General features: G+C 37.9%; 1 protein-coding gene and 1 pseudogene across 1 annotated transcript; one reads left to right on the top strand and one right to left on the bottom strand.

The window, feature by feature from the left end:
- Positions 1–13990: 13990 nt before the first annotated feature.
- Akain1 (A-kinase anchor inhibitor 1) lies at positions 13991–56838 on the top strand. Its single transcript, XM_074070260.1, has 2 exons — positions 13991–14365; positions 54723–56838. The coding sequence occupies exons 1-2, from the start codon at positions 14350–14352 to the stop codon at positions 54914–54916; spliced, it is 210 nt and encodes a 69-aa protein (XP_073926361.1). The 5' UTR covers positions 13991–14349; the 3' UTR covers positions 54917–56838.
- LOC109679504 (large ribosomal subunit protein eL15-like) lies at positions 51126–51719 on the bottom strand (annotated as a pseudogene).
- Positions 56839–72089: the final 15251 nt, after the last annotated feature.

Genomic DNA, 72089 nt, shown 5'->3' with positions numbered 1-72089 from the left:
GAGTTTCCAGAAGAGATTGGCATTGGAATTGTAGAATGAGTAAAGATTTCCCTTCCCAGTATAGGTAGCCATCATTCAATCTGTTGAGGGCTGAAATGTACCAAAAGGGTAGAGGCAGGTTGAATTTACTCTCTGAAATGGAATATCCATCTCCCCCTGTCCTAGGACATTGGTGTTCCTGGTTCCTGAGCCCTTAGACTTTGACCAATCTGTTACCATCAGCCCTCTAGTTCTCAGGCCTTTGGTCTTACACCAAGACTCCACTGGCTTTCTAGTTCTCAGGCTTTGGGTCTTGGACTGAATTAGACTGTCAGCTTTCTTGACTTTCATCCTGAAGGCAGCAAATTGTGGCACTTCTCAGTCTTTAGGATCACACGAGTCAGTTCCCAAAACAAATTTCTGTTTCTCCATACATTATATTGTTCTGTTTCTTTGGAGAACCCTGCCTAACACAGGGGTACTAGATCAAGGTTTCCACTAGACAGGTTTACCAGAGCAGTTGTATCCTTGTCCCTGGTGGGCAGGAACAGTGTGTCCTGGAGTGTCTGCAAAGGTCATCTGAAAAACAGGTGGGGTTATGTTCTAGTAGTTACATTTCTAGTTTCTTTTATTGAACACTTGCTATGTTTATCATGTATGGTATATGTTTATATATCTTAGTTCCTTACCACTTAGAGTCATAGATGAGAGAATAAATATTCTAGGTAGTTAAATCATACTAAATGTCAATTCCTCAGGTAAGTCTTCCTTGTCCTGTCTCCCTTTACCCCAAAGCAAGGTTTAGTGTCTTTTATGGGATTTAATGTCTTTTCTTACTACCATTTAATCATGATTTGCATTGATATATCAGGATGAAATCTCCCTTCTAGATGCAAGTTGGCACGAAGTCAGAGATCTTTGGTTTCTTCACTAATGAACACCAGATTAGCATTTGTCACACGACATGCATTCAAAAACCATTTGTGGAATGGAAAATAAAAGCACTGCTTTCCCTCCAGGCATCCCTCAGTTTGGCATTTTTTTCTCAAATTGGTCTGTTTTTATTAAAAACTACTCACTTTGGAATCCTCAGACTAAGAGTAAAAAGAGGCAAAAACTCCTTTGGCATATGGGTCTCAGTTTAAGAAGTTGTATAAAGCACAAATAATGAAGATGCTTGGTCCTATGGCTTCTGGGATGAAGGCATCTTTGTTTCATGCCCTCTGTTCTTGCTGTGAGTGTATGACCCTTAAACAACATCTAGGGGCAAAGTGGCTGAAACCAAATAACTGACAACCCATGCTAGGCTGGGTTTGAGAGAAATCCAGGAGACAAGTAACCTTTGAAAGCAGGTGGTACAAGGGAGAAGCCATCCCTTCACTCCATTTAAAGTTGGCAATAGGCAACTTAAACTTGAATAAATGAACCATTCTGGGCTGGGGATAGGTATAGCTCAGAGGTAGAGTGCTTGCCTAGTGTGCAAAAGGCTCTGGGTTTGATCCCCAGCACCATAACACAACAAAACAAAGCCATTCTACATATGCCTCTGAATCCCACATGTGGTAGAAATCAACTCACAGAAAAGCTTTGTCCTGTGTAAAGGATTATGCCAACTCACCTTCTGAAGTTAAAGACAGCTACAGATGAAATCATGCAAGATTTTAGCACAAACTTCAGCGTATTTGTACACTTATGTGTTAGTCTGTCCTATATCAGAGCAGTGCATTGAACATCAAAAGGTTTTGTATTCCATAATCATAACAAAGGTGCTAGGTGTCTTGTGTCAGGGAAATATGCACAGGAGGGATTTCTTATACAAATGTGAAGAACAAAGAAATCAAAAGATAAATGTGTCAGAAGGTTTAGGAACTGAGCTATCTTGGTCCATTGGCCATGTCTGTACATCATGTGAATAAAGAGCAGAGAAATGTGACATTTTTGAGATAAGAAAGCAAGCATTAGAGAGCTGTACATGCTGACTACATAATCGTCACAGGTACTGCTCCTGAGGCTTGACCTTGTTCTTCAAAGGGCCAAGATGCCATGTGGTCTGCCAGCTCTTTGAACCATGCACACTGATCCCTGTATAAAGAGTCCAGACATTGCTAGAGCTCTTCTGGAGAGAAAACTTACTGAGACCTAGGAATATGGGGAAAGGGAAGAACATGCTCAAGGAGTTCAAAGTGCTTAATTGATCCAGCTTTATCAAAATTAGATAAGAAATATAATTTGTGTGATCATTGAGAGAGCTAAGATGTTATCTGAACCTTGGGCTTAGTCGAGCTCATTCTGAATAGAGTGCCAACTATTCTACCTCTGCTATTAGTGAAGTGTGGATGGGAGTCACATATTGTTCATGTGATTGACAGGGTAATTGTCCCAGTATAATTAACTTGTCCAGAACTAAGAAAGAGATAAAGTGCAGATGTACTAAGAAAAAACAAAAACAACTCAATCTAGAAACCTGTCCAGTAACACTGTTTGAAAGAATAAGGATGCCACACAGACATATTGACATAAATACAATCTAACAGTTTATTAGGAGAATATCCTACCAAATGGATGGGAAAGTTGAGATTGCTATTCATTTATGCGTTGATAAGCAAATGTTAATTCTCTAAAATAATAATAATAACTTTTTGCTTTTTGGCTAAGATCAAGTATAGTAACAACAATAACAACATCTAACTTAAGGAGAGACTGGCTAGAGCTAAAGTGTTGGATGCTAATAATATAGACTTTGAGAGGAGTGTGGTCAGAGTTAAAGCATTTAAAGACATATCACTATTGGTGAGAATAATAAAGACACTAATTTTGATTATCTGTAGACATGGTTAAGATTATTTTTAAAGGCATGACAATGATTTGATGACATTTAAGTACTTTGTTTTTAGAGATACCCATTGAAATAGTTGCAAGTTAAATGATATTGCGTCTGATATGGTTTCAACTTTTCTGAAGGATGCTGGTGTGAATGAAACAAGATTTGCCCTAAGTAAAGAATTATTGACACTGGATGAGGGGCGTATGGGGAGGGAGTTCATTGCACAATTCTTTCTACTTTTGTATGTTTGAAAATTTCCAAAATAAAAGCGTTAAATATATACACATAGAGTTTCTAGTAATGCATGTGCATGAGCACACTCATTTACATGTATATACATGCTAAGCATCACTATTTGAGAATTCAAATTCTAAAATGCTCCAAATTATGAAACTTTTTGGGCACTGATATGCTACAAGTGGAAAATTTCACACCTGACCTCATATGATGAGTCGCAGTTAAAGTGCAGGTTCATTAAAATGTTGTATAAAATTATCTCCAGGCTACGTGTATAAGGAATATATAATATGAATTTGGTAATTTGATTTGGGTCTCATCCCTAAGGTATTTCATTAAGTATATACAAATGTTGTAAAATCTGAAATCTAAAACACTTCTCTTCCAAAACATTTCTCATAAGGAATATTCCAATCAGTGTATGTGTATGTATTAATATATACACATACACATATGTTATATATATATTGTGCGTATGTATATGTATGTATATATGTGGCAAAGACAATGCTGTGTATTTTCCAAGCCTTGTTTCATTTACATGGACTCAATTCTCTTGATGCATGTGTTCCAACATTCATTTATTCAATAGAACATTTATTTTAAAGACATTTAGATTTTTTAGTATGTGCTATGAAATTGCTGGACATTGGATTGAAAAGGTGAGTATGTTATCAGAACTGTGTATCATGAGATAGGCATTAATCAGATAATTGAACAAATAAGAATAAAATAGCAAATGGGGGAAAGTGATGTAAAGGAAATGAATGTAGGACTTTGACCGAGAATATTGTGTGTATGTGTGTGTGGTGGTAAGAATTATTTATTTATTTATTATTCATAGATTAAAAAATTATGATATATTCATTGTACAGGGGGGAATTCATAGTGACAATTACAAATAAGCTTATATTGTACATAGGTTAGCTCATCCCCCACTGTCTCCCACCCCTCAATCTTCCCCCTGCCCCCACTTAAAGCAATTGAAAGGTTTGATGGCAGCCCATCAACCATATACCCTCACCTTAATCTCTTTCATTTACCCTCCCCCTCCTACAAGTATACCCCCTGTACCTATTTTACAGTCCTGCCTTTGGTTATTAATATTTAAGTTGATGTTCAAAGAGGTTTTCAATGTATCCCAAGCTGTGAGTGTACTTTACTTGGTCCATTCAATACTTTCCATTACTCTCCCTTACCCCTTTACCTCCCAGCCCCCATTTTTCCCCAGCTTTCAGTACATATCCTTTTATCCTCTACCTTCACAGATGTTATGTTTTACGATATTGTTGATGCTCTGTCATTCTCTTTTCCTTTCAGCAGGAGTCTTTTGACCCACTAAAGAAGGTCAAAAGGAAAGAGGAAAAACTTCCCCACTGATACGGTTGAAACTGTGACTTAGATGATAAAAAGACAGAGTGTGGGGTGCAAGTAGAAGCATTTTAGGAATCAGGATCTTTATGTGGACATATTAAAGAAAAAATGAGGTTGGCAGTGGTTCATAGGCCACACTCTCAGATGTCAGGTGAAAATGATTATTTTTCTAGAAGTAAATAATGCTAATTATTTTTAGCATTTTGTCCAATAGCAGAAAACTTAATGAAATAGCCTCTAGGTAAACTTAGTCAAAATGGTTGAAACCTCTGTGTACAATTCAGAATTTTAAATGAGTACTCTAGGATTTCACTTTGTGTCTTTCCACAGAGGTGGTGTCTAAACTCAAAGAGATGGGTCTCCACTCCCTTGCAGACACTGTTTGTTGTCCTCTGGCAGCTACTCAGATGGGACTTTGTTCTTTACTTGTGGAACTTCATCTTAGAAGAAGATGAGGTTTCACTATGGTGTCTGGTCCCTCTGGAAACTTCTAATCTTAAGACTCCCAATGGCTGCATGTTCAAGCCCTGTCATGTATATTAGCATTCTCTTTTTGACCTGCTCTAGGTTGGGGAAGACCTGGGATGTTAAGTTCATCTACCCAGACACCTCACTCTGCTGTTCATTTCCCTCTAGATCAGGCCAGAACTTTTCAGGAAGAAAGAGGTCTTATATACTCTTGAAAGTCTTAGAATTTTGCCAAATTCATTCATCTCACCCTCCAAGGTCTGATGTCTCCTTGGACTGATCAGGATTGGAAAGCAGCCATTGGATACAGCTCCCTTCTTTGGAGGTCCACACTTCCTGCTAAGTCATTAGTTTTACATCCATTCCTGTAAAAAAAAATTGCCCAAGCACAGAATGAGTTTTCAAACAAAAATGTAGTAACTTTAAAAATTTTCCTTTAGGGCAGAAAAACTGGTCCTCTCTTCCCACTTTGTTTATTTTATATACTTTATGCTGTGACTCCTTCAGACTAGGATTCAAAATTTTCCCCTAACTCTGGCAATTATTGGAAGTCTTGGTTTTCAATATTTTAGTCTCTGCCCTACATTTCAAGTACTTACTTTAAAATTGAAAGGCAAAGAATTTGATCTTTTATTTTCTGAACTGAGTTTAGTCGCTTTCAAAACAGCAAGATTCATTCAGAATATCTACATGTGTACTATGGATACAAAAGGTAGCATAGAAAGGAGTTATTTGCTATGAAAATCATTCATTTCAATTTCAAACATTATCATGCTGTTTCAACATTACTACCTTATTCAAAAACCTTTTAGCTTTTTTCCTTTTTATATCTATCTGGCAATATCTTGGTGTTTTAAATTATCTATTCCTCACCTTCATCCATTGAGGAGGATGCTGTGTGGTTCTCTGCCTTACTTTGCTTCTGTGCCTAGCCATCATTCAGGACAACTCAATAGCCCAACCCTTAACTCATGAGTTCTCATTTGCTGGAGGCTGATTGTTCAGCAGTCACACACAGGCCACTTTCAGCACTGGCTGTTGAAAGTCATCCAGAATGACTCTGCATTTGAAGCTTTCAACTCATAAGTCTTTCCAGCTTCCTTACTTCTTACTTTCTTACTTCTTTGCTCTTGTGGAGCTAGATTTTTCACCTCACAACGTCTACTTCAGAATGACCTCTTATTTTTCTCCTTCCTTAAATAGGTCTTCCTGGCTTTTCTTCTCTTTCCAACTGAGATCTCACTAGTTTAGTAGCATTCTTATCTGTATTCCTATTTCATGTGACTATGTCATCTGATATGTCTAGAAAAAAAGTATTTCCAGACTTCAGCTGAATCTCAGTGTTCTTCCCTCTCTGTCCTTCTCTCCTACACCTTTTCTTTATTCCTTTATCCATTAGGCTCTGAGCTTCTGGAGAGCATATGAAGATGCTCTTATGCCTCTGATTCTAGTTTATCTAATACAGTACTGTTCTTACATATGTTAGAGGATCAGTACATGCTTCTTGAATAAATAATGATAAGGCTAATGCTTATTCTTAAAATAAATTTCAATATTTTGTATCTAATATTTACTCTTTCTTCAATCCTTCATATTTTTGAAACACAATAATTCAAAAGTGTTGAATAGGAAATGTAAAATTACTTTAGATTTAAAACATTTTTAATTAGTGTATTCTAATTATACAAAGGGCTTTCATTGTGATATAATGTATTTTGAGCAAATTCACCCCCTCTGTTACTCTTAAAACATATTCTTAAAAATCAGGAAAAATTTAATTAGTATATATTCATAATTGATTATATCTCTCAAAATATTCCAATTTTAGGATAGTCTCACTCATATTTCCATTTGTTAGAAATATTAGTTGTTACAAACTGATTTAAAAATAAACTTTATAGTAGCATAACTTACACAAAGGAAAATGTATCCATTAAATGTATCTATGAATTTTGATTATATATATATTTACATACACACACACTCACACACATACCCATATCACTACTACTACAGTCAGTATATAGAATATCTCCTTCATCCCTAAAAGTTTCTTTGTACCCTCTTGCATTCAATTCCAATCCACCTTTCCAAATCCCCAAGCTTCAGGCAACCACTGAGCTGCTTTTTGCTAACTACAGCTTGTTTTAGCCTTTTCTAAAATTTTATAAAAATTGAATCATAGAGTATATACTCTGCTGGGCCTGGCTTCTTTTGCTCAGCATGTCTGTGTCATTGCACATGTATACTACAATGGGTGAAGATATACACAGTTAATGGACTTTCGGTTTTTTTTTCACCTATGGGCAGGGATGAATAAAGCACTATTGACATTCATGTGTAAGGCTTTGTGTGGACACAGGTTCTCATTTCTCTTGGGTACCACATAGGAGTGGAATTGATGAGTCTTATGGCTAATTATATGTTTAAAGGGACAAGAAATTATCAGAATATTTTGTAAAGTTGCTGTAACATTTTTACATTTCCACTGAAAATATATGAGAGTTCTGCTTGCTCCGTATTTCACCAATATTTGGCATTGTCAATCTTTTAAAACTTTCCATTTTACTAGGTATGGTTTCTTACTATGATCTTAATTTGTATTTCTTGGATGACTAATGATATTAGGAAGTCTTCATGTGTTTATAAGCCATTAATGTTATATCCCTCTTGTGAACAATGTGCAAATATTTTGGCAGGTTTTAGTTGGGTTGTTGTCTTACTAAGTTGCAAGAGTTATGAATATATATACATATATATTATATGTACACATTATGAATATTTTCTCCTAGTTTATAGTTTCCTTTTATTTTTCTTAGTAGTGTTTTTTCAGGTTGAAGAAATTAAAAAGCTTTTTGAGACAGAGTCTCACTATGTAGCCCAGGTAAGCCTGGAATGAGCTAAGCCCAACTGACTTCAGTCAACCCTCCTGCCTCAGCCTCCCTTGTGTTGGGATGCTAGAAACTTAATTTTGATGAAGTTCAACTTATTATTTTCTTTTACATCTTGTGCTTTTTGTGTATTTTCTAGAAAATTTTTGCTTACTCTAAGGTTGCAATGAATTTCTCTGGTTATAAGCTGATTTAAAAATAAACTAAAAAGTAACAAATAAGGGCTGATGGAGTGGCTCAAATAGTAGAGTGCCTGCTTAGCAAGCATAAGGCCCTGAGTTCAAATCCCAGTACCACCATCAAAAAAAGAAAGTAATCAATGAGTTGCAATTGCTATGATCTAAGCTACTATAGTTTAAAGAATAATTCTCCAATACTGAAATTCCTACATAGTGACTCCTATTTCTGAGCTGTGCCCTTGGATAGAGATGAAGAATTTTAAACAGTTGCTTAAATTTGATAAGTGTTTCCAGAGTAGTGATTAAATTTATTCTCAAACATAAAAGTCCAAGTAAGCAGGATATGAGAAGAGTATTCAGTTTCTTAATTTGGACTATATATTTAGGCCCTCTTCTTTTTGATACTTTAAAAAAGTTTGTTGTTCTATCTTTTCTCTTTCTCCTTTTTAAAAAAAATTGTTCTGAGTTTCTCAATATGCCATCTTTCCTTTTTTCCTTTTATATGTTTTAACTTCTCTTTTTTCTATTTTTTGCCTCTGTTCTTTCCTTATTGCTTTTCCATCTCTATTTGCTTCTGTATTCACCTCTTTTTCCCCCAGTTTTCTTTGATTTTTCCTCATTATTCTCTTTTGAAGTTGCCTATTGTAGAACCTATACATAAACAAATAGATTTATGAAGTTAGAATTTATTGAATAAAATTTTATAAGGTCAACTTACAATTCTGAAGATGAGTTGAATGCTAAGAGAGTCAAATATTTTATGCTGCTCTTTAAAACCTAGCCAAGTTTGTTTTCACTTGAATATTGTCCTCAATTGATTTTCTATCCCTATTATCTAATACAGTCAATAATCTTGCTTGGCAACTTGGGAGAACCTTTTCTAAAGAAATGACCTGGATACATAGTTTTGTGGTCAGAAATAAAGGTCTTCAAACACTTACTATTTTTTGGGAGACTATTCATATTTTATAAACACAGTACAAAATTTTAACTGTTCCAGTGTACTTTTCCAATAAAGAAGTTTTTCTGTTGTTTTCCTTTTAGAAAATATAGCTATTTCACACTCCCTTTTAAAGCATCCTTCAGGACTCATAAACTGCTCCATAAAATGCAAACCTATAGAGACACTCCCTTGTATTCTTCAAGCCTGCAAAATTCTTTACTATTCCCTAACTCTTTTTTAAACATTGTTTTCTTTCTCCCTTTTCCTTTATTCCATCTCCTCTCTTCAGTTTTCATTTTCCATTGATGCCACTTCCTTCGCTATATGTGATTTTAGCTCACTGTTCTTATGTCTTTATAGAGTGGGTAGCACAAAATTAGTTTTTTAAATGTGTTCTTCATTCAGTTCTTCTATCTCCATGTCTCTGTATGCCACATTCTCTCATGCCTTTTCTTATTTTTGCTTTACTTCACCTCTGTGTCTTCTTCAAGCTCAATTAGACAACTTCAAGAAGCATTTAGAAGAGGCATAAATCATTTCCACTGTTTTATTTCTGTAATAATTGAAAATCTACAAACCAAGACATTTAAGAAACAGTTATGGTTTAATTCTTTATAATAATAAAAATGCTTCTTTTCAATCTATTTAAACTGTCCCCATTGAGACTGAGGTTATTTTAAAATGTAGCTGATTGAATAATATATCCACAATGAATATGGGGTGGGAAGAATAGGGGTATATCTGCATCAATGTGCACTGCAAACAACTGGGGCAGTGGGAAAGCTTAAGGGAGGGGCTTTTGTTTGGGAAAAGCTTCAGAACAGGCTTTCACAATTTACTACTTGTTAAAACCTTAAAGACAGAGTAGAGCACATAAACTGACCAGACAACTGTACGAATGGCTAGTAAATACATGAGAACGGTCAATATATTTACTTATCAGGAAAATGCAAATTAAAACTACATTTAGATTCCAAGCCAATCCAGAAAGAATGGCTATTATCAAGAGAACAGGTAACAAAATGCTGGTGAGGATGTGGGTGGGAATGTAAATTAGTGTAGCCACTATAGAAATCAGTATGTAGGTCCCTCAAAAAATTAAAAAAATAGAACTCTCACATGATCCAGCCATATATCTGGGTATATTCCCAAAAGAATCCAAGTCAGCCTAGTATAGAGATATCTGTATATTTATCATGGCATGATTCATTATATCCAAATTATAGAACCATTGTAGGTGTCCATCAATATATACACAATGGAGTTTTACACAGCCATTAAAGAAGAATGAAATTATGTTGTTTTCTGGAAATTGAATGGAACTGCAGATCATCATGTTAAGTGAAATAAACCATTTCAACAAAGACAAGTATAGCTTGTATTCTCTAGTTTATAGAAGTTGTGGGGGACAGGGAACAAGATCATAATACAGAAGGAGAACTATACTAGAAAGGTCAGAGGGGGACTGGCAGAGTGGCTCAAGTGGTAAAGCATGTGCCCAGCAAGTGTGAGGCCCTGAGTTCAAACCCCAGTACCACCAAAAAAAAAAAAAAAAAAACCAAACAAGGGAACAGGTTGGAGGGGAAGGGAAAAAGAATAGGGGGTTGAAAAAGGAATAATGGAGCTGATGGAGTGGCTCAAGTGGTAAGGGTGCCTGCCTAGCAAGTGTATGGCCCTGAGTTCAAACCCCAATGCCACCCAAAAAAATAAAATAGTGGAATAGTGGAGGGGTGAATATGATCAAAGTACATTGTGTGACTGTATAGAGATGTCATAATGAAACCTTTTCCTATATATAATTAATGAATGCAAAGAAAAGAGAGAAAGTAGAAGAAATGAATGTTAAAAGGAATAGACAGAGACTTTGGGATGTCTGAGAGTTACAGCCCTAAGCTGCCTATGATGACTCCTTTGGAACTTGTAATTTAGTGTATATATGTCACATGAGTTATTCTATGTCATAATGTATCCATTTTCATTTTTCTATAAAAATTCTCCCAAACCTCCAAGTAAGATCATGGATTTAATTGAGTGACTTTTGCCCGGTGCCTTCTACTTCATCTAGAACCTTGTCAAGTATTGCTAGGAGTAGGCATCTGATGGACACAGTGCCATTGTAAGAAAGCTGGGACATCTATCACAACTTGTTTCCTATCTTGCTTCTTTTCACTATTCCCATTACTGAGTGGAAACAGCCTTGTTAAAAGTCAGAATGGGGTGGATGGCATTGGCGGTTGCCTCACTGACAGATTTTCAAATGCAAGGAGCTGCCTGAGTACCTCCTTCAAATACCTCCTGAGTGGAGGTATTTGAACAGAAGATAGAGTGAAACCACATTGAAAACTTATGCCACAGTTGTGGGATAAAGCTGGATAATGGTCTACCAAAGGATCTGACTCTTATTATGGTAGAATAAAAGGAATTTTACATTTTTTTCTATTAAGCATTGTTATAAGCTCATCACTTATATTAAGATGTAAAGATATTAAAATTTAGTAGCACTATAAGGATATTTTAATAAAACCAACAGAATAACTCCAATAGCAGTACAGATTGGAGATAATAGTAGCACTATCAGGATATTTTAATAAAACCAACAGAATAACTCCAATAGCAGTACAAATTGGAGATAATATTATAGAATGTGAAATTTACTGGTGAAATAACTAAAAGGAACTGTAACTTACCTTTGAAGACACTTAGTGTTTTTGGGAATGAAATTAAGTGCTGTGACTAAAATATATATAATGGTAGAGTACTTACCTAGCTTGTGTGAGACCCAAAAAATTATATGAATATATATTTGCGTGTGTGTGTGTGTGTAATTTATTGGATTGCCTTGCCTTTGGCTAGATAGCAGTGGTATTGGGTAGGGAAAATGAGAGGAAGAAGGGCAGAGAAGAGCTGAGGATGGGGCTGCAAGAGGGTATTTGCTTTGTCTTTGACCTGTTGTCTGGTTTTTATTAGGCATGTTACCTCTTATTTTCACAACAGGCTGATCAAATAGCAGGAGGAGCTCTGGTACTGTTTTCAGGCATTCTTTTTTTCTGCTACCACCTTGGCCACTGTCTAGCTTGGCAGTTTTTTGGAATCCATCTGGGTTCCTTCTTTGTTTAACACTTAAAAAGATAAGCTGTGATGTTGGAAGAGGTATAAGTACTTTCTTCTAAAAATGTTGATTCAGGGCTGGAGGCATGGCTCAAGTGGTAGAGTGCCTGCCTAGCAAGTACAAAGCCTTGAGTTCAAACCCCAGTACCACTACAAACAAATAAACACAAAAAAACCAAAATGCTTATACATTTAACACCTAGCTACTCAAAGGACAGAAGCATCTGCAGCATGGACATTATTTGAGAAGTCAGAAATGCAGAATATCACAACATGCCCTAGTGCACTGAGTCACAATCTGTATTTTAACCAGAGACTACCATGGGATTCACATGCACATTAATGTCTGAGAAGCACTGATCTAACATTTTGTTTGCTTTCCCCTTGGGTGTTGCTGATTTCCTGGAATGAGTTCAATTGAGGCTGTGTTCTTTCTTAATCCATTAATACACATCTCAGCTAATCCTCACAACAGACCTTCTAAGTACCTTACTCCTAATGTTGCAGCTGAGACAAGACAGGTTAAGTAATTTATCCAAAGTCACAGTGAATCCTGAGTCTGGGTCTGATTGATCTCCAACTCTTTTTTTCTGTTCCTATATTATACTGCTTTTTCTTGAATTTAATTGTGGGAAATTGTTTATGCATTAAGGTAATAAAACCCATTTAAAAATAAGGTTGTAAAAATAAGGGTTATAAAAGAGTATGTTAAAAGAAAGCCCTTCATTTAAGTACTATTTCAAGTAGTGCTTCACTTTCTTGACTCGAAGAAGGGGTAAAGCAGCCTTGTTCCTGGATTTCACTGTAACTTGGGGATGTGAGAGGACTCCATCCTTTCATGCATATGCTTTATCCTGCCCATCAGCTGACTTGCATCTTGTTGCTGCTGAGGCAGGCCCCATCTGTTCAAGCCTGGGTTGCTCCAGGTGCTAAGAGTAGTACTGATTGTGTTGTGTTGAGGCTGCCATATGCCTCCATGCAAACTGTAGTTCAAGAACTGTAAAACCATTTGCATTTTCAGTCTATCAGATGGCTTTAAACAAACCCAGAGCCAAAAGGCTATTGAGGTTTTTTTATTTGCCAAAAAAGAACTTATGGTCTCCAACTAAATTGTTAACATTGTATTTTCAGAAAAGCTCTATTTTCAAGGGAGAGTTGAGTAAAGAACCCCACAGAACACTGGAGATGGTCCTGATCATCTTTGTTCTTGGAAAAAAGGTGCAAAAAATAGGGGATAAAACCCAAAGTAACTGACATTTTGGGCCGGAGGAAGCTATGTGGCTTTAGCTCTGGGGTTGTAACCTACAAGGACCTGTTAAAAGCTGGATGACATCTACTGTGGGGAATGCACATTGCACAAGCATTACTTGGAGAACAGGAATCTTCAAGTGAGCAATGGATTAGGAACCTGAAGTGAGTGTGAGGATGCCTAACATCTAGGGTAGAACCGTGAGTGTGTGACACACTTTTCAGTTGAGTGAAGGCAGAGGAAGCACTTGTGTTTTCTGATTTGTCTTAAGGATGTTTTCCCACTGGAAGGGGGACTGTGTTGAGGGAGGAGACCTGCCTCACCCAGGACTCTTTGCTATACTCTTGGCTGACCCCGCTTTCTCTAAAGTGGTGATCTTCAGAACCTTCAAGCTTGGGAGACGTCAGAACCAGAGTTGCCACCGGGGATCAGGGCTCCTCCTCATGCACTCTGTAATCACTGTCTTTACTTCTCCCTCTCTTCCTGATGATAGCAGAGGACTGGGAATCAGAACGAGAGGAATGGACCCATTAACTTGGCGGCCCCTCCCCTTGTTCAGAGCCAGCCCAACGCGGAGAATCTAGTCCACCTCTCGAGTATAGCTCGAGTTAAAAAACATAAATAAAAGGACAAACTCCTTTTAAATGTCAGTCCAGCATCCACGGGGGAGAGCGACAGCAGGTAATTAGAAGCAATTAGCTATCCCCTGCCGGGAAGCCGGGCAATTACCTTTCTCTTCCCCTTGCGTCCTTCCTCCTCGCGTGGAAGCGGTGGCAGTGCTGTCTGCTCCCTGAGCAGCGGCATCCGCTGAGCTGGCACAGGAATGAGGGATGAACTGAGCGGGGATCGGTCGGTCTCCTCCTCCCGCCGCCGCGGTGGCCGCGGGCGCAGCAGTGCATTGTGGAGACAGCGCGCGCCGCGGCGGCTGGAGCTGCGACCCCGGGATCGCGCGGCGGGGAGCTGTCCGAGGTGCTGACCATCCCGCCCGCGCCCTGCGCGCCCACCTGCAAGGGACCCCGCCAAGTTCCTGCCTGGCTCCCGCCCAACTCGGTCTGCCAGTCTTTCTTAACCCAGGGGCGTAGCGACTGGAGGAAATCATGGTGTTCGTTCCAGGTACACCCGCTCCTTGCTTTTTCACCAGATGTCCAGGCGGGGAGCGGGGTAGAGGAGGGGCGAGGTTCAGGAAGAAAGGCCTTTACCTTGTGACCCCTACACGCGCTTTGGAGTTGTAGATCGGTGTGTGCGAGAGACTGGAGAGGGCCCGGTGCGTCGCCTTCGCCCCTCTCCCCAGTCCCGTCCCATCTGTCCTCTATCAACCTCCAGCCCTCCCTCGTCATCGTCCCGCCGCTCCTCTTCCCGCCTGGCGCCTCCACACCCCATCGGGGCTCAGGCACCCAGAGGGCGGAGAGGTGGGGCGCAGAATGGTGGGCTTCTGGCTACTTCGGTTGGAATGTTTCAGTGCTTCTTCCCCCTCCACAGAAGTGGCAAAGTGACTCGGTTGCTCCCGGCCTTCCAAGAAGGAGAAGGAGGCTATGTGGGCCAAGCCCCGGCGAGTGGGACGAAGGGCGGAGGAGCGCTACTCCTCGAGGAAATTAGATGTGCAACTCTGGCCGGACTGCAGCGGGCGGCTGCTACTGCGGCGCCCACGGAGGTTGTAGTGTATTTTGGAGGATGCTGTGAAGGACCTTGGTCCCTTTGCTGCTAACCGGGGTCACAAGTTGGCGAAGAGTCAGATTTGTCTGCGGTTGGCCGGTTTACTGGCGTGTATGTTGGGGTGCGTCCCTGGCCAAAGACCTCGGAGTGTGTATTAGTGAGGTGAGGCTCAAGGAAGGAGCATAGGGGAAAGCGGGGTCATTGTTCCTTTATGACGACTCTATCTTTAGAGGTAAAGTCTCTCTCTTTCTCATTAAAGTCTATGGTAGACATAGGGAGTGAGGAAGAATAGAGGGGCTAGAACTCTCTAGCTCTGTTCTGGGATATTTAACTGGAAAGGTTGGTTTGTATTCGCCCTGGTCTTGGGTCACAGACAGTTGGGGAGGAAAAGTATAATGGATTTTTAAAAAGAAAGAAGTGAGTCTGGCTTCAAAAAAAAAATCCAATTAGCAAAACTTGAGAAAAGGAAGTCCATCCCCCTCAGGAGGCTGGCTGGGGAGACAGGATTGAGTTTCTATCAGCTCTGAGGCTTACCACAGGTAGTGACTTTTAGAGCAATGCCCAAGGGTCCCTCTGTGCAAAGCAGATAACTCAAAAAGCAGATATCTCAAGGGAGGGGGAGTTGGAAAACAACAGCTCTTTGTTGCTCTTATAAACCATTCAGCACTTTTAATGTTGTTGTCTGATTTGATCTTTCTTGTTACCCTGTGAGGTAAGGAATATCATCCTGTTTTACTACCCCCAGGGAGACTGATTCCAGACAGTCTTGCCAGACTGAGTTAGAGTTGTCTGATCTCAGATGCTGTCTCTTTCTCCAATATCTTAGAGGCTTTCTTCCTGACAAAATGTCCCACCAGCATCATTGACTCCTGGGGTAGCTCTTTTTCAGTCTGAGTTCAGATGTAACTTCAGACCAAATTATGTCCTTCCCTTCCAAGGTAGGAGGTGGTGTGGTGTCCAGTGTTAGGGTTATTCTTTGATGTTATCTAGGTATTTTCTATAGGCATGATCAGGATAAAAAATAGTGTAATGTGCTGGGTGTGGTGGTGGGCACCTGTAATCCTGGCTAGTCAGGAGGTAGAGGTAGGAAGATCTTGGTCTGAGGCCAGCTGGGCAAAAAGTGTGAGACCCTATCTGAAAACAAACTAAAGCAAAAAAGGGGGGACCTTGCTGGGGGAGGGGGTAGATCAAGTGATAGATTGCAAGCATGAGACTTTGAGTTCAAACTGCTGTACTGCCAAAAAAAAAATGTCTAATGTAATGAGTTGCTGAGCAATTTCTGGAGGGGCTGACTTGGTTCAAGCAGCTCACAATTTGGACAAGGTTTTACTTTTAAGTTTGGCATTAGAGTTTATCTCTTTGCGGGGAAGAGTAGAAATGTTTTGTAATTGTCAAAGATGGCATAATTAACCTGGACAGAACATATACAGAAAGCTGCAGAACATTTTTTGAATCATTTCTTCAATTTGGAGGTTTTCTTGGAAAATCATAAGCATTTGGGGGCAATATGAACTAGGTGCTAAAAATATTATGTCAACTTACCTTCCAGTCTGTTGGTCGTACATTTTCTAAATCATACAGTAATATTGTTTTGAAAGAACACTAGAACAATGAATCATTTTTGACCTCTGCTAAATTTTTGGAAGCATATCCTCATTTCTAGCATATTGCTCTTCTATCTCTCCATAATCTGTACATAACCCAGACAGTTTGTTCTAGTTAAGGGAAATAGTTTACCACCACTTTCCTCTAAACTGATCTTACACTCAGGAAGGGAAGGAACAGAGCACTCCAAAATTAATTAAAATATGAATAGAACCATGAATTAACAACTAGCTCTTCATAAAATTGGGGGAGTGGATATTGTGTCCTTCAAAATATATCGTTTCTCTTTTGGTTTTAACAAAAGTAAGCAAGATCTGTGAGGGATAGTTCTGGCCTTACCTCAGTTAATTGGCTTGGCTTTGAATTAAAATTATATTTCTTTGCTGACATTACAGGCAAAAGTGAAAAGTGAAAGAGATTAATAAAGCAAGTTTCCATCTGGAAATACAGTGGAATGAGAATTGGAATGGGACTTTATATGAACATAGTTGGAATTCAGTCTTATTTATGCTGTAAAATATACTTGCATCTTCTGTGTCAGTTTGGTTTGTGTACCATAAGTAGCATGGTTAAGTTGGACAGGTGGTTTCTCAGTTTGTGCAGGGCAGGCAATTCAATTCTATACATTTCCTTCTCTTATATCATTCATAGACACTGTAATTTAGAGGACTTTAAATTTGTGCCTATTAGTTTCTAAAATGGAAAGGAGCTATCAGTACTAATTTTTTAAGGATTGAGATACCTGAAGCCTATTACTTATTACTTGTTTCCTCTATGGGAGCCATACAAAATTATTAACAGTTAAATGAAGAATAAAGCTCACTAATTTCTCTGTAAGGACCATATACCCTTAAATAGAGGTTAAGCTAAGTTGAGGGACATGGCTTAGGTTAAAGGCAAAAAACCCCAAACAACCCCAAAAAGCAACACCCCCCCAAAACCCTGAAACCAAAACCAAGCAAACAAAAAAAATCAACCAATAAAGGCTTTTTTCCCCCCTCTCTTTGTTCCTCCTTCTGCCATCTCTCCAAACTGAAGGCAAACAATTTCCAGAGCAATGCGAGATTTACAAACATATCACCAGGTTCAAAGGATGAGGGATGACAAAACAAATCTGGAGAGATGGCTTTGGCTCCATTTATAGCAGTAAACTGGCCTAGTTTACTCAGTTACTTAGTCTGTGACCAGAGTAAAAGCTTCCATTTAGGAGGGGAGGAAAAGACCCCAGAGGAGATGTCTGGACTTCTCCTGTGTTGCTGTTGGTTTTGAAAGTGGGGTTATCAAGGCACTCTTATTTATTTATAGACGAAGTCAAAGTTGGAAGAAGGAAGAGAAACTACTGACCATTGGTATTAAAGTTGGCAAAATACAAAAAGAATGTCAGGGAATTTCCTGGCATAATTCCAGGAGGAAGAATAAGATTCAAATTTCTTTTAATTGCCACAGTCAACCAAAGAATCCTGGATGTCAAGAAATCAGATTAATAACTCATTCTCCCTCGAGTAAGCTCTAATAAGGAGCAGAGGAAGATGAAACGTGAGGATAGAAGTCCCTTATTCCTGGACAATCCCTCACTTCCATAACAGTTAACATATTTCAGGAATTAATGCACCTCTGTTGTGGATGGGGTTAATATATGCTTGACTTGTTTGGATTTGCTTCTTTAAGATAGATGCTTTGTCAACAAAAAGATATTTTTCCTCTGGCACATAAATGAGGCAGGGTTTGATAACAAGGATATAAAAATGGTGTCTTTTGAAGCAATTAGACAACTTCTGACATCTACACTTAGCTTGAAGAGTATTCAACACTAGTATTTCTAGAGAATGCTATCAAAGATACTTAAGAAAATATTTATTGCAAGTAGCTATAGCTTTTATTCATTCATATAAACATCCTATCAATTCCTGAGAGGTTGATGAATAAATTATATAGCAGACTGTCTTGATTGTCAAGTTTATAATCTGCCAATTCAATAAATTCTTTTCTGTTAGCTTAGTCTTTTTTATACTTTTATTATTTTCTTTATAGAATTTACACACACTAAAATTGATTTTTGGCATATAGTTCTATGAGTTTTAACACATGAACATAGGTTCATGTAATGACCACAGAACAGTTTTATTGGCACTAAATTTTTTTCTTATGTCACCTTTTGTTAATTAAATCCTTTCCCCAACCCAAGGCCTTGAACTCTGATGATCACTGATTTGTTTTCTATCACAAAAGATTTGCTTTTTCTACAGTGTCATATGAAATAAATCATACAGGATCTTAGTCTGGTGCTGCTGCTACAACAAAATATCATAGACTATATGAATTATAAACCATTGAAGTTTATTTCTTGCAGTGTTGGAGGCTAGCAAGCCCAAGACCAAGATGAGGACCTAGTTCCTCAAGGACAGCCATCTTTTTACATGGAAGAGTGAAGGGTGTCACAAAGACCTTTCATAAGGGCACTCATCCCTTTCATGAAGGCTCTGCCACCATGACTTCATCATCCCCCAAACACCCTGCCTTCAACATATGAATTTGGGGACCATGACATATAGCACGTGACCTTTGGAGACTGGCTTCTTGTACTCAATACGTGTTGCATGTTACAAGAGTCCATCGCTTTTTATTGTTGAGTAGCATTTCATTGCATCACTTCATCCAAAGCTGTGTATTTTTTCCTCCACTGGAAGATATTTAGGTTATTTTTAAATTTTGGTGATTATAAATAAGACTATATTAGATATTGTGTACATTTGTTTGTGAACATAGATTTTAATTGATCTGGGATAAATACCCTAGGTTTGGGATTTCTGGGTCTTAATAGTGAGCACAGATCTAGCTGTTCTCTAGAAAGCTGTATCTTTTTTCTTTTTTAAAATTTGGTGGTACTGGACTAGTTGCTCTGTGTTCTTGTCATTCTAATGGGTGCATACTAGTATTCCTTGTGCTTTAATTTTCATTTCTCTGATGATTAGTGATTGTGGGTCTTTTTTTCAAAAGTCTATTTGCCATATGCATATTTTCTTTTTTGAAGTGTCTTCAAATGTTTTATCTGTTTTGGAGCAGAATATTTGTTTTCTTAATGTTGAATTTTGAGAGCTCCTATATTCTGTCAGATGTGTGATTTGCATATATTTCCTCCCAGATTGAGGGTAGATATTTCATTCTTTTAATACTGTCTTTTTCAGAGTAAATGGAGTTTATCACTTTTTAAAATAAGTTATTCTTTAATTTGTTTTACTTTTAAAATTTTATCATATTATTGTTGTACTGGGGGTACATTTACAAAAGTTCTTACAATGTAGCATAGTTGAATTCACCCCCTCCATCATTCTCCTTTATCTCCCATTCCTCCAGTCCTGGAACAGTTTCAACAGGTCTCATTTTGCCATTTTCATACATGAGTACATTACATTTCTATTACATTTTGATGGCATATCTAAGAACTTTTGCCTAATCCAAGGTCCCAAAGATTTTTTCCATGTTTTCTTCTAACAGTTTTGTAATTTTACATTTAGATCTATGATCCATTTTAAGTTAAAGAATTTTTTTTATGTTGATATGTATTGTATATCTCTTTGGGGTACATTGTATATCTATGGGGTACAACACATATATACAGCATGTACTTATCAAATCAAGAGAATTAGCATTTCCATTTTCTTATTACATTTTTGTGTTTGGAGACTTTGAGCTCTTCTCTTCTATGTACATAATGTTTATGATAGGTTATTGGGAACCATAGCTTCCCTACTATTCTGTGGAACCATAGAAACTATTCCATTTGTTTTGGTACTTGTTTCCCAACTTTCCTCTTCCCACCCTCATCAGCCTCTAGTAATCACTATTCTGCATGCAGATAGGCTTTTTTTAAAGCTTCTGCATGTGAGAAAAAACATGTATTTTTCTTTCTGTGTCTGTCTTATTTCCCTTAGCATAAAGCTCTTCACTTTCATCTATTTTGCTGCAAATGACAGAATTTCATTCTTTTTATGGGAGAATAATATTCCACGTGTATATATACCACATTTTCTTTATCTATTCCTCCATCAATGGGCACCTGGATTGATTCCATATATTGGCTATTGTGTATAGCACTGCAATAAGCATGTAGTAGTGTCTCTTTGGCATGCTGCCTTCATATCCTTTGGATATATACCCAGAGGTGAGATCACAGAGTAGGTCTGTGTTTGGTGTTTTGAGGAACCCCCACACTGGTTTTCATTACAGTTGTATTCATTTATATTCCTTCCAATAGTGTAGCTCCCTTTTCTTCACATCCTCGGCAACATTTTAAAATTTTTGCCTTTTTGATCACAGACATTTTAACTGGAGTGATAGGATTTCTCATTGTGGCTTTCTTAATTGCTAATAATATCAATAATATTTTCATGTGTTTGCTGGCCATTGTGTTTCTTCTTTTGAGATATGTCTATTGGGATCATTTGCTCATTTAAAAACTGGATTATTTGTTTTTAAAGATTTCCCCCCTTTTATTTCTTCTTGTTGCTAGGAATCAAAACCAGGGCCTTGTGCATGCTAGGCAAGCACTATACCACTGAGCTACACCCCAGCCCTGTGTTGTTGAGTTTTTAAAGTTCCTTACTTATTATGGTTATTAATCTTTGGTGAGATGAATAGTTTGCAAGCATTTCTCCCATTCTGCAGGTTGTTTCTTTATTCTGTTGATTTTTTTCCTTTGCTGTGCAGAAGATTTTTTAGTTTGTCTTGCTTTTATTGCCTGTTTTTGGGATAATATCCAGAAAAATCTTTGCTAAGACCAGTGTCTGGAAGTGTTTTCCTGTCTTACATTTAAGTATTGGGTCCATGTTGAGTTTATTTTTTGTATATGGTGAGAGATAAGGATCTGATTATACTTTTCTGTATATGGGTATCCAGTTTTCTCAGCATCATTTATTGAAGAAATAGTCCTGTTTCTAATGCAGGTTCTTAGTACTTTTTTAAAAAAAAACCAATTGGCTGTAGAAATGTAGGTTTATTTATGAGATCTCAACTCTGTTCCATCGGACTAATGTGTCGGTTTTGATGATACCATGCTGCTGTGATCACTATACCTTTGCATTGTTTTGAAGTTAGGTATGGGATGTCTGCTTTTCTCTTGCTCAGAATTTCTCTGGCTATTCATTGTCTCTTGTGATTCCATATAAATTGTAGAAGTGATTTTTTTCTCTATAAAGAATGTCATTGGTATTTCCATGGGAACTGCATTGAATCTGTAGATTACTTTGGGTACAGTGCACATCTTAACAGTAGTAATTCTTCCAATCCATGAACACTGGAAGTCTTTGTGTGTGTGTGTGTGTGTGTGTGTGTGTGTGTGTGTGTTCTTTCATTTCTCTCACCAGTGGTTTAAAATTTTTATTGTGGAGATCATTCACCTCCCTGATTAAATTTCTTTCTAGATATTTCCTTTTTTGCAGATATTATGAATGAGATTGCTTTCTTGACTTCTTCCTTAGCATCATGGACCATTTAAAAGTGTATTGTTTAATTTACAATTATTGGGGGATTCCCTGGATAGCTTTATATTATTGATTTCTAGTTTAATTCAATGATGACCAGAGAATAAACTTTCCATGATTTCAACTGTGATGAATTTGGTAAGATATGATTAAGAGTCATGTTATGGTCTATCTTGGTGAATGTTTCACACCCATTCATTCACATTAGCATTCATTAAAAACAATGTATATTCTGCTTTTTTTGTGTGGATTGTTGCACAAAGGTCATTTTGATACAATTGATGCCATTCATTCCTTCTGTCTCCTAGATGATATTCAACCTACTTGGTCTATTGATTACTAGAAGAAGAGTGCTAAAGCTTCCTGCAAAACTTGGTGATTTTTCATCTCTCTTTTTTTTTAAATCATTTTTCCTTCATGTATTTAACCTCTCTAATTAGGTAAATATATACTTAAGATTGCTGTGTCTTGATCAATCAACTCTTTTATCATTGGGTAGTGTCCCTCTTTATCCCTGGTAACCTTATTCTGAAGTCTGTCTTGAATGATAATCACCCCAGGCTTCTTTTTGGTTAGTGGTTGTATGACACGGTAGAATGCTGCTATTTATGGATTCAAAATTTGTGAATTTGTTTACTGTCTAAAATTTATAAGTAACCCCAAAATTAGTGCAGCACTTTTGCTGTTATTCTCAAGCATGTGCAGAGTGACAAAAAATATGAGTCACCAGACACAAATGTTTTCACTCATGGTCCAGCTCTTATCCTTTAAGCAGGTGTGCTTTTCATGCTCTGTGAGTGAAATGCTTCCCACACTTTCATGCTGCTTTGAGTGATCACTACTTAAAATGGCCCTTCAGCCATGTGCTTAAGTACTGTCCATGATTCCAAGTAAATACATGAGAACCTTATGGAGAGCATGTATGTCTTACAGACGCACCATTTCCTTAAGGCTTATGATTCCATATTTGCTGATTTATTGTTTGCAACAACATTTGGAATTTTACAATGAATAATGAGAATCAAGTATATATTGTTGCTGTCCTTTTACTGTTAAATAATCTTTCTCATTGTAGTCAGTGTGTTTCTTGTAGAAGGTATATTATTGTGTTTTGCTTTTTGATTGAATGTAGATTTAAGAATGGTTTAAAATGGTTACTGACTGCCTAAATGCCTTTCTTTTATAATTATTGTATTTTCTTACTCTCCATTATCACCTGTTGGGTGTATTTATTTTCTACACACAATTTACTTATTGAATAAACAGGAAGTAACAGACAATTTGTACAAAACAAAATATGTACATTTGATAAAACTGGTCTCCTTCAGAGAGCATCTTCTGTATATTAAACAGTTCTTCTAAGTAAGCACCTACAAATGCTGTTCTCTCTCTGTGCTTTCACTTTCTTTGGTTCTTCGCCTACCCCAGGATGCTACTATTAATGATGGGGAGTAAAGAAATGGATAGCCACAGCTGCCAAAAGTGCTCCAGGATGACAAAAAAAATCCAATGAATGTGTGCAAAGCCTGTAGTTTTCAAAAAGTTTATATCAACCAAGTGCCATGGGCAGTAGCTTTCTTGGGTTGAGGATAAAAAACACAGGGCTAAGTAGTATCTCTGCACTGTAAATGGGGATTTTGCAGTCATTCCATAGCAATTCAAAGATGGTGCAAAAGTTTGAGTTTGAGAACAGATAGATCTGGTTTCAAACAACCCATTATTGCCATTTTCATACTTAATAGCATTGGGTAAGTTATCCAATAGAGATAATATATATTTTCCTGAATAGTAATGAAGATAAAGAGGAATTGCATATATTGCAATTCACACTTGCAAATATATGGCATGAACCTAAGTGTTCTTCAATGGATAAATGGATACTGAAAATGTGGCATGTGCAGAAATGGAATATTGTTCACCAATAAAAACAATGAAATAGTGTAATTTGCAGCAAAATCAATGGAACTGGGGAGTATTATGTCAACTAAAATAAACCAGACACAGAAAGACAAATACTGAATGTTTTCTCTTTTATATGGAAGCTTAAAAAGTTGACCTGAATATAGAGTAGTGATTACTAGAGGATGGCTATATGTGTGTGGCAGGGGAGTAGATAAAGGCAGGTTGGATAACTAGTACAGAAGCACAGATAGAAGGAATCAGTTTTGGTGTTTTGCAGCACAGTGGGATGACATGACAATAGTTCACAATAATCTGTTGTGTATGATGATTTGGAAGAGAGGAGCTCAAAGTCTTCAAACCTAAAGAAATAAAGAGCTGAAAATGATAATTACCTTGCATACTGTATGAATGTGTTGAAATATCACAGTGTACCCTATTTATATGTATAGTTGATATGTGTTAATAAAACATAATGTTGAGGGGGAAGGAGATGCGGTGCTTGACCCAAAGTAGACTAAACAGTAACTACTACTGGATGTGTTGTTTTAAAGGGGAATGTCTAGTAATGTGTGTTGTACACACACATGCACATATATAATCCCAAGACTGGATCCTCAGTCTTGGGGAACCCCACAGTTGACTCTGTGTAAGACGACTCACTTGTTAGATCACTATGTTAACTAGGTAGAGGTTATAAAATTTAAAAGCAAAATGCTGCGACAAGCTGAATTGATGATAAGGCAGATGTCTGAATGCATCCTGGGATGAATAAGTTATGAATCATGAAAAGTTGCTGTTTAAAGGCTAGCAGCTGCATGCTTGAATGCAGATGGCCATCTTGCTGATCAGAATAATTCTACTCTTGTCTAAATTTAAAAACCAAATGCATCTAGCTACAAGAAGAATAAGAATATCCAGAAGACCCAAGTGATGCTTTTCTGGAGAGGGCATAAATACATTATGTTTTTAGTACTTAATATTTAGTTAGAGTAAATTTGTATTTTGAGGTATTGTTTCACATTCACTATCCTTTTGTTTGCTTGAGAACTTATTTCATATTCTGTGGTCTATGTCATAGACATTCACAATTTTTATACACTATTCTTTAAACATTACCTTTGGTCCAATGTGAATGTTTTCAGGAAGAAACCTCAAAGTTTTGGGTGAAACAACTACACAGTCACTAGCTAGCAATTAAGAAACAGATTAGAATTTTCCTTTTTTGTGGCACTGGGGTTTGAACTAAGGGACTCATGCTTGCTAGGCAGACACTCTTACCACTTGAGCCACTCTGCCAGTCCTGGAGTTTTCTTTAAAAAACACCAATTCCTGTGTAACTGTGAGTCTGCCTCTTTTCCAGTCATGTTCTAAATGATCACTAACAGCATCTTATTAATTTAGTATCTTATTTCTGAGTGCAGACTTTTATCACAGAGATGAATACAAAAGGAGATAAATATCAGATAAGACAAGGGAGTTTGGATTATGGAAGACTACTATGTGCCAAATGTATCAAATATATTTTTTCAGCAAGGAATAACTTTACCAAAGTAAATTCCAAGCTAGAGCTTTCTTTAACTTGTGGCTAAAATGCTGTTCCACATTGCTAATAGTCATAGCTATTCTATTTGCTGAAATGAGCAGACAATAATGAAATGCTTTCTCTGACTACCTTAAAAATGTACCTTTTTAAATGTAGAGAAGTTTTTATGGTACCCCAGAAATACACTCAAATTATGAATATAATATCTGTTCTGGATGAGTATGGTATGTCTGTCTAGTATTTACACAGGATGCCTCTTTGGAATCCACATCTAGTGTTGGATGAAAGAAGTTGTTAATTTTTATTTCCACTGGAATTTATTTCTAACACTTTTGTGTACTTATTTCTTCTTTCAGTTTTAATTTTTCATTTTTGTGGGAATAAAAATGGAATTATGTGTTTATTGCAGTACCATAGATGGGATTTTAATCACCCCTAACTAGGGAGTTTAGAATGAAATTCCCTATAGCTTTAATTGCAATCTGACTCATGCTTCAGAATATATTATTTCACCACATGATCAGGCCACACCATACAAGTCAATAAATAATAGTTCTTTTACTCCCAAAATAACTTATGTCAAGAAGAACAATCCTTAAAACTTCACTTATCTTGCCATTCTTTCTGGTAGCTACAACCCAATTCTGGTTGCCTGGAGCCATTGGCCACTAGAATGGAACTCAGTAAAGGGAATAAGTGTGACCATTCCTCCACTCACCTTAGGGGCAGATATCTCAGTGAAAATCACAGTCACCTGGTCTTAGGAAAGTGAAAATAGCTGCCTTGGTAGAAATGGGGCTGGGGATGTCAGGTAAGACAATACATAGGTGAGTGCATGAAGAGATAAACACATTTGATAATTTCATTTATTTATTTGGCAAAAACTTAGTGCATATCTTCTATGAATCCTGCACTCTGCTGGGTAGTGGGCACTAGATTTTAATACAAAGTACACTAGATGATTAGAGCCCTGTGATTGATGGGCAGAGGTAAAGTGGGGTGAGGAGAGGGGATAGGTCTGTTCTGTTGGGGAGAAAGTGTTTATCTTGTCTTGTCTTTTTGTTATCTTCCTCCAGCATGGATAAAATCTTGCTCCTGTAGAGAAAACTTCTCTCCAGTAGTCTGTTAGCACTCCTTTTGCTATGTTCTTTTAGGTATATGAATGTGAAATGTGCACGTTTTAGAAGTGGTCTCTAATTGTCTCTATGCCTCAAGGAAGGGCATAATCAAGACCCAAGAGGAGGGTCACTCATGAGAGCAGGTTCATTTGATCTGGGCCCTGCCACTGGCCCCTGAAGTTGTCTTCTGCTTGAGGTCATCTCCCTTTAAGGACCGCTGCCACCACCTGGAGAGGGCAAAGGTATGTGAGGCTCCATTAAAGAATTGCCTCAATCATGGATAGTCATATCTCTTCCTTAGTTTCTCTAAGCATATCTGAGGTAGAATTTTATTTAAAAAAAGAAAAAAATCCAAAGAAAATTAGCATACAAATGCCTTACCAGGATGAGGATTTTGTCCTGATAATAAATATTTTCCTTCTTAGTCCCTGTTCATCTCACTCCATTACCATCTGTGCTATGACTCAGGGGTTCTCAGTGCTGGCTACACATTAAAATCACCTGGGAAGGTCAGAGCCCAGCACAGCCTGGTAAAATAAAAGTCTTTAGGGTTATGCCATAAGCATAAGTGTTGTTTAAAAGCTCTCCAGATGATTGATTGTGCAGTTGAGTTGAGAAGCAGAGGTCTGACTACAAAGGGCAAGCACAACAGGCAGGCAGCTTGCTTGATCCTTTATACTCCTGGTTCTGGTGTGTCTCCCCTTGGCACTTACAGATACCTGTCATGTGTTGCATGAATGGTGATGAATGAGTGAATGGACAGTGGTCATTTTTTTAAATTCATAGCCTTCCCATTAGAATAAGAACTAAGAGGTGACTGCAACCCTACTGCTCACATGGGGCCCTTATACTCAGGTCCTGCCCTTCTTACAGAAACACACCTCCTCTGATAACACTGGCAGTCCTGTAGGATTGTTTTTCTTTAGATATCAGAAGTGGGTTTTATCCCTCTTCTTTATGGTGAAATCTCCTTCCTTTGATGACCATAGCATCACACACATCAATTAGCAGGAAGGTTTGTAATCCCTTAGGCAGATGAGTCTTACTGTGGTTAGGTAGGTAATCTGAGCTAGCAGAGTCTTCCAATATAGGGGGCAGAAGGCTACCCAGAAGGACACCAGCCATGGATTTGCACTGAGGACCTTTAAGGAACAATATTCTGTATTTACTCATAGGTGGGACTCTTAGATAGACAAGGAGTCAAAATTGAAGAAGGAATAAGGTAGAACCCATAATACATGTGCTCAGGGCTATCCTCTCCAGTGGCAATAATCCAGATCAAATGGAAAAATTGGGATGTCTTCTTCGTTCCACATTTCAGAAAGGCATATTATTGCAAGTTTCTAACACAGAAGGAAATAATCGAGGTAAGATATTATCTAATCAATTTTCCCTCAGGCACAAGGCTTATATTTTCACTGTATGACTTAACTCAGAAGCAATTTATATATGGTAAAATAAAAACAGCATATTTATTATTTATAGGGTATTTATACAATGCATCAGTCTAAAAATAAATATTTAATGTTATTTAATACGCTTAAGTGTCTCACTTTGTTTTGAAAGTCCTGGAATTGAATTGCCTAAAGGTTTTTAAATAAAAAACCTATAAAAAGTGATTATGGAAAATATAAACTGTAGATATAATGTGTCCATATCTTTAAAAACATAATTCAAAATAAATATGTGAACTATGGCTTTGAATCAGAAATTTGGATTTAATACAAGTTTTTTCTAATCTGCTATTTGATGAGGAAAATTACTTTAGGAAGCCTTTACAAACCTCAGTTTATCTATCATGGAATAGTAAAAATCCCTCTTTCTTATCATACAGAGTTGTAATGATCATTCAAAGGGAATCTTGTATAATGTGCTTAATGGACTATACATCACATACAAAATTGGTTTATAATTTGTATTTCAGTTTTTAACCTTGAGTGGAGGCTCAGCTTGCACAAATCTATTAGGAAAAAATAGTGTAATAGTCATGTGCACTTTTATCATCCATCCCTTCAACCTGCAGCCTTGGCTGGCTCTAAGTTGTCATGTAGCTCAGACTTTCAGTCCTCTTGCCTCAGTCTCCCAAGTGCTGGGATTACAGGTTTGTGACACCAGGCATGGCTATCATCAGCCCTTTCCATGGCCCACTGATGTTCTGAGCCAGTTGAGGCTGCAGCACCTTTTGGGTGGTTTTGGAATCACTGTATTGTACCATGTCCCTAAGGTCCCCTGAAACCATTTGGTGTCTGAAATGAATGATCTATACCCCAGGAGGCTTTCCAAGGAGGGATATAGGCACAGAGTTTAAAGGGAATGAGTGTCTCTGGTATTTTAAATATACACACTTTCTTAAAGTAGATTTTTCTGAGAAACTACCTGTAGTTTTTAATGAGCTAATCACCACTTTTCATAAATACCTTTTCCTATCTTTATGAAAAAAAGAGATACTATGCACCCTTCCTTAATCTTGCATTGTCTTGACATGGAAAGGCCTGGGAGGCACCATACTTTCTGGAAAGGATCTTAAGTCTTAGCTTCTTGGGCCAGCATTTGGATCTCACAAACTCCCCAGGATCTAAGCACTTAGCTTCCACAGCACTATTTTTTTTTAAAGTCATGGCAGTCCTCACACTTCTAGGACAGTGATTCACAACCAGAGGTGATTTCATCTTTCTTGTCCCCTCCCTTCTCTGTGGACATCTGGCAAAGTCTGGGGACATTTACACTTGTCACAATTGAAAGGTGTTACTGGCAGGGCCAGCTACATATTTTGCAGGGTCTAGTGCAAATGGAGATGTGAGGTCCTTGTTCTAACAACTGGACAAGATGCATTAAAGGTTCTGAAATACAAGACTTCTTTCTTTCTGCTGTTGGTCTTCTTTGCTTGACTTATCGTGGGGTTTTAAATTTGCTATTCAGTGTTTTTCTAAGTGAGGAAAAATTATAATTTTAAATTGTTAGCATGAGTTTTATCATATACTTTATACCATGCAAAACTAGCTTTAAATGCAAATGTAATTCATGCTGAATCAACAAAATTGTCCAATTTGCATTCCATAGCTGGTACACGTACAGGTATTTCTTGCCAGAACAGTGGAAATGAGGCATAAGCTTAATTGAACTGTGTTCATTTCACCTCTCGATTTGGATATATTCTGCCAACATGCTCTGTCTGTAGCTTGCTGATGAGTCAGGAAAGCCTGAAAGGAAAAGAAATTAGGGGCAATTCTCTTTCCTTTGCCTTCTCTGTCAGTTTTCAACGTAGGGGGTTGGCTAATACAGAAAGGCAATGAGAGAAGATAGGGTCCTTTGGCCTTTCATGTTTCTCAGAATGTCATTATCTTTTGTTTGCATTCTAAGCAAGTTATAGTTCTAACAGAAATATGACATCCCCAGCAACAGATGTCATACATTTACCTTCCTTTGGATTTTCCATGGGGGATTGGCCCCAGGACCTCATGAATATCCAGATCTTTAGATACACAAGTCTATTATATAAAACAAGGTTTTATTTGCATAGAAACTATTCACCCCCTCCTGTGTACTTTACATCATTTCTAGATTACTCTAATACTTAATGCAATATCAATGCTACATAAATAGTTGTTATCCTATACTGATTAAGGAATAATGGCAAGGAAAAAAGATTGTACATGTTTAGTACAGGCTTAATTTTTCCCCAAATGTTTTCTTCTTTCCATGGTTGGTTGAATAATGGATTAGGGATCACAGGAATATAATGATTCTGAGGCTTTCCACCTCACCAAATTCACATGCATCATGAGACCCCTGGACTTCTGTGCCCATGGGCCATTGCTAAGGCTATAATGCATATGCAGATAAGGCAGGGAGGAATGACATATTGTGTGTCTCCCCTCTGCATAGGCATAGGTACCATTGTCCCATCAAATTTCACTTGAAAAACATAAGTTCAAAGATGAGAATATTAAGAATGTCAAGATGGCAACAGAAGAGCATCAGACAAAGCACAAAGGCCTCCTCAATGTGGGGCCCAGCGTAAGTACTCTGGTTACCTGCCTGTGAAGTTGATCCCTGCCACTGGCCACTAGATAGTGAATATGCTGCTAAATCTCCATTAGTACTGAGGACAGTTCCTTACCCAAACTCAAAGCATGCTTCAAATGTTTGTATTTGGTCTCTGCAGGGCATCTGAGACCTGCACATGAGGCCAGTTCCTATTTAGTAGAGTTGTTCTCAAGGGGAGGTTTGTTCTGTGACGCTTAATGCCATTGTCACTGTATCTGAGGCAATTGATTCCTGCTCTTTGAGGGACTGTGTACTCTGCGATGACCACCCTCTTACCCCAATGCTTCATCTGAGTGGGCAGTTTTCTTGCTTGCTGCTTTTTTCTGTCTATTTGCTGATGGACCTTGCTGACAAGGTGGCCAGGTCTCCAATGTGAACTTGTTCATGCACACTGGCTCTCCACAGGGCAGGACACTGGGCCAAGAGTTTCAAATTCCTTGGGGTTGTTCAGTTCAGGCTGGATCATCTCTAACATCAGAGTTCCCAGAACAATTATAACTTCCCTGCAAGTTAAAACAAATATTCTTAGGGGAAAAGCTGGCTTACAGGGTGGGGAAACCTTGGACAGGGAGCAAAGAGTAGGTGTGGAATGAATAGAGAGGAGGGATTTTGGACAAGTGCTCAGAGTATTCCCCTTGCATTTTTGTCTCCCTGTGACAGAAAGAGCATTCAGAGGTGGTCAAGTGAGCAAGATCCTACAAGGCCCAGAGTTAATTCCCCACCCCTGATTTTTGGCTACAATTCTATTTCTAGGCCTCTAACCACACACAGCAGATGGCCAAGGGGAGGATCATGCCAAAGAGTGCTAAGTCAAACAAATACATGATGCTCTTGCTGACCACAATCGGTGTAGACTAGTGTTTAGCTATCACTGACCTCATGACACCTCTGCACTCCTAGAAGTAAAGATTTTTCTTTCTACTCAGATGCTGAGTTCCCAGCACCTGAAACAGAGCTTGGCTTATATTAATTGATTATTTATTAGGCAAACATTTTGTGCCAGGCCTGAGTTGGTGCTCAATACAAAGTACCTCTCCCCTTGCGTGGCTTTGTGTATTTAGGCACAGAGTCAAGAAACAGCACCTGGCCAGTTGTCTTGACTATGTGTTCTCTTCCTGGAGAAAACATGTTACTTTATTCCAACTAGAATGTTACAAACTCACCCCCTCCTTTCTATTTTGGCTCCCGATAGACTTTCCAGCTGCCTTTGTTAGGTTTTTCAAGTCATTGATGGCTGTTCTTCTTTTTGGACATTGGAAAAATGTCAGTTTCTCAAATTAATGAGTTGCAAAAAAGTATTTATACACACAAATACAGAAATTTGGAAAGCTACAATGCTTTCCAAACATGCACAAAGAAACACCAGTAATGGCCCATGATTTGGCATTTTAAAAAGTTTTGTTTAATTCTACAAAGAGCTTTTCAGCATTTATGTTCATTTGGTCCCAAGGAAATTTGCATGTCTTATGTGGCGTTTTGAGGGTCTCTCCTGGAAAAGGATCTGAGCATTTCCATGGCTATTAGTAATTAGAATGGTTTATTGTGCTCTTTATTTTTCACGTGATAATACCAACTGGTTAGATTTTAATGATTAAATACTTTTTAATCAGTTGTGAAATGAAATATTTCTTATACATTATAACTTAATGTTATAAATAAGACTTTCCCTTCAAATCATTTGCTTCAAAATATCTAATTACATTATAAATCTTAAAATAAAGAGGATGTAATTTAGATGCCAGCTCCATTTTCTTCTATCATAATTCTTTTCTTCACTGGCAGGATCCTGATCTTTAGTCTTAATATGTTCATCAAAGAGGATTTATAGATATGATATAAAAGAATTGAGTCAGGCTTCTTAGAAGTTGCTTCTCCTAGCAGTAAAATTTCAATTCTTTAAAAAATATTTTTGGCAGGTATAAATAGAAGAGGCCAAGAAACAAGCTCTTTTCTGATATAGAGTATCTTCTTTTCTTTTTCTAAAATTGTTATCTATCGTCAGCCTTCAGTAGCATGAGTTTTTGGGAGAAATACATGTAATTATATAAAATTATGTAAAAATATGTATAACATATTAATCAATGTGGCTAAATAAGAGGTACTATGAAATATTCAATAAGGACTAATATCTCTTTCAATAATTATTAAGTGAAAATATGACATAGTGCTTAAGAGTTCAGCCTGCAGATTGTTGTTGCCTCAGTTTCCTTGTGGGTATGATGAGAACAAAATACTACTGGCCTTGTTTCAATTATCCACCACCACATAACAAATCACCACCAAACTTACTGGCTTTATAATGTGACACCACCATTCATTTTGGTCATGAATCTTTGATTTTGAGGGTGGGCTTTGCAGGAGAGTTTGGCTATTCTTTATTTGGCATCAGCTGGGATGATTTCAATGTTGGGGTTTGAATCAAAGCTTAGTTAACTCCCATGACTGGTGGTTGACGATGCCCATCAACTAAGAACTGGGTTCTGTTGATTGGAATACTTTTGTTTGTCCTCTCCATGTGACTTGAATTCCCTTACAGCATGATGGCAGGGTAACAAGGTGAGCATCCCAAAGTGGAAAACAAGGCCAGATGTCACCTTTCTATAGCTGTCATGTCCCTTTTACTATATTCTATTAATTGAGGCAAGTTCAAGGAGAAAATGTCGAGCCTTCTTTTCTCAATGAAGGATGGCAAGGCTCTGAAGAACATGCGGGAGGGGCAAAGATATTGCTGTGCTCATTTTTGGAAAACAATCTTCTACTGACTTACTAAAACTTTCATGAGAATTGAATGATTTAAAATATACACTGAGTGTTAGCACATCGTAAGAAGTAATATGAGTGTGCTATTTTTTTTGCCTTCAATGAACATACAAAAATAGAGTGTTATACAAAAAATTTTGACTTGTTTTTAGACTCAGAGTCTAGGGTTGCTAGTCCAAGTCCCATCATTAAACATGAGGAAATTGAAGTCCAAAGGTTAAGTTGCTCAGTCATCCCGAGAAAGAGCTAGAGCCCTGAGATCTGGGCTGTGAGTACTCATCAGGTCAGACTGTGGAGCATAGAATTGTACAGAGCTGGCAATTACAGAAATAGACTTCTAAATAGTTAATGAAGGCAAGTAATGGATGTTCTATCTCCAGAGATCCATGGAACCTTATTTAAAGATAGACCTGAGTATAAAAGAAATAGGCTTTTTTCTTTAATGGACTATATTTCTGCTCACTTTCAAGGCTGTTTTTTGCTTTTATTTTGTGAATTCATCTGATTAATACATTTCTACAAAGTTTACCAATACCATATAACATATGATAGCCAATGTTTTTGTTAAAATTAAGAATATTTTTGAATATCCCAAATGTGTGAATTAGTGATATAGGAGGTATGCAAATCTTACTGACCAGTATAACTGTACCCAATGTGCAGTTTCTTCTGGTTGTAGTTATGAAACTTTAGGCCAGTACAGGACTGAAGACTATAGGTGAAGACTAACAATGTTTTTGTCAAGCACTGGCTATAATGGTAGAAAGCTGTTGTAAACAGGTTTTCATGAGATAATGATCATTTCTTTCCCAGAGAAAAAGGAATGTAATTTATTGTAGAGCTTTACTTTTGGACTCAGATATTTGTTAATTAGGCGACAGGGCTTTTCTTGCTTTAGTTTATCTGGATTTTCTAACTGGAATTATCAAATTAGGTGATGGTAGCCATGTTATGGTTATCTGTAGTAATGGTACTGTACTACCTGGTAGACCTTGGATGATCAGTAGATTTCACCTCATATTCCAGTGGAGCTTGACTTCCTGGATCTAAGGTACAGCATAGAAAGCCTTGGCTGATGAGTGATGTCTGTCATGGTATCAGACAGAGGAGGTGGCTGCATATGTGTGTTGTATATTTTCTGTTGATTTCACCCAACCCTCTCATGATGGCTAGTTTTATGTATCAACTTGGCTAGGCCATTTATTTATAGTTTGGTCAAACGCAAGTCTGAATTGTTATTGACAAGGTATGTTTCTTTTTAGATATGATTAATACTTGAATGAGTGTATTTGAGTAGAGCAGATTATTCTTAATAATGCAACTGAGTCTCATCCAATCAATTGAAGGCCTTAAGAGGACAGACTAAGGTTTCCTGAAGATGAAGGAATTCTTCTCAAGATGACAACATGGAAACCCTGCCTAATTTTTCCACATGTTGCCCTGATGAACTTGGACTCAGGACTGCAGCATCAACTCTTCCTTAAGTCTCCAGCCTGTTGCTCTGCTATGCAGATTTCAGACTCCCTGCCTCCACAATCATGAGATAATTACTAAAACAAATCTTTCTGGATGCATACACACTATTGATTCTGTTTCTCTGATGAATCCTGACCAATCCATCTTCTTCGGGTCCCTTATATAGTTTCCCATTCTCATTAACTATTGGGTTATGTGAAGAGATAAACACCTGCTGATTATCCATGTCACCCACATGCCAAATTTCTAGACAGTCTAAGTTTAGACTTATGTCTACACATGATAAAAGAATACATCCCAAATACAGGTACAATATGAAATGGTCTTTTTTGTTCACTGGTAGTTAGAATTGCACCCTCCCTCTCAGTTATCTAAAAAGACAAAATTGTTGTGCTAATGGATTTTGTATATAAACAGTCCAGAACATTTTGTACTTCACATAAGTATACCAGATGGACCCAAAAGACATTGAGTCATATTGTTCAGCCTTCTGAACACACATATTGATAACATTATCTGCCAGCATTTTTTATCATTTACAAATGTTCTGTATTGATTCACCTGTTAATGCTACACGAGATTTGGAAGTGTGTCTTCTAATTTTCATATTGCTTAAAAGCTATTTTAATTCATTGCTATTGTCTCCAATAAAATATTAACATAAATTGCTTGAAGGCTGCTAACTATACAACTTGTTTTTTAAACAAAGAACTAAAAGCAGATATAGAAAGGGAAACATGTTCATATGTAAGAGTTTCTAATTTGATGGTGTTTCTGGTCAATAATGCCTTTAGCTTTAGAACAAAGCGGAATCGTCCTATTTTCCACTTAATTTATCCTGTCAATGACTCAAAAGTTATGAGAGAACAAGTTCCATTTCCCCTCAACAAAAAGCTGTTTCTTGTGTTGCCCATGAACCTGGGTGCTTTGGCAAATTTAAATATAATTAGAGAGGGCAATCTTAGAAATGATATTAATTTCCATAACCCTGGTTTGAGACCTGAAGAGGGTACAGAAGAAATAGCCAGAATTTTGAAATTAATGGCTTAACCCTTATCAAAGGTTAATTGTTAATTAATGGTTCCCAGAGTGCAGTCTAAATTTGGCAATTTAGCTGATTGAGTAAATATAAAAGGCAAACCTTGCATTTTGTGGCTTGAATCTTCTGCTGGGTTGTTCTCATTAATTACATAAACTATAAAAGACATGGAGCCATTGAATTTTCTCATACTCTCTGATATTGACTAAAGTTGAGCATCAAATAACAGGGTGCCCCCCCACCAGCCCCACAGGAGATTTTCTTTCAGTAATAGCAAAATGGGTAACCCCTTGAGTTGCTTCCTCAGTTCATCCAATCAGAATGATTGGATGTGGAGCCTGAAAATCTTCATGATAACCATCATTCCTAGGTGATTCTTACTGATAACATAGTTTAAGAACTATAAGCTAACCAGAAATTCCAGACCTGTGTGAGGCCATACTTCATTAGACCTGACCCTTCCTGGGCCTGGTCACCTCCTTCATCACTTTTCCCTTTGTTCTCTGTCTTCCTCTGCTTGTACCAGAGCCAAGTAACACTTTCTTCCTTATGTCCCTAGTAGTGTTTATTTTTGGCCTTTCTAAAGAGGAATCTGCAAAATAAGAATTTGAAATTCATAGTAGATTTTGAAAACAGCCCAGCAGTCTATGTGATTCGTGCAACAATCACATTCAATTCTTCATAGCATTTGAATATTTATTATATTTTTCCTTCTTATTCATCCTGTGAAATGCACATTGGTGGTCATTTCCATTCTGATTTGGAAGATGAGTTAAATGAGGCTGGTGAGTTAAGAGGACTCTCTTATAGAACCAGATTATATCCTGTGCCTTCCATGGACATCTCGAGGAGCAGGAGGCATGTATTATCTCAATATTCTTAATGCTCATACATAGTTTGGTCTATAGGAGATGCTCAATAAATATTTGAATAACTTCATGTACTAGTTCCCAGCTCTAGCAAGTTCAGCCCTCAGGGCAAGGGCAGAGAGAGTAGGGGCTACCTAGATTGCTCTGAACACTTACACAGAGGACTGGAAGGGTGAGATTCACTTTTCCCGGCTTTGGGTTCTTGATTTCTAAGGTTTCTTTCTAAGAGCAAATATTATCAAAATAGGCCTGGTGAGGCAGTGTGGCCAGGAAAGCACATAGTTTATTATTTTCATTGACCTTGATCTGAGTCCCTGTGATTTCCTTAGAAGAGTCTCAAGTTAGTCCTCTATACATAAATCCTTTTCTTACCAGTTATAACCTCATTTTTTTGGAGGTGTCTGTATTACAAACTCTTCTCAGACCTCTAAGACCTCCATCTCTTATCATTATTTCTTTCATTTGTGTGTGAATGCCCTCATTGCAAGTTCCTCACTGTAAACTGGAGTCCTATAGCTAAGGCAACCATCAGTGTTGTTAAGTGCAGAGTGCTCTAGCTCCTGTCCTTTGTGAGATTCCTGTTGGGTTTCCAACTTCTATTACTGTTTGGTTAAACAGCATAACCAGGCCACAGTTCTACTATCTGCTTTCTTACCTTGTTTTTCCATCACCAAGTATGGCTTCCTTTTCCAGGTATGGCTGAACTGTAGTTTCTCCTGACTTTACTTCTGGTGCCTTCTTTTATCCTGAATTGTAAAAATCTCATCTTGTTAGAGCCTCCACTCAGCAGCTACAACAGAAATGAAACTCTTAGGTCTTCTCTCTAATGCAATAACAAAAGCTAACATTCATAAAGCCCTTCGGTTTCTTACTCATGCTCTCCTTTTCCAAGAAAATTGTATTCGTCTTCTCTGCTAGAAATCACTCTTATCCACAAAGACCCCAAATGTTCTTATTTTAATGCAAAAGAAAGGGTGCTGGCATAGGAAAGCAGGCACCTGAGTTCTTGACACAACACAGAATGTCACTTTGGATGAATCTCCAGTTTCTCTTTGCTGTTGTGGTGGCTGTGCTGGGGGTCAAACCCAGGGCCTTAAACATGACAATCACATGGTCCACAACTGACCACACCCTCACCCCCTAAATGAATGCTTTCTTTGGGGCCTTAAAACCCTTATAAAATGAGGAATTAGAATACGATATTTTTGTTCTTCATTTCAAAACTCTTCTATTCCATTCATCTCAGCTACCTAAAAGCAGACATGCAATGTTCCAAATTCCGCTAACCCTATAATTAGTAAATTGTCCTTAATTATTATTGGAATATTACATTTTTATTAAAATATGTTGACTTTTGACCAAGAGTTAGGCAATGTTAAAGTATTTCATATATTAATATGTATGTATATTTATTTTTAAATTGAGCCTTACAGTGATGAGTTAGGTTCAGTAGTTAATTTCCTTCCAGCTATGCTAAATATATTTTGAAAATTCCATATGGGTCACCAGAACAAATAGACCAGTAATAATTAGTAAGGGCTCAGAATATTGAAAACATGATGAAGAAATTTAATCAAATGGGCTTATCTAGAACAATGTACATAAGAACTTCAAAATAGACAGTATTTACAGGAACATATGAACCACTAAAAACACTGATTGCATAGATCATTTGAAAAAATTTCAAAGCATTAAAATCACACCTATCTCTTTTGTGATGAAAATAAAATTAAGGTAGAAATTAAAACAAAAGGTAAACTGCAAAACTACCATACACTGAAAATTAAGAAGTACCCTTCTAAGTAACCTATGGGTCAAAGATGAATCATAATAAAATATTTTTTAAATTATATATCAAAACTGAAGGACTGAAGCTAAAATAGAATTTAGGAGGAAGTATATAGCTCTTATTAGAAGAGAAAAAAGGCTGAAGGTGAATGAAAGCATCCATTTTCAGAAGTTAAGAAAGAAGAAAAGAAAATTTAACCCAAGAAGATATATAGAAAAAATAAGAAGAAGAAAACAGAAATTAGAAATAGAAATGCAAACTTAAAGATCAACAAAGATAGAAGTTAGAATTTTGAACAGACCAAAATTGATACAGGAAAAAAAGAGAGAAACTACAGTATAAGAAATAAAATGTTACCTAAATACAGATGCTTTTAAAACTCAAACAAACCCCAAATCAAAAGGAAGAGGATGACGGAGTGACTCAAATGGTAAGAGTGCCTGCCTAGCAAGCATGAGGCCCTGCGTTCAAATCCTAGTACTGTAATAAGTAAGTAAATAAACAAATAATAAAAAAATGAAAAAGTAGGAGGAGCAGTATGAAAACTTTATGGCAAAAATTTAGATCAAACTGACAATTAATAAACAATTTACCAAATGGATAATTTGCCTCAACGATATAAGAACAAAAATCTAATGGAAGCCCAAACATACAAAATGGACTCCATGCCCTGTGGACTCACCTGTAAGTTCGAAGTGTTCAAAAGGCAAATGAGATCACGTTTTCCTACCTCTACAGAAAAGCAGAGGAGAGGGAACTTTCAGAAACCCACTTAAAGAGCTATCAAATCTGTCAAGGATTGTATGAGAAAAAAAATTAACAGGCAAACTCAAAATCAGATACATAGGTGAAAAATCTAAACCAAATATTAGCAAAGAAGCTTAACAATGTATTAAAAACATACTAAATCACAACCGAGTGGGTTTAAAACAGAGTGAAAGATTGGTTACCATTAGAAAATTGGCCAGTATACTTTGCATGCTAATAAATTCAATGAGATTAAATAACAAATTTATCTTAATAGATGTGGGAAAAATACTTGATAGTGGAGCCTCCAACCAGCATTGAAATATAAATAATAAGTAAATAAATAGAAAGTAGAAAAGGTTTGACAGGAAGACAAGCTGACATCATTGGGAGATGATGTCATAGTATATATTGCATTCAATAGATAGGTAGAATTAATAAGAGAAGTTGGCAAGTTTTCTGAATTTAAAATCCATAAATAACATTAAAAGATCTATTTCATTTCTACACATCAATGAACACAAAGTAAAATTTAAGGATAAAATTCCATTGGAATAAATTTAATAAAAGATGTACAATACACTTCTAAACTTTAACAACTTAAAAAAATAAATGACTTAGCTGGCCCTAGTGGCTCATGCCTGTAATCCTAGCTACTCAGGAGGCAGGGATCAGCCAGTCCTTGGCAAATAGTTCGAAAGACCCTGTCTAAAAAATCCATCATAAAAAAGGACTGATGGAGTGGCTCAAGCAGTGACCGTGCCTGCATGAGGCCCTGAGTTCAAAGTACAATGTTGCAAAAAAAAAAAAGAAAAAAAATAATAAAAGACCCAAATAACTGGAGAGAACCACTGTGGGCCTGGGATGGAAAAATAAAATACTTAAAGACTCAATTTTCTTCAAGTATATCTTTAGACTCATTTCAACCCAAATTCCAACAGGCCTTTTACCTTTTAAAATTTAGATTTTCAAATTTACATAGGAATTTAAAGGACTGAGATTAACCAATACATCACTTGAAAAAAAGAAAAAGGTGTGGGACTTGTTATTCCCACATCCTAAAGCTTAGAAAGACAGAGAAAAGAGTACAAAGTCAGATAGTCCAATGGAAGAGAAAAAATAATTTAAAAACAGGCCCACACATATGAGGATATTTGATTTACAATAAAGATGCCCTGGAAAGAACAAACTTTTACAAACGTAATTCTGTGGCAACTTACTACGTATGTATAAATTCACGGAAGCACAACCTTACTTCATATCGTGCACCAGAATCAAAGTGGACTAAAGTCTTAAATGTAAAAGTTAAATAAATTGAAAACTTTTCAAAAGACAGCGGGGGAGAATAACTTCATCAGGTCAGGGTAGCGAACTCAAGGTCACCACAAATCATTAACTAGGCTTAGAATCAAAAGGTGGATCAACTTACCTACATTAAAACAAACAGCTTCTGTTCATTTAGAGGAGTTTGCAAGCCATAAAGAAGTCTGCAAAGATATTTGCTCCATTTATAGCTGACAAAGCAATAAAGAAAAGGAAAACAATAGAATTGGCAAATACCATGAACAGTGCTTCACAAAAGGGAGAATCATAGGAACAAATAAATCTCCTCAAAGATGCTCAGTCTCATTAGTGATCTGGAAAATGTAAATTAAATCCATGAGTTATAGAGCTGCATCCTTACCAGGCTGTACATTTTAAAAACATAACCCATACCAGGTATAGACAAGGGTTTTGAATTACAGAAGTGCTTCTTTGATTTTGACCATATAAATTTGCACAACTCCTTCAGATAGCACGTTGACAATACTTGGCAAATTTGAGCATGATTTTTCTCTACAGCTCTGATGCCTACTCTGACTTCTAGATTCTGGAAACACCTGAACATAGGTAGGCAAAGCCAAGAATGTTTGCAGCAGAATCATTCCAAATAGCTAAATCTGGAATCAATCCAAATTCTATCAGTAGTAATATGGAGTAAGCATTCTGATCTATTCATTAAACAAAGCACTACCTAGCACTGAAAGTGATCAAACTACAGCTGTAGGTGATAATGTAAACTTGAGATAGTAGAGAAGTGATTCTGAGAAAATTCAGGAGATTTTTAGTGGGAGGAGAGGATGTGACTACAATGGCACACTTGTGTCTCCTACGATTTGACCAATGCCTTGTTCTTATACTAATGGATTATTGTAGAAGAATTTGTGGCTGGGGAGCTTGATATTCTATGAAAAAATATCATGGAAGGAAATAATGCAAATATGGGAGATTATTCGCTCTGTATAAAGCAAAAGTGACAGCGCTTATAGTGCTGTCATTGTAAGCTCTTGCATATTAAACTGGTCAACTGGTTATTATGTCTAGTCTATGACTAGACTAATTTCTGACTTCTGTAGTTTGCTTGCTAGAAATTATGAAGACACTATCACTGCAATTAAATGCATGCAATTCAATTTTATTTTGGGGTACCTAATGGAATCCTTACAGATGCTGCTTCTCTTTTCCTCCCTTCCTCTATCTCTCTTCACTCCACTCCTTCCTTCTTCCTTCCATACCTGGTTCTCAGACCCAAACCTCAATACATTTGACTTGGTATTTTCATCTCTGCCAAGCAAGGCTCCATGAGGCACAAGATAAAGCACATGACAGTAGCCTCTGGTCATGTGGCTCCAACAAACACTTCTAAAGTCTGAGTTTATTTTTCTTTAGCTCCATTTTCCTTCTGAAATCTCACTGGGGAAAAAACAAGACATAAAACATCTGATCTTCTTCTTCACTTCCTTTTCTATTTCCAGCCACCTGTTCTCTTTTTCTAATTAACCTCAACTCAGTAAAAAGAGCCAAGATTCTCATGGTTAGAGATAGAGAGAAAAAAAAAAGTACGATAAGGAGAAACCACATATACTAGAATTTTGCCCAGAGGAAACTCATGCTTGGGGGAGGGCTTTTATTTTTATTTTTATTTGGTAGAACTGCGGTTTGAACTCAGGGTTTCACACTTGCAAAGCAGGCACTACTGCTCAAGCCACACCTCCAGTCCATTTTGTTCTGGTTATTTTGAATTAATCAACCATTTTACTTGTATTATGTGATTTAACTATGAGAAAACACATGCTTATTCAAGTGAATTCAGAAAGGCCCAGAAATGTGATTCAAATTCAGTGTGTCTAGGCTGAGGGTTTTCTCAGCACAGAATGAAGGTGACAGAGCCTCAGCAGTTGGCAGGACTGGATTCATTATATTCCAATGTGCACAGGATCCTGGGAGTTCATAACTTCATGGGGAATGTTTTCATGGCAAATGTTGGCCAGTAGTGCAGAATCATCTGGCAATGACACTGGACCCAACTAAAGGGAGGGAGTAGTTCTCTCACTGCCTTGTTCTGAAACCAAACTTAGGGAGCTGAGAACATTCAGAGTTCCGAGAGGGGCTTATAGCAATGCAAAGGGAGGGAGAGGATGAAGAAAACCATTCACTAGGAGATGAGAGATGAACTTGGTAATTGGCCCCATGTTGTGTAGCTTGGAAATTGGAGCAGCCTTTCTAACAGCTTCACTGCAGTGTGTTTTCTGCACTGTGTTTACGAAGAGGGCCTGAGCTGGTGCCAAAAGAGCATCTTCTCAGCTGTTTCCTCCTGTGTTGTAACTCACTGCAGTGAAGCAGCAAAAGACAGCAAAGGAGGCCAAGAGCAGGTCATTCATGGGAGCCACGAGAGGGGGAGAAGACTAGAAAGTGGAAAACTATTGTGGCCGTCATCCATTGAGCAACAATTACTGAGTGTCCCTTGGGAACATTAGATATTGGGGCAGTGGTGAGCAAGACAGAGCAGAGTTGTCTCTCAGCAGCAGATGCTGTAGTGGAGTGAGATGGACAACACAACCTTAGGAGGGCTTGTCATTACCACATTTTATTTTCTTGGGGCCCTGGGAGTCCAACCCAGGACCCAACCTGTGCATAACAGACAAGTGCTGTACCACTGAGCTACATTCCCAGCTTTTTAAATAATGTTTAGTTTTGATTATTTTTTGTTTTTATTGTTTTCAGTACAAAGAATTGAATCCAGGGTCTTGCTAGGCAAGTGCTTGCTAGTCAAGTGCTCTGTCACTGGACTTAGTGCATTGCCCAAACCCATTTTATAGAGGGAAGAAGGGACTGGGGTGAGAGGCTGTTCAGGAAGTGGGAGCCAGTTATGCAGCCCCCAAGGCCCGGCAAGTAGTGGAGCTGGCATTACAAGTATGGCAACCAAGGAAAAGTTTTGAGTAGATGAATAGCATATCCTATTTACGTTTTCAGAAGCTTCCTATGGATGCTGTTTCAGACAAGGGAGCAAATGGAAGGACAATAGAAGATGTAAAGACAAGATAATGATTTGACTTGGAGAAAAATCATAGGAAGTGAGTGGGGAATGTGTTAATGAGAAGGAGATAGTCTCTGAACTTTTATTATTTGCTGCTGGCTCCCTGCTTTCCTTCCTCATCTTGAAGCCTTGTGAGCAGCAGCAGCAGGCATTAGGGAAAAGACTCCAGCTGAGACTCCAGAATGTGCATTTTCAGTGTGGGCCCCAGGTAGGTGACTCCAAGCAATATTCTGTTCTTCTATTTTTTCACTGGATGTTGTCTCTACTGAATTTATCAGTCTTTAATAGAATTAGCTCAAATTCTTCTCAAGTTATTTCATAGAATTGAAAGGAAGGGAGCCTTTTCAAACTCATGCTATGAGGCCAGCGTTATCTTGATACCAAAACCAGAGAAGGAGACAGCAACAACAACAGCAAAAGAGAGCTATAGACCAATAGATCTGATAAGCATAGATACAAAAATCCTCAGCAAAATCCTAGCAAGGCAAATTCAACAGCACAGAGGCCATGATCAAGTTGGCTTCATTCCAGGGATGCAAGGATGTTTCAACATACACAAATCAATATATATATCTATATATCTATAGATATATAGATCTATATACATCACATCAACATAATAAAGGATAAAAACCATGTGGCATCTCCATAGTTGCAGAAAAAGCATTTGATAAAATTCAATATCAAAAGCCCTGTACGAATTAGATATAGAAGGACTGTACCTCAGCATAATAAAGGCAATATATAAAGACACACAACCAACAGTACACTGGTGAAAAGCTGAAAGCATCCCCTCTAAAATCAGGAGCGAGACAAGGGTGTCCCCTCTCCCTGATGTTATTCAGCATTGTGCCAAAAGTTATAGCCAGAGCAGTTAGGCAAGAGAAAGAAGTAACAAATGGAGAGAATTTATTCTCGATCTCTGTCAATCCTTTCGGATCTCAGAACACTTCATGGTGCTTAAAAACTGAGAAATCTTAGCCATCATATTATTCCTGGAGGTGAAAACTCAGCCTGCCTTGCACAAATCTGGTAGAGTTGGAGTTTCATGAGTGACTATTTAGGAGACTATCTTAGGAAACTGAAGATAGCTGGTGGAAGGCTATGTTCCCACACCAGGCCCTTGCCACACCCTATTATGGTTTTGCAAAATCATCATTACAAATTAGTTCATGACATTTGTCTGTTTTTTTTTTATTATTTCTTTTAATGGCAGCCTGGTAGGGGAGCAAAAAGACCCTGGGCCATGGAGCTGTTTTTGTGGACAGGGGTACCACATTTGCACCTGAACCTTCTGCAACTGGATACAGTCTCACACAAATCCTACAATGTTTCAAATGCATATGGAGGCTGTAGTGATTAATACTATTCAAAGTCATTTTAGAGCACTTATGAACTCACAGCCTCTTTTTGTCATTGTGTCATGAGGAGTTATGTGAAATATTTTGACATTATAAAGGAATTATTTTCAAAAGGTTGGAGTCTGCTTCTTCAACGGAGGGAGAAAATAGTTCCCTGCACTGTATAATCTTCCTCTGGTTGGCGTCCTGAGATTCTTGTATGTCTCACTTCCTCTGGGGACTAAGAGTGACTTTTGAGAGATGATTTAAATTCAAGAATTGCATTTTTTGGTGGCTTGCCGCTTCTGGGAATTTGAGTCCTTCTTTAGCAGAAAATGGTGATTGTGGGGATTATACAGGTGATTTTAGCGGGGAACAGTATGATGTGGTATTTTTAAAGGGTTCCTTTAAAATCACTCATACAGCTGATATAGGTTCCCTTCCTTCCCATTTTGGATGAGAAAGGAGAACCTGTAGTCAAGATTGCCAGGGAACCGGGAATCTTCTGTTGAATAGTAAAGAGATCTGGGAATGTAGTCAAGTAGTTTTTAATCTGAGAGAAGACAGGAAACCACTGGCCTGAATTTCCAGCTGTTTCGACACCCCTGGATGAGTCTATAGTCCATTTATAGATGGACTAGTAAGAGTTTGGTAAATTAAGCGTCAACACACACACACACGCACACGCACACGCGCGCGCGCGCGCCCAAGGACCTCCCCGAGCCCATGGCAACCCTTGAAGTGGCCACCAGGGGGCAGCAGAGGCCGCGGGAGGCGCCCGCGGTGGACCGGGCGGAGGCTGCAGTGGAGAGGGAGGGGCTGCCGGCCCGCAGCTAGACCAGTGAGGGGCGAGGGCTGGGAGAGCGAAGCGCTGCGATCCCGGGGCTTCCGAGGGTTCGCCCTGCTTTCTTTTGGGGCCTCAGCGGTGTCTCCTTGCATACATGAGGTCGCATGCTGCCTCCTTTTTTGTCCCCTGAATAGTTGCCTTCCGCATTTCCCAGGGGCGCAGCTCTGACTGTGCGCCCCGCCCAGCGCCTCCGGGTCCAGTGCCCCAAATTCTAATGTAGACACGAAATTACCTGGACACAGTACTTTACGTGTAGTGTGAAGCAAAGTTCTGTATAACTCAGCTCCATGGTTTTCATAATCAGATGTCCACATACTGGTTGGGCTGTTTCTGAGCTGTTTTACTGGTCGGTTTCTATCTCTGTATAAACATCACACTATCTTACTTACTCCAGCTTTATGACTGGTATTGGTAGCTGCTGAGTTAGGCTCTTCCTATTGATTGTTTTTCAGTTACCTTTGCTGTTCTTGGCTAAAATACCCACATTTGATTTCTTGATTAAAACCATCTTTTCCTTTTCAGGTTTTATTGGCACCATTCTGTATGGCTTCCCTAAGGCATTGCAACCAGGAATATTGTACAAATTATGTTCTAAAAGAATTCAGCAACTCTGCAAGGGAAAAGCAAACTGTCTCTGCTAGTCAGTTTGACGCGTTTTTTGACCGGTCCTCCCAGGCTAGAAAAAGAATTCCTTTTCTTTTCTCTTTGGTCTTTCCAAATTCCATCTGTCTTTCAAAGTCTGCTCCAGATTCTGCATTTTCCCACCTGGATGATGGAACTCTCCAGCCCCGTTGTGCAGCACAGATTCCATAATTCATAAGAAAGTCACGCAAACGGCTCCCACCCCCGCAGGATCAGCAGCATGTGGGGTGCCCACCTTTCTCCAGCATCACCCCGCAGCCCCCTGCCCCAGATCGGCACCCAACCATTCAGGCTGCTTCTGGTCCTGGCCGCGTCCTGCTTTTACACTTGCCAAGGACTTTCCCCTGGGGTCTGACCTTCCTGGCCTGGCATGCTCTTGTTTTCTGGCTCCCATCACCTTCCTTTTATTGGCTGGTTAAAGTCCTCTATGTGGGCACCTTTCCCTGAGTCCCACACTGTATCAGTGCTTTGTGGAGTGTTCCTTGAGCCCCTTTTCTTAGTGTGTGTCACAGCTCAAAATTATAAACTTGTTTGGTTATTTAATTAAAATTGGAGTCTTCTACTAGATTGTAAACTCAGACAAGGGCAGGTTCCATGACTGTTCTGCTCAGCATTTTAATCTGCAATATTTCAGCTAGTACTGTCATTCTTTTATGAATGAATGAATGAATGAATGAATAAACACTTTGGCCTAGTGGTCAATGTTACACTCCATACTACCATGTATGGAGGTGCTCCACAAATATCTTTCTGATTCATCTCCCCTTGTTCTATAGGAGGTTTTAATAAAGTGCTCCATGTAGCTTATGAGAGTAGCTTGCCACCTTCTAAAGTAACGTGCCTGCCCATTACTGGCAGAGTCAAAGGTGACTCTTAATGACCTGCTTCTGGCTTGATAGAGGTGGTAATAACCAGGCATCACTCAAATGTGGCACATAAGTTTACTGTACCTGCTGATATCTTACTGCTGTCTAAACCACAGGTCTATTTCCTGGAGACTCTAAAATGCTCCTTCTGAGTTGTTTCTGGCTTGAGGAGGACCAGCATGGGTTGGTGGGGGTGAGCAGAAGCTGGAGACCCAGGGATTGGAACTCTAGCATTTTCAGTTCCAAAGCAGGGCAGCCAGGATGGCTTCATGAGCAATTTGCACAGATGGGTAAGAGCTAACATCTGGTCCTTCATGGAAAATTCCTGTACTTACAGAAAAAAAGCTGGAAAAAAGGCCACTGTCCTATTATTAAAGGACCAAAATTAGTTCTTGTTCTCTGTGTTCCATATGCTAGTCACTGATGAATGGTGGTTCAGTCTTTACAGTCTCTAACCATCCTAGGGGAAGATAAAAATGTGCCTCCCAGTCACCCTCAGCAGCACAGTGGGTTAGATTATGTGCAGGTGGTGGTAGTGGGCCCTCTCCTGTCCTGATGGGGACTTCTATAACTGCATACTTAGTGACTCAGTGGGAAGTGATGAGAGATAGAGATGCTGTTCATGACACAACCTCTGTCACTCTGTTTGTCAGATCTAGGGAAAATCACTCTCCAGATTCTGCCTCAAAATGTGAACAATGACCTTTTCCAGAATCCACCTCAGTAGAATATACTAGGGTTAGTGTAATAGAGGCAAATAGCACTTAGTTTTGTGTGGGGGGAAAACTGATGCATATGTCTATCAAAAAGATCTTCCTACAGTTGTTGAAAGCACAATTGTAACAGCTATACATAAGGAATTAAGACCAATTATTAACCATATTGTAATTGAGCTCCGTAGACACCATTCATGGGCTGGCAAGAATGAGATACAGAACAGGAAGGTCTGATGAGGCAGCAGGGAGTTGTAGAGTTTAAGGTGGCCTTCAGAAAGCTAGACCCCCATAGGGTGAGCAGGGAGGTCGTCTGGAAGTAGGACCATACTGGTGCCTGGGGAGGGGAAGGCCTGTAACAATTCTCAGGGGAAAGACACCAAAAACAAATTTAGTTATATCACATTCTTGACTTCAGTGTATTTATATTGGACATTTAGAGTTTAAGCTAATTAAATTGATTTGTCATCTTCTGTTAAATAGAAAAATGGATTGTAAATGCTAATTAGGCTAGAGGACATTTGCATCATTTTAAAGTAGGCACTAGGCAACCTACAGTGTGTAGATGATTCATCACATTGCAGTAAGTTAAATGCCTGTAAGTAAATGGCGATGCTCCAAGGATTTCTGTGGCTGGCTCTGACTTTGGTTGGGTTGCAATACACTTCTTCACACTGTACTTACATTAACAGTTGGGTCTCCACCAGCGTTTTTCCTAATACCATGTTCTTGCTTGTGAATGCTTGGAGTACCAGTTGGCATTACGTTGGTCAAAGAAAACTTGTGGATACTTGCTTACCCATAGTGCTTTGCCAAGCAAGGGGCTGAATGGTTCCTTTATCCTCAGTAGCTACATTCTCATCTGTGGTTCTGACCTCTCCAGCTACAGCTGAATGGGCCAGAATAAGCCACAAGTATTTCATTACAGCTGACCTAAGATGTGGCCAGCATGAATGTGTAGATTTCTAGGGGTGATGGTTGTGGGCTGAGTCTTGAGGGTTCTCTTCTAGGAATTTCAGCTGAACATATGGCAAAGGTCAGCCAGTTGCAAGCAGAACCTTAGCTGGGATGGCCTCTGGGAGAAGGCATCAGGCAAAATAATGAAGCAAGACAAATTGTGAATAAGCACAACAAGAGTAAGTAAATGCCATGAAGTCGGGAGACTCCTGGAAGAAACAGGAGAGGGTGTTAGTTGCTTGTAGAAGATGTGGAATTGAGATCCTGTCATGGCAGAGGATAACCTAGATAATGCAATGATAAAGTGATATTGGATTCTTCCAATTTCTGCATTGTACCTCAAAGTTCAGGTAAGAAACCAGAAATGACATTTATGTCTCTCTAGTCCTCCACTGCTTCAAGTATGGAAGAGAATGTCTCTTCTCAAATACTCAAGAGTCTACCCGCCCCCCCCCTCCACGGTTTATATAATTTTTTGTTTTGCTTTTATTGTCTGTTAAATGTTCTGGGTGACTTTTCTCCTTGTCTTTATTCTTCTTTTTCTGTGTGGCAACCACTTGTTACTGTCTTTGTCCCTCATCCTTTACTGTAGGTGGATATTCATGACCTAGAACAAAGTGGAAATGAGGGCAGTGAGGTGTTGGTTAAATCAGCCTTCCTGTTACCCAAGGGTCCTCAAACTCAGCTTGGCACAAACCACTTTGGACATTTTATTTATTTATTTATTTTAATAGACATTTATTCATTCAGTTGAACAACCTCTATGCACAATCAATATGTATGCTTTCTTTTGAGTAGAGAGGATTTAGGTCTTAATGTTTTATAAGCCTGCTATGAATGTTTTCTAGATATAAACAGGTCGCTTTTAAAGCCCCTAGAGAAAATAAGAGAAAAAATCAGTTCAGGGAAATCATCAATATTTTAAAATCAAGTCGTCTATTAGGATAGGAAACTCAACATTTGTAGGAAGGGAAATTCCTGCTTTATTTCTTACATATTCAAATCCACCCTGAGAAACTATAGCCAGTCTACTAGAAGACATGACATAAACAGAAAAAAACCAATGTGGTGGTAAGCTTAACTGATGGTCTTTGTGAATACTACAAAATTTTGAGGGCAATTTGACCACGGATGAGAAAAGTTAACTGCAGACAACACGAACTTGCATTACAGCTTTCCTAATAGCTTTATGGGAGCAGATAAACTTGAGTTGCCCTGAGATGTGTTGATTGGACTGAACAAAGATGCACCAAGCATACCTTTCTCCCATGTGGCCACAGACTACTTAGTGGTCATCAACTACAGTTATAGGTATTTTAAAATCTTGACTCAAACTGAAGTTTCTAAGCTCACACTTGGAACGTAGTAACTGAACAACCACTGGTTTATCAGCTTCCCACTTAGCTTGTGCTACTTTCTTACGAACCTTGAGGTAGATAATTCTTATCTGCTTCATGTCTGGTAGTGTTACCACTGACTTCTGTGTATCAAATTCAAGATTCTAGAGCCCATGAAGTAATATAATTAAAACCAGTTTTCAACTCTTGTTAACTTCCATGAGACTCAAGATTTTACACCAGCTAACCTAGATTTTAGAGACCTCTTGTAACAGGTTTATTTGATTCTTCTGAAAACTGGTAATTTGGAAACTTCTCTTTCAGAAGTAGCAATTACTTTTCTACATATAATCATGTTATCTGGTTAGAATATACTCCTTTCCTAAAAAATCTCTAAGAAAAATCCAATATTAAGTTTGTACCTGCCAAACTCTAAAAGCCCAGCCACTTTAAACCAGCAGAGCGTTGCATCATCCCAGTAAAGCTGTAAGTTTTCTCATATGCACTGAACAAATCTACAGAGCTAGTTTCAGTTCTCAACTTTGTAAGAACTTATTTTACACCTGTTAGACCACACAGAATGTTTTAAACACTGGCATAACTCCCTAATAAGATAAAGCAAAGACAAAATCATTTACCTTATTAGAAACAAGATACACCGTCACTTAAGTCTTCAAACATTATTGCATTTCCATAACTTGACAAAGTATGCATGAAATAATCTGCAGACTAGTTTTAATAGACAAATAATACCTGTAAGCAGATATGACTGTCCTAAATTGTTTATTAAGTATGAATTTTACAGACATTACTTTTATTAGCAGTAATCCAGGCTGCACAGCAGGAACCACCAATAGTGAGGTGGAACTTGTGGCCCTTTCCAAGGGCCTGCAGTTGTCAGCCCATGCATCTCCCTGTGCTTGTGGGCTGGTTTCTTTACCCATTTGGTGTCAGGATTTCTCCTGATAGCCTTATGGAAAGGATCAATAAGGACAACCTCGAGGATTTTGTAGTGGAATCTTCACCAATCCAGTGAGAATTTAGTGCTCTCAGAGCCCCACAGTGAAGTCCAGCTAGCTCCTTGGCAACAGACTGAAGGCTTTGTGCCATCTTCTGCTGGTTGCCACCATGATGGATGGTTTGCCATAAGTTGCACTCTTAGGAACTGGGCGTTTGCAGCCACCACTGCGCACATGAATCCCGTATACATAACCTTGCTTGGCCTTGTATACCAGGTGGCATGCTTTGTTGGGCTGAGTGAGGTGGAGAGCCCTGTGCAGCCCTGACAGCTGGCGATACTGCCAGCAGCGCACTCTCAACAGAAGCACATCACAACTGCTTCTTCCTCCACAGCTCCTGGATGTAGTTGTATGCACCCATCTTGGCCTATCTGGTGACAGAAAGGAAAGGACATTTCTCCCCCACTTTGGACATTTTAATCCATTTATATTCATAATGGTTGGAGGAGTACATGACAATTTAGTTCAAATATTAGGTCACAGCTAAATATGGTGTATGCTTTCTTTTTTCTCCCTCTATTATTAAAGATTTAGCTTACTCTAATCCCTAGATTCTTCCTTCTTCTGTCCAACAATAAAATAGCCCCATAGCAGGAACACAGAATCAATACACACGTAGTTTGACTAAGATACTCTTTCCTGGAGCAAGCATGGATCTATCTATCTATCTATCTGTCTATCTATCTATCTATCTATCTATCCATCTATCTACCTACCTACCTACCTACCTACCTATCTATCCTTCTTCAATATAGCTGTGGCCCTTGCATGAAAGTAATTTTTAAAAATCTTATTATTCTTCGTCCCAGCATTGGAACTACCCTGAGTTTTGATAGAGCATATAGTTGCTTGACTTACATCAATATTTCCTAGCCTCCCTTGTAGCTAGGTTTAGCCATCTAAGTTTCCTCCAATAGAATGCTATCAGAGTGATGTTTGCAACTTCTATGACGAGTCCTTAAAAGGACATTGCATGTTGTCCATTTTTTCTTTTGCTTCCCTGCAGCTTCAGTTGGGTATTGGCTGACTAATATTCCTCAAGCATATGAGGGTCATATTGTATGGAATGGCAGGCCAATAGGATGGGAGGGAGAAGAGTCCTCAGATAATGTGTGCCCCCCTCCCACTTTATTGCTTCTGTACTGTTACATGAGAGAATGATAAATCCTTCCCTGTGAGCTATCCTAGTTGTGAGTTTCTCTATTACAACTGCTTAGTCTGCTCCCTAACTAATATGTAGTGGGAGATACTCACTAAGTGCTTACAATGTATTATGGCACTTATTTCCCTAGCAACTGTCCTAAGTAGGTAATACCAGCCCATTTTACAGATGGGCAAATAGTTTAGAGATGTGAAATGTCTTGTCCAAGATTGCATGCCTATATATGGCAGAAAGGACTTGAACTTAGCTTTGAGGTGTTTCAAACATGTATTCAAAATAGCTGTTCAAAATAGCTGTTCCCCAACATCTCTTATTACTGTTCTCTCTTTTTCTGCAGAGAATATTCAAAATATTCTTGATACAGTCTGTTTGGACTTCTCTTGGTGTAGGAGGTTCATTTTATCTTCCCTTTAAAAATTATTCTTTGTCTTGAATAGGTTAATATTGCTCTATTCACAAGATAGTAAATCCCCCAGGGGATGGACAGAAATACAAAAGAAATGACAATTATGTGTCCTCAGGGATAAAAGCTGTCTGGTCACCTAGAATGAATCAGTATTCTCTACATAATGTTTTTCTCATCAGTGTATGAATACTACTGTTAATGAATCAGTCCTGGTGGACCCCACCCTTCCCCACCCTCTGCTCCATTTTAAATACATTTTCAGGGTAGCAATGTATTTGAATAGAGGAAATATCTGAAAAGATGATTTTGAGTAATGAATGGTGCTTTCTCTATCAGCATAAAATAAGCAGACAAAAATCTAAAAATGTCAAGACTTGCACTTTACTTAAATGTTAGTTTCATGATTGTTCTGCTCTGTGTGAGTTAGTATTAAGTTTGCTGCATAGTAAAAAAAAAAATCCAAAATAGTAATTGCCTCAACAAGGTATGTTTTTCTTACAGGAAAGAAACCTGGAGATGGGCAGTTGAGAGATGATATAGTAGCTTCTTGGCCACTGGGATCCCAGGCTTTTTCTCACTTTTTTGTCCAGAATCTCCCCAAATGGAAGTCTATTCTAAGGATTCCTTTAGGATTGTTAATAACTGTCTACAATTAGCAAGAACCCTTGCAATAACAACATCTGCTCAGAGTGGCAGGCAGAAAGGCAGGTTGGCAAAAGGCTTTATCTGTTTGCTCCCTTTTAAGTCCTTTTTCCAGGATTTTCATTGAATAAACTTCCATTTCATTGGTCAGAACTTAGCCATGCCTAGTTACATAGGTGCTCAAATGAAAGTGAGGTTTTATTTTTAACTAGGGGAAAAGAGGAAGTATTGGGTAGACTGCCTTGCCTTCTTATTAAAAAACAATGACCTATGGGCCAAATCTGCCTGCAACCTATTATTAATATTATTATTTTGTAAATACATTAGATTGGAGGAAAGCCATATGCAGTCATTTTATATATTGTCTCTAGCTGACATCATGCTACAACAGCAGAATCAAGCAGTTATCCCAGGGATTGTATGGTCTACAAGCCTAGTATATCTACCCTCTGTGCTTTCTAAAAGTTTGCCAACTTTTTCTAGGCTTCAGTCTTTGTGATGCCATTATAGGAGCAGAGTTGAGCTTGATAAGGATTCAGCGATTATCTATTCTTTTGCAGTCCCATGAAGTTATTATATATGTTAGGCATGTGTTTGGCTGCAAGTAACATAAAAATCTGACTAATGATAGACTGAAAAAAAAAAAAGGACGTTTATTCTCATCACATACACAGTCCAGGGTTAGTGCAGATGCTCAAGGAGACCTTTGAAACTAGACCCTTTCTTTCTCCCCAACCATGCTAAGAATGTTGGCTTTCTGTAAGATGTGTGCCCAGCTCACATCCTATATGTTTGCATTCTACCCATGAAGAAGGAATGGTACAAAAGGCCAAAGAGGCATTAGTCTGTCCCACCCTAAAAGCTTTCTTAGAGGTTATTAATAGCCAAGATTCTCTTGTGACCACCACTAGCAGCTGAGGATTCTGGGATGGTGAGAATATGAACTTAGGCATATTAGGGGGCAAACAAAACAGAGATTCTGTTGAGAATGCAGCAGGGAGACAATAGCACATGTGCTATAGAGTTCCTTGCAGTTAACTGGGCCACTTCCTACAGTCTCATTCTTCCTCCCACCTTTCTTCCTTATCCCTCCTTGTCACAGTTCCCCAAATTAATTCATCTTCTTCTCACCTCCCTTTCATACTTTTGGCTAGGTGAGAAGTCTGGGAATGAGCCCGAGGAGGCAAAGCTGCAGAGCACCAGCAAACAGATCGTGCAGAATGCCATCCTGCAAGCTGTGCAGCAAGTCTCCCAGGAGAGTCGGCGGAGGGAAAGCAGAACCAGTGACAACAGGGCCCACTGCCCACTGGGCGGGCAGGAGTTGACCAATAAACACGAAAAGAAGTAACAGGGTGGTGCATTTGGCTGTTGTAACATGCTTGGTTTCTAGCCTTCCTGTTAGTGTAGGATGTGTAGCCAAAATGTTGCCAATAAGTATACCAAAGTGTCAAGAGCACCTAGCAGTAGAACAAATTTGCACTAGCCCTTGGCCAAGAAGCACTGTTTTGGGAAAGTGCATTAGACAATTCTGCTCATGTTTGTTCAGTGCCTCTGAAACACAGTGGGGCTATACGTGCACCATAGTTGGAAAAGTAGTTTTGCAGCATGATTTAGTTTTAAAGTTCATTTTTTTAAAAGTTTTTTTTAATTTTGAAAAAATACTTTAAAGTCTTGTTTATTTCCTTTTGCCTTCTATGCATTTTTTTCCCTATGAATTCAACCAGCAGTCTTTTTTTTTTTAACTATTGAGGACAGTTCTTTTTTCTTTATAAATATTTTAAAAAGACAAGCTGGAAAGACGAAGGAAAGAGTTTTGATCCTTTTCAAATACAAAATTGAAGGCTTTTATGACATGAATTCAGTTTCAAGATTAAATTAAGCAAAGATGAATTCTATGTGTGAGTGTTTCTGGATTGTACTAAAGCATATATTTTTATTACTTAAAAAAAGAGAGGCGTTTATGCTTTTAAGAACTCAATCTTTTAATCTAACTCTCTGAATTGGTTCATGGTTGGCATTTACTTTCTGTACAAATATTCATTTGCTTTCTGTACAAAAATACAAAAATTCAAGGGATGGATGGATTTCTTTTTTCATTTCAATATTTAAAAAGACAAGTGAGTCTATATGCATGAGTTGAGACTATTTAATCCTTTAGCAGCCTAGTAGAGAACAACTAGAACTGTAAATCTCTAAACAGCCGCCCATCCTGGGCATACTTACCCTTGGGCGTGGTTATGGAGGGCAGCACCTTTGGAAGGAAGTCTGGGGCCTTATAAATGCTGCATCATCGTTTGGCTATGCGCCTGTGCTAGTAAGTTGCTAATAACTTTTCCCATGTTCAAATTAAAAATTTTTTTGAGACTGAAAATTATACAGGTCAGGAATGAATAACACTTAAAAATGTGGAAGCCATTTTTTCCCACTCCCTGAAACATGAAAATAAAGTGGGAAATGTGAAGTGACAGAGTTGTGAAGGCATTTCCAGAGATATGTGTGTATGTGTGTAAATAGAGCCATCTCTAGTCAATGGGATGACTTCCTGCTCCACTCCTGTGTGGTCAATGCACATCCATCTGGAGTCTTTTACAGTCTCATTTCACGTGCTTCACAAAAGTTACTGAGTTGGTGCTATTGGAGACAGAGGAAGAATTTGACCTTTGTTAAAAATCCTTCAGGCTTCAAAATATCAATGTCTATATTTGTAAGTTTTTTTAAAGCAAAGCATTAGCATATAAAATGTTACCAATATTAAGATACATGTCTAAAATTCCAATATGTTAGATTTACCAGAATGGATAACAGTAGATGTATTAAACCAATGTTTTATCAATTTTCTAGACTATCTTCCCATAGATGGAATAAATATGTGTGTGGAGGAAGAAGCAAAGGGGGTTACAATTTAAATATCGCTTATCTGTAAATATTTTTAGTAGAAATTATGACATTTGAATGAATTTAAATTGACCTAAAGTCATAACTGATGTAAAATAATTGCACAATATAGATAGCAAAAATGAAGGTATTCAGGGAAATTATTCAGGTGTATCCACAAATAAGAAAAAACCCAATGCTTGTAGTTTGCAAGTGATCTGGCACTGTGTCTACTAACATGTCTGAACATAACCAGCCTTAGTGTTTGCTGTCATTAGGCAGAAACATATAAACACGCTGTTCTTCCACTGTGGTGTGTATGTATTAATAAACTGGAGATCTTTGGGAACATCTTATTAACCTCTGTATCTAAATGTAATTTATAAATAAAATATACCCAGCTTTAAACCATGTTGTCATTTTTTGCAAAGTTTCCTATGCTTTAATGTTTGACTCCTTTTCCATGTGGGTCTTACCTGCATATGGCATCATAAAGCTTTCCAAAGGGTATGTCTTTGAAACAGCCAAGATGCCCCACTACTGATGAATGGATTAAGAAAATGTATTTATACACAATGGAATTTTACTCAGCCATGAAGAACGAAATGTTATCATTTGCAGGTAAATGGATGGAATTGGAGAACATCATTCTGAGTGAGGTTAGCCTGGCCCAAAAGACCAAAAATCATATGTTCTCCCTCATATGCAAACTTTAGATCTAGGGCAAATGCAGCAATGTTGTTGGACTTGGGTCACACACTAAGGGGAGAGTACATACCGGAGGAATTGGGCTAGGTAGGAAAAAACAAAACAACAAAAAAAACAAAGGGTATGTCTTTATATCTCTAGATATCATGACCAGGACAAGTACTTCTTTAATGGCCTTTCACTGTGACAGCCTGAGGAAAACCATGAGATTGCTTTTACTCAGTGAGAAAGGACAGATGCTAAGAAGTAGTCTTTTGATCTCAGAAAACAAAGGTAAGTAGATCCTAGAAGGTCAAATGTGTGTTGTGATCTTCCTGAGATGGAAAGCACACAGCAAGGTAGAGTGATATTAGGTTCTCAAGAGCAGAAAAAGAGTGAAGCAACTCCATCATTCAATGTATAGGTGCCATATTGGCAGAATCCTAAGAAAACTCAGTTACAAAAATAAAAGCATTTGTCAACTCAATATATATTTCTCAGTGCAAATCAAAGTTTTTGAGTTCCACCAGCAGCCTATAGAACTTCACTTGGGATAGGATTATGGTAGATTTCCACTTGGTTATTATCATAAGCCAATACAGCTTTTAGTTTTCAGAATTAGCAGAAAATTTATTCAATGTCCTTTATTTCCTGATTAGGAGGTAAATTACACATGGGCTTCACAGTGTGTTCAACTGCCCATCTTTTGCTTTGACTCTTTTTGGGGGTAGAACTAAAGGAAGAAATCCTTTTAGGTCACTTCGCTTTCTGTAGTCATCTATCCAGTGCAAACAGTTTTGTAAATAGATGCAGAACAACTTACTGCCTGCTGGAGCTTCATTCCCTCCTCTCTCCCATTTAAAAATTTTTTAGGCTGCTTAGCTTCCATTGTGATAGAATTTCAAGTTACAAATTAACCTGAATCAAATATTTTCACGTAACCATTGAATTTATGCCTTTCAGGATTAAGTGCCTGGCTATTTTCAATAATACAAAAAAGAGGTCACTTTTACTTTATTCACCTAAACAGCTGTTCTAGTAACATACAGAAGAGAATGAAATTTCTGACAAAAAAAAAGCTTGTTTAGTAACCGTAGCGCCCACATGGATGTAAAGACCACACACCTGAGCAAATTCTTCACGTGAGGACAAAGTGGGCACGGTAGCAATGTCTTCTCTCTCTAGTGTGGGGAAGTTTCCTGAAATACATTAAGACGTGTTTCCTCATCCATTTCATTGCAACAATCTCACAATAAGGTATAGCCAGAGAAGGCTGTGTTCTTTTTTTGTGGATAAGGTCACGCTAAGTCTTGGCATAAGAATGTGTGAATCATGCTTTGCATACTCTCAAACTTTGTGAGCATAAGAATTAGCTAGGGAACTTAAGAATATAAATCTTAGAAATGCCTATGTCTGTCTTAAAGAATATTTTTCTGAATAAAGAAATTTAACTAAAATGGCAAAGATCCAACAGAACTATTCTTCAATAGGAAGAGCTCAATGCCATTAACTTCAAACAGTGGCAACTATGTTTTTCAGCTGTACATTACTATAAGAAAATATCCAAGGTAATTAAGTTATAAAGAGAAAAGCCTTATTTCAACTCCTGGTTCTGGAGGTTCCAGTCTAAGACAGGTTGGTCCCATGACTCTGGGCCTTTGATGGAGGTGGCACATCATGTTGGGAGATTGTGGTAGATGACTCGATGACTCCAGGTACCTCCCACAGTGCCTCACATCCTAAAGGGTCCACCATCTCCCAACAGTACTACTCTAGGAACTAAGTCTTTAACACGTGGACCTTCAGGTGACACTCTTCCACACCATAGCTAAGGAAAGAAACAGGAAACGGCAGAGAGAAGAAACTAGAAGATTGCAATAGAGAATGAAAACTCCATCCCATTCTTCAGAAACCGTATTGGTGAGTGTATGAAACACCGGGACAGGTATGAAGAATGATGAAGAGAGCAGGCAACCTGACCTGTTTTTCTTCTGGCTACATTGTAGCAAACATGGCCATTGGGAAGAAATAGGTGAAACAGTAGAAGGAGCTCCTTTCAGATGAAAGTTGCAGCCTTGTCTTATAGAATGAAAAAGAAAGGAAGGGAATCTCAGAGCAAGACGTAATGATTGACTTGCAGTTATTATGTTGTGCAGACATAAGGACCTCTCTAGCATGAGAAAAACCATTGGTAAATCATTTTGCTTTCTACCTTGCTTTCTGCATTTTAAGCATCTTTACCCCTAGGTTTACAATGTTTTGCTGTCTTCCTTTTGTCCACTGGGAAAAACCTGATTGCTTGGAAAAATTGGAAGTTTTTTTTTTAATTTCCTTTATAGAAAATGCAATCTCAAGATTTTTCACACTTTACATCAAGAACAGAGTACACTTTCACTTTCAAATATATTATATGCCTTTCCTCCAACAGGGCATCTCAAAAGCTAACTAAGATATTCTTCATGCTTGAGTATACTGAACATAAATACCCTATAAATGGGAAGTAGTTTAGTACAAATAAAACATCTCTATATGTTTTCCTTATTGCTACTCTCAGTATTCTTAATCTTGAGTTTTTAAATACAATTTATAGGAAATCCTAATGTTTTTCAAAAATTTTATATAACTGTTACATTTTTTAAATGAATGACCTTTTTGGCCTAGAAGGTAGTCCACTCATTGACTAGCCCATTGCAGAAGAGGATTCAAGAAAGTAGTTGTAAAAACTTTAATCAAACTTTTCTGTTGCACTGGGATTGAACTCAGGGTTTCAATGCTTGTTAGACAAGTGTTCTACCTCTTGAGCCACTGAAGCTCTGCAATCAATCTTCATAGTTGTGATTTTAACACAACTATTGCAGGTTTTGCCTCAAGAGCTAAAAATTACTGCATTTCTGTACATGTGAGAAATACCTTAACATGTGACAAAGAATACCTTAACTAGTAAAATTGATCAAAGCTATTCTTTAACATCATGGGCCTTTTTGTTATGTTTTATGTTGTTTTGTTCAGAGACAGAGTCTCACTATGCAGCTGAGGCTGTCCTCAAACTCATGATCATCCTACTTCTGTCTCCCAAGTGCTGGGATTTCAGGAAAGTATTTTATTTTCATGTATGTACATGTGTGTGCTGTTTGTAATATTTGAAAACACTTTCTAGCAATCAGCTAACAATTCAACCAGAAATCAGTCTATTTTTAAGTTACTTATAATGTTTTCCAAACTAAAAATATGAACATCCAATGGTATCATGAATGGAGCAGCACCACATTTGTTTTTTTTAAGAGAGTGGATCAGGTTATAGTTAATTTTTGTTTAAGGTAACATGCAAGTATCTTTAAAAAAAAGGAAAGGAAGTGAAGTAGGAAGGAATATAAGTATATATAACATATAATATTCTAGGAAAATGTATACAAAATGCTCAATAGCATCTTTTAAGCTTTCAGAATAAAAGAAAAATTCTTGAACCTTCTGGGCTTTGAGCAAATCATTTACAAAAGTAAATTTCCAGGCTGTCTCAGACTACTGCAGAGTAATCTTCAGTGTCCTAGCATAAGGGAGAAAAGGCTACAAAGGAGCTGTGAAGAAGGAAAGAGGGAACTGAGTATATTATTCCCAGCCACAATGTCATGTGTCATTTTAAAATAAAAGCAAGCATAAAAATGTCTTAAAGGCAACCAGTGCTTAAGTGCCCTTTGTAAGAACAATAAGACTGACTGACTGTGAACTTGACCCAATAAAAGATGAATTCAAATAAATGCTTAAGGAGTGGAGAGGTAACGGTAAAAGAACAGACAAAGGGCAGTGTATTCATTTAAATGTAAGGTGGACATAACATAATTGTGAAAAATATGGCAAAAAAGAGGATGAATTGTTATATCTTGACAGAAGAAATGACATCATGGTAATGACTTCACCTGTTAAAGAAAAGAGATAATTTGTATGACCTCAGGTTGAATGATGTAGTTAAAAAACACCAAGAGTCCCAACCCTTATTAGATTTTATAATTTCTTTTCTTAACCATAGAGGAACATATTAGAATATAGTATTTTATGATAAAAAAATACAGTTAAAAAAACAGTTAAAGTGTAGCAGTTTCTTTCATCTCTGTTTTTCTTTCATTAAATAAAAAAAATGAAGAAAGTGTGCATATTTTAATTGTGCTCTTTTACACTGGAATAATCCCTTGGAATCATATGTGACCATTGTTCACTCATTCTTCTGTTGAACCAGACCAAAAAGATTCTTGCTGTATATGAAAGTCCAGGGTGACTTTCCCACCAACAAAAATAAATCTTTTGATCATTAGGGGCCCCAGCTGGTCCATAGTCTAAGTAGTAAGTGAGAAAAAGAATGATTTATTCCTGTAGTGCTTTTCAGTTTTTAAAGTAAGTTGTTAGTGTACAGTAAATTCTGTTTCAACTGATTTTTACTTAACTAATCACTGCTTTCACTATGCACTTGACACTTGAGCTAAGAATTGATGCTCTTGCATGCATGCTCCACTAATTGAGTTGTGTGCTGACACTGTTGCCATTTATCCATATGTCCTTACATTTACTATTCCCTATGCACAGATGGCCCCTGTTGCACATTGCTGTCACTCTTTGCCTGTGAGCCTTTTCTTCCTACAGCTGTATGCTCAGCCTACATAAAGGGTCAGCTGGAAATACCAGGAAGCTAAAGCTCCAAGTCAGCCCTCAAGCAATAATGAATGGGAACTAAGGCATAAATACCCCAGCCTTCTTGACCTTCAAGTTGACCAACTCTGATATATGTTCTATACCCCACTCCACCAGCACTGGCCCCTTGCTGGGGTTTAGGTACACCCAATCCTCTCTTCTCTCTCACTTCTCCAGTTTTCTGTTGATGCTTTCTGGTGTAAACAACCTTTACTCCAGTCCTTGTCTTAGGATCTACTTCTATGGGGAACCAAACTTATGACATTATAATGCCTTGTATCAATGAAAACTGAGGTTACTAATGATTTGTGTCTTGTTGCAGGGAAATCGAACCAGGCTTTTTGCAGAGTCAGTCTGCTCCAGCCAGACAACGAACATTAGCTGGTGTCTTTCAAAACAAATTTCAAAGTAATAGACTGTAAGTTAGTTAAGAAGTCAGATGTGTTGTGTATTTTAATTTTGTTACAGATATCTTGGTTGTTTTGAGATTAATTTATCTCAGTTCTGTTTTCTAAGTTGGCTAATTTATAGCCATTGGATCCACATAAATATCTAATAAACAGGCACTGAAGGCTGATATTATAGAGGAAAGTGGCAAAGAGACTATTGCCAAACTACACAATTTATGATTCTTAAGAACTGAGATTTAATGTATAGTAAACAAATTTTAAGCCCAATAATTTCATCAGTGTCTTTTCTGTTAAAATTGAATATTTTGTGCAAGTCTCAGGAAGTAGTCATCTGTTTAATTTTACTTATTATCTTGCTTATGCTTTACAATTAAAGGTTGCCTTCTGAAACCTGGCTAATTAAAGTCATGTTGGTCTATTACTAAGAAATAATAGACCAGTTTTAAAAAGCTTGAGGGTATGGCTCAAGTGGTAGAGCGCTTAACCAGTAAGTGCAAAACCCTGAGTTCAAACTACAACACCACCAAAAAAAAGTTCATAGCATACCAAAAATGAGCATATCTGGATTCAAAGCACACTATTCTTATTCAGTGTCGGGGTTTCAGTTCTGTGTTAGGTAGTTTTTTGGTTGCTGTGACAAAACACCTGCCATAAACAACTTAAAAGAGAAAAGATTCATTCTGCCTCACAGTTTCAGGGATTTCAGTATATTGTGGTGAGACGGTCTGATGGAGCAGAACAGGCTGCATCATGGTGGCAGGAACATGTGGTTGAGGAGGCTATTCACCTCTTGGTGGACAGGAAGCAGAGAAAAAGAATACAGCATGGGGCCAGGACAAGATGCAGCCCCAAGTTCGTTCCCCCAGTGACCTGTTTCCTCCAACTAGGCCCCACCTCTGACTTTTCACCCCTCACAATAACACCATCATATTGTGAATTCACTAAGGGATTAATCCGTGGATTAGGGCAGAGCCCTCATGATCTTATTGCTTCTGGAAACAGCCTTTCAGAAACCCCAGAAGTACTTTACTAACCTCCTAGGTGTTTCTCAATCCAGTAAAGCTGACAATCAATTAGCCATCATAAGCTCAAAGTGCAATAGTTATAAACATGATAGCTAAACATATCATTCATGTTTATCACAATAATCTAATAATATCTCTATTTTTTGGATTATTTGCTTAATTTCTGTTTCTTCAACTAGACCACAGGCTTCACAAAAACAAGTAATATCTTTCCTGTTTTAGCCTGTATCCTGACCAAGAAAGAGCACCTAATAACGGTATAAATTATCCAGATGATATTAAGAAGCTTTTTAATTCTTTTAAGCCTTTGTTTCCTTCTCTGTGAAATACAAATTGCCTAAGATGATCACTAAGATTCTATGTGTTTTGTAAATTTTTTGCTAAGGTTTCACTTAAGTATACAGTTTAATGAATTTTTATATATGTGTATAGCCAGGTAAGCACCATCTTGTGATAGAGAACATTTCTGCCAACCCTAAGTTTTCTTATACTCCTATCACTTGAGTAATTCCTCAGGGCAAAACAATGTTTAGACCTATATAAGAACAGATTAGCTTTGCTATTTTGAACTTTATATAAATGGAATCATGTAGTATTCTCTCTTTTTTTTGTCCCCCCCCTCAACATTTTGTGAGAGACTTCATCATGCTGTTGCAAATAGTGATGATGTGCTCTTTTTATTTGCAGTATATTCTATTGGATAAATATACCAGCACCACGTATGTATCCATTCTACCATTGAACATTAGAATTCCCCTCAGTTTTGGCTGAAGGTCTAGAAGTAGTGATGCTATAAATATTCTTGCACTTATCTTTGGATAGGTACATGCCATTTCCATTGGGTAAATACATAGGAGTAGTTTCAGTAGATTTGGCTGAGGAGGTTTCCAGTGTGGTGGTATCAATTAATCTTATTCACACTACATGATGTTTACAGTCGCTTCATATGTTTGAGGCAGACCTCATCCTTCTAAAGGGCTTTCCTTCCTAAGCATCATGAAATTATAGGAAATTCCATGCTTGCATTCGAGCTTCCTGGATTCCCAGCTCCCATGTGTAGTGCCACAAATCAGGAAGAATAGAAACTAGCTTTATTTTTGACATTTCAAGTTTCCCTTCAGTTTGTCTGACTACCCAGATCCTTTCAGACTTCTTTTTCCTCCAGCCTCCACCCAGAGTCAGGTAGCACACCTCTTTCTTTTCTGTTCATAAGAAATAAGTTGGTTATAGGTCACTTTGGAAGGACTGCCCCAGCTCTGTATTCCAGTTCATCTAGCTCTCATTTCATACACATCACTCTGCTTTGCTTAAAGAATGTATTTTTGTAATTTATCCACTTTTTAAAAATAATTTTTGCAGTAGGAAAATTGGGCTATATCCTTCTTGGATGATTCTATGAGTCATACATGTTTGTACTAATGATGTAGTGCTGTTATAGATCACATTTATGATATTGGGATCCAATGTAAGAACTGAAGCATAATTTCCCCTTTGTTTTAGAATCATAACTTTGGGGACAACCTGGAATAATGACTTATTCCACTGATTTTTTTTTGATGGAAAGTGTTATATAGTGAAGAAATTTTTTGAGGATCAAAGTCAGTTAAAATCATGCTTGAAGTGAGTAATAAAGACATTAGAATTATTTGATAATAGCTCTTTTCATCTTTTGTCTTTTTCATCTGACTTTCTGCAAACTTCCCACAATCTTTTCCCTACTTCCTCCAACCCTCTGTCTTATCATTGTCTCCAAACAATTTTAAAACCCACTTTTGATAAGAGATGAAAGAAAGAAGAAGAAAGAGGGACAGAAGGCTAAAGTGAATGTTGAAAGGAGTAAGTTTTGTGCTCAGTGTAACAATATCTGTGTGTGTGTGTGTGTGTGTGTGTGTGTGTGTCTGTGTGTGCGTGTGGTAGGATATGTTTCATAAGTCTAAATGTGTGCTTACAATGAAATGAAATTAAGTAAAATGTTTGATTTGGGCTCTAAGTGAAAAAAGTAGGCCTATTTTGTAACAACAATTCATATAATTATTAAACAGAATAATTTACATGAAAAGTAAGTATTTAGACTTTCAGTCTTTCTGAGAAATGGAGCTCTGTGACATCAGAATAATTATAAGTGATCCTCTTCAGAAATAATACCCCCTGGTTTCCTGGAAGCTTGCCAGCCAGGCATCCAAAGTTAATTCATTTGAATTGAATGATGAAGTTAGACTATTATTTTATTAAGCAAAACAAACCCCAAAATTTCCACATGCATACAATAAAAATATTCCCTATCATTCTTATAAGATAATTTTCTTTTTGGAGTAGCTTGATATCTTGCTTTGTCTCAAATAATTTTATATTTACTGAATTACAGGTTTATTTAAAATTACAGTTCATGTTGAAATAATATGATTATTAAACTAGTATAGATTTATGAGTGCTGGCATTTGTTAGATTGGTGACCTTAAGCAAAACACTTTAACTTTATGATGTTTATTTTCATAATTCAGGAAAAGAGGGTCATTACACCAGTCCATTTGTTGTTAGCCAATTTGGTATGTGATTGGTATCAGAATGATGGTATCATTAAATTATGCCCAATAGAGTCCCAAGGACTAAAAGAATTGAAAACTGTGTAGGCAAATTCATCCATAATACTAGATAGGTAGCAATGTCAAGACTACTATGTGGTTCTCCACCCTGGGGAAACAAGCAGGATAAGTCTTTTTCTAGACTAGTAGAAGGCCTGTGTATCCAGTTCTGTACCTGATTTGTGTGTTTTTCATAATCCTCCTTCATTCTTTCTTGCTTTCTTGTCTATTTTTTTTTGTGTGTGTGTGTGGTACTTGGGCTTGAACTCAGGACCTTCACCTTGAGCCACTCCACCAGCCCTATTTTTTTTTATTATTCATTTATTCACATGTACATACATTGTTTGGGCCTTTTCTCCCCCTTGCCCCACACCCCCACCCTCTCTTCCCCCTCCCCCCCTTGCTTCCAGGCAGAACCTGTTGTGCACTTTTCTCCAGTTCCATTGAAGAGTAGAAATAAGCAATAATAAGAAAGGCATAGTGTTTTTGCTACTCGAGATAAGGACAGCCTTCATGTGCAAATGTGTTACAACCCAGGGTGATTCATCTCTAACTGATCTTTACACTGGGTCCTGATCCCCTTCTCATGATAACCTCTGTTGCTTTAAGGTTTCTGTATTAGTTCCTCTGGAGTGGGGACAGCAAATGCTTTCATGTTTTGGGTTTTCTACCTATCCCCATACCTCCTGTATATGTTCTCCCTTTGTCATGTGACCTAAGTCCAACCACATTGTTGTATTTGCCCTAGATCTAAAGTCCACATATGAGGGAGAACATACGATTTTTGGTCTTCTGAGACTGGCTAACCTCGCTCAGGATGATGTTCTCCAGTTCCATCCATTTACTTGCAAATGATAAGATTTCATTCTTCATGGCTGCATAAAATTCCATTGTGTATAAATACTACATTTTCTTGATCCATTTGTCAGTCGTGGGGCATCTTGGCTGTTTCCATAACTTGGCTATTGTGAATAGTGCTGCAATAAACACGGGTATGCAGGTGCCTTTGGAGCAGCCTGTGTTGCATTACTTTGGGTATATCCCCAGGAGTGGGATTACTGGATCATATGGCAGATCTATGTTTAGATTTTTAAGAAGCCTGCAAATTTTTTTCCAGAGTGGTTGCACCAGCTTGCATTCCCACTAGCAGTGTATGAGGGCTCCTTTTTCCCCGTATCCTCACCAACACATGTTGTTGGTGGTGTTTTTGATGATGGCTATTCTAACAGGGGTGAGGAGAAATCTTAGTGTGGTTTTGATTTGCAGTACCTTTATGGTTAGAGATGGTGAGCATTTTTTCATGTGTTTTTTGGCCATTTGAATTTCTTCTTTTGAGAAAGTTCTATTTAGTTCAGTTGCCCATTTCTTAATTGGTTTGTTGATTTTGGGAGTGTTTAGTTTCTTAAGTTCCCTGTATATTCTGGTTATCAGTCCTTTGTCTGATGTATAGCTAGCAAATATTTTCTCCCACTCTGTGGGGGTCTCTTCAGTTAAGAGACCATTTCTTTTGTTGTGCAGAAGCTTTTTAATTTTATGAAGTCCCATTTGTCCGTTCTTTCTCTTAGTCGCTGTGCTGCTGGGGTTCTATTGAGGAAGTCCTTGCCTATACCTATTAGTTCCAGAGTGTTTCCTGCTCCTTCCTGTACTAACTTCAGAGTTTTGGGTCTGATTTTAAGGTCCTTGATCCATTTTGAGTTGATACTAGTACAGGGTGATGGACATGGATCTAGTTTCAGTTTCTTGCAGATGGATAACCACTTTTCCCAACGACATTTGTTGAAGAGGCTGTCTTTTCTTCATCATGTATTTTTGGTACCTTTGTCAAAAATGAGGTGGGTATAGTTGTGTGGATTCATATCCGGGTCCTCTATTGTGTTCCACTGGTCTTCATGTCTGTTTTTGTGCCAGTACCATGCTGTTTTTATTGCTATTTCTTTATAATATAGTTTGAAGTCAGGTATTGTGATACTGCCAGCATTGCTCTTTTTGCTGAGTATTGCATTGGCTATTCGCGGTCTCTTGTGTTTCCAAATGAACTTTAGGTAGATTTTTCAATCTCTGTGATGAAAATCATTGGGATTTTGATGGGAATTGCATTAAACATGTAGATTACTTTTGGGAGTATAGACATTTTTACTATGTTGATTCTAGCAATCCATGAGCACAGGAGATCTTTCCACCTTCTGTAGTCTTCCTCAATCCCTTTCTTCAGGAGTTTGTAATTCTCCTTATAGAGGACATTCACATCCTTTGTTAAGTTACTCCTAGGTATTTGATTTTTTTTGAGACTATTGTAAATGGAATTGTTTCCATGTATTCCTTCTGAGTTTGTTCATTATTGGTGTATAGAAAAGCTAATGATTTTTGTGAGTTCACTTGGTATCCTGCCACCTTGCTAGGGCTATTTATAGTGTCTAAGAGTTTTTGGGTAGAGTTTTTTGGATCTTTAAGGTATAGAATCCTATCATCTGCAAATAGGGATATTTTGACAGTTTCTTTACCTGTTTGTATTCCTTTTTTTTCTTCTTCTTTCCTAATTGCTCTAGCTAGATATTCCAGTACTATGTTGAATAGGAGTGGAGATAGTGAGCACCCTTGTCTCATTCCTGATTTTAGGGGAAATGGTTTCAGTTTTTCACCACTAAGTATGATGTTGACTGTAGTTTTGTCATAAATGGCCTTTACAATGTTGAAGTACATTCTTTTTATTAATAGTTTTCTTAGAGCTTTTGTCATGAAGTGGTGTTTGATCTTGTTGAAGGCTTTTTCTGCATCTATTGAGATGATCAAGTGGTGGTGTTTGTCTTTGCTTCTATTAACGTGCTGTATTACATTTATAGATTTGCATATGTTGAAACACCTCTGCATATCTGGGATGAAGCTGACTTGGTTGTGGTGAATGATCTTTCTGATATGTTGTTGGATTCAGTTTGCCATTATTTTATTGAGGATTTTTGCATCGATATTCATTAAGGAAATTGGCCTGTATTCTCCTTTTTGGTGGTGTCTTTGACTGGTTTTGGGATGAGAGCAATATTCCAGCCCTATTTTTGTTAATGTTTTTTTTCGAGATAGGGTCTTGCAAACTATTTGCCCGGGCTGGCTTCAAACTATGATCCTCCTGATCTCTGCCACCTGAGTAGCTAGGATGACAGACATGAGCCACCAGTGCCCTGCTCTTTCTTGCCTTCTGAGGAGAGGAGTAATCCTAGGCATGGTCTTCTCACCCATGTGCAGGAGATGGTGAGAAGCATCAAAATGTTGGTCTCATTCAGAGAAGAGTTTCAAGAAAAATATTTTTCCAATTCTATTTATGTTTCTATTTATAGAGATATTTCTATTTCTATTTATGGGAAATAAATGCTAAATCTCTTAAAAGCTATATACCTCGATTAGAGATCTAGTTTCAGATGTCTAAGGACTGCCTTGTTCTTGACCCACAAGAGAAAAGTCTTTAGAGCTGAAATGAGAGGAAGTGTGTCAAGCTCCTTCTAGGAGAAAAGTATGTCATTCATATTATTTCAGGGGATTTGTTCAGGAAATGTGTTAATTAGCATGCTTAGAAAAGTTCAAGATACCACATAGTCATTCTGTTGAGACTTATGACACTATCACTGTGCGAGAATCACCATTATCCAAGATGGTTTAATGTACACGGAAGGTAAGATATATAGAATGCTGTGTATGCAAATGCATGTATCGTAAACTAGAAACAGGTTTAATTAGTTATAAAATAGCAAAAGAGAGCAGAAATGGTTACAGGAAAGGAAGGATATTTCAATGAACTGTTTGGGAGCTGGAAAAATGGAAAAAAATATCCATGGTTTTATATAAATTTTCTAAATTACTCTCCTTAATTTTTTTCAGATTTTAAAAGTATGTGTTTCAGATAGTACAAATACTCTGTAAACATTAGCCTTACACTACCTGTCTCCTTCATCACCTGCCATGTTCTACTTAATACTTTACATGCTAGTTGTCCTAAAATACTTACAGTGTTTCTGTGACTTCACACCTTTGTGTCTGTGACCATGCAGTCTCCCTGACTACAAAGCTTCCTGGTTTCTTTTATCTTGGAAAATTTATCAATTAAAAAAATCTGCTCAACTGGGGTTGTAGGTCAATGGTAAATTGCTTTCTTAGCACACATGAAGCCCTGGACTCAGTCCCCAGTATCACAAAACAAAATCAAAATAATCTTTTTTTCTGGGCATGGGTATGCATACCTATAATCTCAACCCTTTGGAGGTTGAGGCGAGTTCCAGGCCAGTCTGGGATACATAATGAGTTCCTGTCTGAATAAAGAAATAAAAATACCCACTCAACTATTTTATCTACAGGTATTTCTCACACCTGTATGTTGTCATTCATTCAACCACTTAGAACAGGTGAAACAGTCTTCTGTATATCTGAAGCTTCCAGAGATGCCTCTGAAGGTCTTCCACATCTGCTTGACACTGTCATTGAAACCTCCATCTTCCTGGTCAGATGATGCATCCTCCTATGGCAGGGACCAGATCTTATTCATCCTCACACTTAGGTGATGCAGCACAGTGCCTTGAATACTGTCTGTGTTCACAAAGAATCTAAGAATTGAGTTATTCTTCTAAACTTTACAATGTGTTTTCTGAGTTGCATTACAAGCATGAAGCACGGATGAAGGTAGAGGGAGGGAGTCCTTCTTAGTCTGGCCCTTATTTCATATGTGATGAAAGTAGTGAGGAAATTTTATTACTTTTAGTTGTAATGCAGCTACTAAGAGGTTTATGAGGACTAAGACTTATACTATCTTATGGTAAGAATTCCTTATGTGAAAGGGGTTTCATGCCTCAGATCAATGAATCAAAGAACTTCAAGCAAAATGTCAATTTTAATGTCTCTTATAAAGAAAATTATTGCTGTTTTAAAATGTATTCTTATAGTTGACAGTGATTCCATTCTAATTTTTTAGCAGCCACATAGAGTAGTTTAGAAAGATCAACTAGCTCAGGCTGGCCTGGAACTCAAGATCCTCCAGAGGTGTGTGTCACCACACTAGGCTGAGATCCTTAGCTCCTGTAAGGATTCTACTTCTTCCTACCACCTCTAGCAATGCCAGTTCTCCCTGTATTGCTAGCAATTGTGGATACCTCCTCGGCTATTATTAAAAAAAACCTCTCCTCCAGTGCACTGAAAGTATTGCCTAATCGCAGTGAAGAATGGGACTGCTGAGCTGAAAGCAAACAGTGCTCAGGAGGGGTAGACCCCATTGTGACTTGTAAGGCTCCTCAAGATAGAAGCCAACCAGTGGCTGAATTAAAATGAGTTTGATGGATACTTTAGAAAATCTATGCCTACATATCCAAGATGTAAAGATTCCATATGATGTCCAAGGATGTTCCAAACTTTCGGATGTCCCTTGAGTTTTTTCCTTTATCTACTTCAGAATTTAACTTAGTGGTTTAAATAACATATTCTTAAAACCTACATGGCATTACAGAAATTCTGCTTCCAAGAAGTCTGTTTGAGAGAAGAAGTTTTGGAAAACAGAGTCACAAATTCTATTAGAAAAGTTGAATAAGCTTAATTTATTTGATTTATTGTTATTATTGGTTTAAAACACTTTTTCTTCTGTAGATATATTCTACTCTCCTACGATGGGATCTTAGTCTTACTTCTAGCTTTCTGATCTTTTCATCTATTAAGTGCTCATATGTATTATATTAATTATTATAAAATAGCTAAAGAATCCATGAGGTCAGTGACCTTGTCTCCTTTGCCTGGTACATAGTGGGTGCTCAATATATATTTTCTAGATGAATGAAATTTTGATAGAACTATTAATTCATTCAGTCACATTTTTATGTACCAACACCCATGGTTAGTTTCTTTCCTGCACTAACCAATTAAATTCTTAGTTCTCTATAAAGTGTGTCCATTTTACACTTTTGGTAATTCTAAAGGTTAAGTAACTTGCCCCAAATCACTCCTCTAATAAATAGTGATACTAAAACCTAAAGAAAAGCATTCTGCTATTTGCAGTTGGTGACCAAGGGCTCTACTGGGAGCTGAGTGGGCAGTGGGGGAGGGCATCATGGGAGGAGCCAGGAAGCAAGGTCCTGACTCTTCCTTTTACCAGGCATCTGACCTTCCCCAGCTGTGGGGTCCTCACCTGTAGTGTTTATAGTAACAGGCTCCACCTTGTCTTTTTGCTGGGTTATTCTGAGGACTAGATGTGAGAGTCTGACAAAATCTTTAAAGTGTAATACAAAAAACATGTGAAA

The sequence above is a fragment of the Castor canadensis genome, chromosome 4 (assembly GCF_047511655.1).
Source record: "Castor canadensis chromosome 4, mCasCan1.hap1v2, whole genome shotgun sequence".
In the NCBI taxonomy this organism is placed as follows: Eukaryota; Metazoa; Chordata; class Mammalia; order Rodentia; family Castoridae; genus Castor; species Castor canadensis.
The sequence above is the reverse complement of the archived record's forward strand: the minus strand, read 5'-3'. Positions and strand labels throughout refer to the sequence as shown.